At 39.1% G+C, this 72089-nt stretch overlaps 1 pseudogene; it reads right to left on the reverse strand.

Moving 5' to 3' along the window:
• Positions 1-18692: 18692 nt before the first annotated feature.
• On the reverse strand, positions 18693-59785 carry LOC111762021 (transcription factor A, mitochondrial-like; annotated as a pseudogene).
• Positions 59786-72089: the final 12304 nt, after the last annotated feature.

Raw genomic sequence — 72089 nt, forward strand, 5'->3', positions numbered from 1 at the left:
CATCTCATTGAATTTATTAAGGAAATTTGTTTGAACATCTATGATTAGTTGTCTCAACTCCTTTATGTCATCTGGAGGCTTATCTTTTTCCTTTAACTGGGCCATAGCTTCCTGTTTCTTGGTATGGATTGTAATTTTTTGTTTGTGTCTTGGCATCTGGCTTACTAGAATATTTATTCTGGCTGTAGTTTTTCTCTTTAGTTTAGGACTTCCTGCCCTTTCTCCCTTGCTTGTTATATAGCTAGTTGGTGCAATAAGCTGTAGAGGCTCAATCTGTCCTCAATGCCCCTGGGACCAATGAAGCTTCTCCCAACTTTCTCCTTTGCTAGGGGTAGGGACAGAGCCACAGCTGTGTGGAATAATTCAAGTCATGCAGGCCTAGACTGTAGTTGCCCAGAGAGACTGATGAAGTTTCATGCCCCCTTCTCCCCTTCCTGGGGCAGAGATGGAGCTGTAGGTAAGGCAGCAGTCTATGCAGTGCGGGTGCCCAGTAGACTTCCAATTATTCAGTCTGTGCCAGTCAAATGTACCTGCAGTTACCTGGATAGGCTGATGTCAGAGGTGAGGCTGAAACCTAGGCTAGGGCTGTAGGCCAAGCTGGGTGAAAGAAAATGGTCCCTCTTGTCATTGTGATTTTTGGTCCCTGCTTCCCCTCATGCTGGGGACAGAGTCAAAATGGTGGCTACTGGCCTCTTTCTGACTTGGACTAGTTCAAACTTTAGCTGTACTTAGGGTTATACTTTAGCCTGCCGAATTTACTAATCAGTAGCTGAAATAAGTGGCCAACTATCTCTTCCTCCCTTATCTTTTGGAAATGGAGCTTCCAATTCCTGCCACAGAATAGCTCCTAGGGTGGCTTGCACTGCCATTGTAGGATGATCACCTGCCTTTGCAGCATGGCCTGTAGTTTCCTGGAGAGGCTGGCGCAGGTCCCCCCAGCTTCCTTCCTGCTATGAGCTGCAATCTGATCTGGATGGAAAGAAGCTGGTTCCTATTAGCATTATGATTTTCAGTCCCCCCACTTTCCCTCGTGCCAGGCGCAGAGTTAAGATGGTGGCTACCAGCCTCTTTCTGACTTGGACAGTGTAGCAGTTTAATATTATTGATGAATTTAAAGATTGGATTATGCTAGTAATCTGATCTATACCTGGGCATGACTGAGTTATGATTAGGGCATTGAGTCCCCACCCCTTGACTCATAGATAAAAGGCATGGCAAAGAACAGACTTGAGGGTTTCTGATGTTGGAGTTTTGATATTGGAATTTGATGCTGAAGACTTAAGCTAGAGCCCCGGGAATTCAGCACACAGAGGAAAGAGAAGCTAGACCCAAGAAGAAAGGAACCTTGAACCCAGAGAAAAGCAAGCCCCAGAAACGCAGAAACCCAGGAAGCCTGAACCCTCACAGACATCGGCAGCCGTCTTGCTCCAATTAGACTTTGGTGAGGGAAGTAACTTATGCTTTATGGCCTGGTATCTGTAAGCTCCTACTCCAAATAAATACCCTTTATAAAAACCAACCAATTTCTGGTATTTTGCATCAGCACCACTTTGGCTGACTAATACAGACAGGTTCAAACTTTAGCTGTTTTCAGGATTACACTTTAGTCTGCCAAATGTACTAATCAGTAGTTGAAGTTGGTGCCCAACTGTTTCTTCCTCCTATGTTTTTGGAAAGTGGAGCTTCCAATTCCAGCCCCGGAATAGCTCCCAAGTCAGCTTGTGCCTCTAGTGGGGGATGGGCACTGACCTCCAAGTAGATCTTCTCAGCGGATGAGCAGTTTCCTTCCATTCTTTCCAGAATGTTGTGGGATGCTCTTCTGGTCTCCTGGAGCCCCCAAACAGTGCTTTAGATAGCTCTGGGTGATTACTAACTGCCCTGTAGCAGGAGCTGACTCTAGGAGCTCCTTACTCTGCCGCCATCTTGTTGATTGTCCCTTATTAGTATCAATTATTTTTAAAATCCTAAGAAGATATTCCCTTTCCCAAGATTATGGAGCATTTATCTATATTTTCTTCTGATACTTCCGTATTTTTATTCTTGCTTTTAACTCTTTAATATTCTGGGTATCTTTTGGAAAAAACATTGAACCCACACCCCCAAAATAAGTAATTCTTCCAAAATAATTTATTGAAAATCCTCTCTATCTCTCCTGTTGGATATTCATTTCATATATTCATTCATATAGTAAATTTACTTAGATCCACTGGTCTGTTTTTAAATTTTTATGTCTTGTACTCATCTATTGTCTATTCCTGCACCTAGACCACATTTTTAAAAATTTTCAGGCTTTTCTATATTATGTTTTAATAACTAGTAGAGAAAGTGTCACCATATTTATGTGCTTTAAAACAATTTATTTAGGCTATTCTTGCACATTTTTTCCTTCTAGAAGAATTTTAGGTTTTCATTTAAAAATGTTGGTGTTTGACTGGGATGGCATTGGGAGAACATTGAATTCATCAGTTACATTGTGGAGAATGGGCATTTTTAAATATTGAGCTTTCCCATCCAGGAACTCAAGTTTTCTTCAATAAAATGTTATCTTTTCCTTCATATAGATCTTGCATATTTTTGGTTACATTTATTTTATAATTTCCATCTGCTATTTTAAATTGAATGGGATCTTTTTTTCCTCTTGGGCATTTTCAGTTTGGTTTTTACTAGTGTCTAGAAAAACTTAAAAAAAAAATATATATATATATATATATATATGGACTCTGTGGACTCCCTGCATCTGTTAGAATACAGGGATAACTTTTTTTTTAGAATACAGGGATAAACTTTTGTCAAGAGTCAAGATTGGGAAAATGAGATGTAAAAGTGTTAAAAGGACAAATCCCCTCACATCTTCAAATGTTGTAGCTTCCCTGTATCCTTTAGTATCTTGGGTTTACAGGGAAATGGAATCAGGCTAGACATAGAAGACTTCCACCTACCCAAGTGGCATCATCAGCATGGTGGGCTGTACACCTCCAGCTTCAGGGCTGTACACTATGGAGCCGGATGCTCTCAGCCTTCTTCTGAGGCTTTATGGTGTGAAGCTCAGAGGCACATGGAAGGCAGGTCTGCCCCATACAAAGACCATGAAGGGCAGTGAAAAGAAAAGGGACTTCAGTTGCTAGGTTGAAACCATCAAGCACGTGCTTTATAAAACTGAGGAAGACATTAACCTTCCTTAGCTTCAGATGTTAGTGTCTTCCTTGCTGTGTTTCTGTAACATTTAAATGGGCTATTGTATGGAAGGTGCTTGGTATGTAGTAAGTGCTCACTTACTGAGATTGTGGCCCTTATTGTCATTGCTGGAGAGATGATGGTAGTGGGGATGGAGTCCTACGAACTGGTTTTGAGTATTTTCCTCTACCACTTCCTGGTGCTGTGATCAGACAAGATACTTGGTATTTTTAAGCCTCCATTTCCTCAAAGTAGGGCTGGTCATAAATTAAAGATTAAATGTGAAAAAGTATACATTAATTATTTTGAACTTTGTAGACTGCAGTATTTCATGTAACTGTAGCTGGTAGTAATTTCATGTCTGTCAGTCTTCTTTATCTTTGCCCATGGGGAAGAAAAAAATGCTTTCATCAAGATGTAGAGAAGAAATGTATATACTAGTTTACATTAAAATCACATTTTGTAATTACAATATTTAAAGGGAACTTTAGATATCATCTGTGTACTGTGAAGAACTTCAGGATTTTGAGTAACTGGATTAGTTTGTGGTGTGAAGTTGTTCATTTCTGCTAAATCATTTTCCATAAAGATGTAATTAGAATCAGGTAAATTACCCAAGCCACTCATTCAAAAACAGATACCTAATTTCTGTCAGGAAACTGAGCTTCACAGGGCATTGCTTTTCAATGGCATAAGGAGACTAACTTATAGCCTTGGTTTCTAGAGTCAAGCAGCAATATCATGGATTACTTGGGGGAAATAGTGGAGACAGCTCAGTAGCATTGCTCTAATAGTATTACTCTTACTAGCACAAGAGATAGAGTCCTTTTCCTTAATTCATTGAATTTTGGCTGGCAGGAGAGGCATTTCAATTAATAGGTAATTATTACAATTTCGAGTCCAAGCAAGAAGTTCCCTGAAACTGGACACTGGGATGTGGTGCAGGAATTAGCATTTTATTGAAGGTAACCTTATTGTTGAGACACTGTTTTTTTGTTGTTGTTACTGTTTTCAAAGCACTAAATCCTTACTGATTCTGCAACTAAGAGGTATTTGATTATTCTAAAGGACATTCCAAATTCTACTCATCCACTATGATGTGGCAACCATTCATACTATCCTTGAGAAAAACAAAGAGAGGTGTTTGTAAAGAAGCCATAAGAAGTTATGAACTTTTTTCCAAGTCAAGCCTTAAGTCCACCCATGAAACAGTTGTTCACCTTTGCTGTCCATACCTATGACTTTAATTTTATTGCTCAGTGATTTTCAAAGGAAGTTATTTAAAGTGTTGTGTGGAAAAATAATTCTCCTTTGAGAATGCACGGGGAAAATGACATGTGCCTGTGAATCAGAGGTATCCATAGGCAGGCATCTTAGTGTTTGCAAAATGCCGACTCACCTGCCGAACAAGTGGTGCAAGGCCTTATAAGAGAGGTCAATGGCATTTCTCCACCCTGCTTGTGAAAAACCTTTGCCTATGGTGACCAGTGGGTGGGGGCCTAATGGCAGGTGTTGTTACATTTGAACTTTATTAGTATTCTTTCAGGTTTCCTGTTTGAGACTTAAACTGGATGTACCTGAAGGAAAAAGATAAGACTAGATGACCTTCTTTCCCATGTCACATTTCCCCAGCTTGACTGCACCAGCTTTTTGCAGCAGAGAGGGAAGGCACAGGAGAAAGCCAAGCTCGAGTATCACTTAGCTCTGACCCAGCTGAGGGCCCACTCTCTCCAGAGTGGTGGTTCTCAGCCTGGGATTGACTTTAGTGTCATCTGGGGTGCTTTCAAAAGACAGGGACTTGGGGCCTGCCTGGATCAATTGGATTAGAACTCGTGGCACTGGTGTCTAGTGCTGACTGCAGTGTACATCCAGAGCTGGGACTAAGGCTCTGGACAGTCATTATCTGAAAATTGAGTTCTCTTTGCTTTCAACCAATGGAGAACAGCCTGGTAACCCTTATTTATTTAGAAACTCTAGTAGTTTCAGGGTGTTTCATTTCTTGGCTGCTTAAACAAATACCAGGCAGTGGATTGGCTTGATAATAGGAATTATTGACTTACCATTTCAGTTGTTAAAAGGCAGTCTTCTTCCCCAAGTTGGTTTCTTCTGGCTGCTCAGCAATCTTTGGGGTTCCTTGGCTTTTCCATTACATGGTCATGCATATAGTGATGTCTTCTTTCTCTTCTGGGTTCCACTGACTTCCAGCTTCTGGCTGCTTGTGTGGTTTCTCTTTCTGTGTCCAATTACCTTTGCTTGTAAGGAACCCAGCCACATTGGATGAAGGCCAACCCTCATTCAGTTTGGGCATACTGTAGCTAAAAACATCTTCAAAGGTCCTGTTTGCAAATGGGTTCACCCCCATAGGACCAAGGGTTGGAACCTCAACATGCCTTTTGTGGGGGGACATGATTCAATCCCCAGCACAATGTTTAAAGTTTTAGTTTCAAGGCAGAAATAAAAATATATGGACAAGACCAGGTATGAGTCTTAACCTGAGGTCCGTGAGATCATGGGTGTTCCATAAACCCCTGAAAGTGTATGCCAAGTGTTGAGGGTATGTGGGTCTCTACATTAGAGATGTATGGAAAGAGATGGAGAGGGCTCATACCTTCCAGAAGATTCTAAGGGAAGCAACAGACAGTAAATCCTTTAAGACCCCCTGAATGAAATCTACCTTCTTGAAATCCATACCTAGGCAAAGACCCCCCCACACAGTTTTTAAGAAAGAAAACCTACAGATGAGGAGTTCCTGAATGCTTCCCTAAATATCCAATGTTCTCCAGTTGCTTTTCCTGCACTTGAATCATTTCCAGGCCACAGCAGGGGCTCCCACCTGCAATTCTGACCTAGAGAAAGTCCCCTTTCCTTGGGATACCTTAGTACAGCTGAGTGAATTTGAACTTCTCAAAACTACAAATAATGAAATGGAACAAATAAAGAAAATGAGATAACAACAAAAGAATTGATGTCAAAAATATATCAAAAGCATCAATAGTCAAACAGAGGCTCTTTTGATTCTTACTATGTTCATGCTCCAAATTTCTGTTTCATTTCACAGATATCTTACTGGTTTCTTTCCCATCCAACTGTCATTTTCCACATGGCTGGAGTGGTCTCAATTTTAGCTTCATGGGAAAATTCTCATGAGCCAAAAGTCTCCTGCAGGCCACTTAGTCTAGTTTCTGAAATAAGAGACATGCCTCTTGCCTTCAGGGCCCTTCAACCTTAGTCTATTTTCAAACCAGGGATGGCAAATAGATTTGGACTCAAATGCTAAATCCCATCAACTGATAAAAGCATTCTATTAGAACTTCTGAAACCAAACTATGCATACAAAACCCCTGGGCATCTTGCTAAAATGCAGATTCTGATTCTGTTGAGAATGAATCTGAGGCTGATAGTAGACAAAACTGCCACAGGGTTGGAGAAGGGGCTATGGAATTGACATACCAAATGATGGCTCCAGTTTTAGATCATCAGCCCTGCTTTTACCAGCAAATCTCTGTGGTTGAAAAAATTTGCTTATTACAGATGTGCCATTACTGTGGGCTCCACACTTATCCTTCCATCGTCAATTTTATTCCTTCCTTTAGTTCAGGGAGGTAGATGGTATTATCTCTGCTCTACAATCAAGGAACAGTATGAACGAGCTCCCTTCAACTTACTGAATGGATCTGGAGAGTTTCCGCTACCCAAACCCAGTGCCCAATGTGAACAAGCCTTGGTGTTGAATAGACAGCAGACTGAAGCCCTTCCAGCTATCTGGTTTCTTGCCCTAGTGCCAGCATCTGCTCTAGTTCTAGTTGGGACTAGAGCCCAGCCCTGAAACTCAGATGGGTTCTTGAAGCCCTTGCTTTGTGCTATCTTCTGAGGTGTAACCCTACTTCTGGTACATTCAGTCTAGCCCAGGTGGAGCATGGAAGTGAGATGCTCACAGCATTTAGTGATGGCCTTAGAGTTGGAGCCTCAACATCTTGCTCCAACTTGTCAAGTTGCTGATCCTGGGGCTAATGCCAAGCCTCCATGGTCTGATAGTAGATCTGCTGCTGTAACTTGGTAAACCAGACATGGCTGGGCCTTGGTATTCCAGCCCTGGAAACTGCTGGCATCTTAAATTATTATTGTTATTATTATTAGCAGTAACAGCATTTATTGAGTACTTCAGTTGCAAAAATCTCTGGACTAAGTGTATTATACATATTGTTACATTTAAGTTTTGCAAGAACCCAATGGTTTAGTTTCTGGGTTTTTGCACAATTTTCCCAATGGGAAAACTCAGGCACAGAAAGGTTAATTAACTTGCCCAAGGTCACTCAGTTAATAAGAGGTGGAGCTAAGATTGGAACTCATTTTTCTAATTAAAACACCATGTTCTTTTTTTATTAGAGAAGTTAGACTTATAGAACAATTATGCATAAGATGCAGTATTCCTATATACCACCCTATTAATAACTACTTTCATTGGTATGGAACTGTTAAAATTGATGAAAGCACATTTTTATAATTGTAGTATTAACTATATAGTCCATGGTTTAACCCAGTGTTTACTGTTTGTGTAGTATAGTTCCATGGATTAAAAAAAAAAATTATTCTATTACCATACATACACCCTAACGTTTCTCCTTTTAACCACATTCATATATTTCAGGGCTGTTAATTACATTCACAATGTGGTGCTACCGTCACCAACCATCCATTACCAAAACATTTCCATTGTTCCAAATAGGATCTCTGTAAGTTTTAACCCTTAAATTCATATTCCCTTTTCTCACCCAATCCCCAGGTAAGGTATATTTAGATACTGATTCTATGAATTTGCTTATTTTAATTATTTTATATCAGTGAGCTTATGTACTATTCATCTTTGTGTCTGGCTTATTTTACTCAACATGATGTCTTCAAGGTTTGTCTCAAGCACCAGGACTTCATTCCTTTTCATGACTGAATAACAGTCCATTTTACGTTTATACGACATTTTGTTTATCCATTCTTCAGCTGATGGACACTTGGGTTGCTTCCATCTTTTGACAATTGTGAATACTGCCATATGAATATTGGTGTGCAAATATCGGTTTGAGTCCCTACTTTCAATTCTTTTGGGTATATGCCTAGTAGTGGGATTGCTGGGTCAGATGCAAAGTCCATGTTCTTAACCACTATGACACTATTTGTACTGCCAAGTGCCCAAGTTCATGCCTGCTATGACAACTGTTGAAACTCCAACTGCAAGGACTGCTAAGGAGTTTCTTTTAGAAGCCACTAAAGATGTCTTTGGGAGCCATCTGATTGTGCAGTATTTGCACTGTTGGGTATGCATAAGCGGAGTTCTCAAAAATTCCTGGACACTCTTTCTGCATATAAATGTCTGAGAAGGTAGTTGCTACCTTCTGTCATATCATATCTGGTGTAGGGTATTATTAAGGAAACATGACTAGCTGAAAGTAGAAATCATTAAGTAGTTCATGCCCAGAGTGACTATAAAACTATACTATAAGAGATGAACAAATAGAGCAGCTGCCTAAAGCTGCTGTCAAGCAGCAAAGCAAGAGACACGAGACAGTTGTTTTCATAGCTTAAATATGAATATTTGGTCCCTGTGCCAAAAGCTTTGTCTCTCCTTGAATATCATATCCCTGACATATGGCAGCAGTCCTACCATGTGAAAATGTTCCTAGACAATTCAACCTTTACAAAAGATAACATTTCAGGGTAGTTTCTATTTCATTAATTGCTGTTGCTTTGCATTTGTTTTACATTTGTCCTTGTTAAAGAGTTTTATAAGGTATTTTTCAAATGCCAGTGATGTGTTGAGGGATCTCTGGTTGCAAAGTGGAAGTGGTGATGCCTTTTATGACTCAGCCTCAGAGTCTTACAATATCACTTCTGCCACATTCTATTTAATAGTGACTCACTATTCAAGGGAAGAGGAATAGGCTCCACCTCTTGAGAGGAGGGAGCTGCAAGAATTTTTAGTCACATTTACAATCACTGCAAAAATGAATAAATAAAATAAAATCACTGCAACCAGCAGCCTCCAGTCGACCTTCTAGCTAACTGCTGACCACAGAGGCATAGGTAAACCTCCAAGATTAGCCAGGCCAGTCCACATCAGCAGGACTTCCTACCCAATCTGCAGACCCATGAGCTAAATATATTCATTCTGATTTTCTATGCAGCACTAGTTAATTGATAAACCTCCTTGACTGTGTGCAGTGACAGAGGCATAATTCTCTAAGGAAGTCAGGGTGCTGCCAGGCAAAACTGAAGAGGACTAGTAAAAATATGACTTCAAGGAGCTAGCAGTCCTAGAGGGAATTTGGTAGTTGTGATACAGTGAAATACAAATAACAGTAGAAGAATTTTCAAGGTTCCAAGTTTTCACAGTTTGTAAGCTCCCAGAGCACAGACGTCATGTTTATCTCGAACAGCCCTACAAAATAGGATATAATGCTCAGTGGCTGAATCTTGATTAAACGAAGAGAATCCTCAATGCTAGAGGATATTGGCCTTGACCTCTCCTAAGAGATGGTACCTGAGCAGGGTTTTAAAGGCTCAGCAGGAGTTTCTGACGCACTCAGTGGCATTCCATTCAGAGGGCTCTGAAGATGCAAAACCTTGAAGGTGTGAAGCAGCATAGCATATTTAGAACCTGGAGGTAGTTTGGAATTCCTAGAACATGGCGTCCAAGGAAATACTGGTGGTGAAGCAGACTAAGGAGGTGGGTAAGGGGAGATCATCACAGCTTTACATGTCCTAATTTTCCCAGAACAGTCCCAGTTAGTGTTGTCCTCAGGTAATTATTAACAGGGCCCCCTTTTACTTTCAAATTGGTCCTGGTTTGGGCAATAAATTATACAGTATGCTTTATTCTATACCATGTTGAGCAGAGCCAGTGTCCATTTTAGTCAATAACAAGACTCTTCATTCTATAATGAAGCAGAGAAGAGTTCTAATCCAGTAACTATTTCTTGACTTGAGAATGAATTGGAGGGGAAAAAGTAGTATCATGAATATTATTTTTAGTAGGCAATCGGCAAGGCAAATTTCAAAAAATTCTCAACTTTGTTTTCCACAAGATTATTTTTCCATTTTTTTTCTATTCATTTCCTGTACTTAATGTAAACTAAATTTTTAATATGAACTGGAAATATTTTTAGCTATATCGCAAATTAAGGGCTTTTATGGTGCTACCATTATTTGAAAAAGTTTCATGAATTATCTCCTTTATTTCCTCAGTTCAAAAAGAAAAGTCATGGAAGAAGCATTGTTTTTCTTTGTTAAGAAGTATTTAATTTAAAAAGTAGTACTCCAGTAATGATTCAAACAATACAGAGAAGTTTACAATAAAAATTATTATTCTACTCCTCCTGATATTCAATCAACTCCAAAATAGACAATGGTCTTTCACAAGGTTTTCAAGATAGTCATATATTTTATTGACATGTTTTATAGTTTTATTTATAACTTTATTAATTACATTTAGGTATTTTATTTGGGTAAGGTTTTTGGATATACTGTGAGGTAGGAATCTAATTTTATGTTTTTTATATGTGCCAATGTCAATTTATTAAAAACTTTTAATCACTAATTTGAAATACCTATTCCCATATCCCATATTCCCATAAAGATATGCTTAGTTTGGATTTTTTTCTCTCCTGTCCTTTAATCTAATTATATGCTTCTGCATAGATAGTTCTTTAATTCCTGTGGATTTGTATTATTTTTTAATATTTGGCAAGTAAAATCTCCCATTTATCTCTTGTTTACAAAAACTTTTGGATTTTCATGCTTTTTTTTTTTTTCTTTAAAGGGATTTTAGAATCACATTGTCAAATTTCAGTTTTTAAAAATCCTTTTGGAATTTTTGTTAAAGACTGCAAAATTAATTTGTGGAGAATTGGCATCTTTAAAATATTTAGTTTTTGCATCATGGAATATGGTATATATCCCAATTAAATGAAGTCTTCTTTAATGTCCTTCATTAACATCTTATCATTTTCTTCAGGTAGGTCTTCCACATTTCTGTTTTATTGATTCTAAGTTTTTTAGTCTTTCATTATTTTGTTGCTTTAGTAAATAGGATACTTTTTATTTCTACTACATTTTCTAATTGGCTATAATTTTTATATAAGAAAGATATTGATTTTTAGTGTGAAGTAGTTGATTAATATATACATATGTTGTTAATTTACTGTGTAAACCACTGAATATTGTTTCAAAATAAAATTATTTTTAAAAGTTACAAAGACTTATCTTTTTATGTCTTTATTTTTAGTCTTGCATTGGTTGTAGACATACATACAAAAGACCAAAAATATATTTATACCGGCTGCAAGATCTCTCTCTGGGGACTTCAAGTAGAGATTTTTAGTTCAGAAATAGCTATTTCATAATGAGCACCAAGGTAATTTACGTTATCTGTCTGCAATATGCATATAAGCATATTGCTTATATGATTTGTGTGAGGCTGAATTATGCACTCCAGAGGAATATGTTCTTAATCTTAACCTTACTCACACCTGTGGGTGTGAACCCTATTTTAAATAGGACCTTTTGAAGATGTTATTTTTAGCTAAGGTGTGGCCAACTGAATCAGGCTGAATCTTAATCCTGTTGTTGGAGGCCTTCTAGAGAAAGCCACAGGGAGGAGGAGAAGCTAGAAGTCAGTGGAACCCAGGAGAGAAAGGAGAGGACATCATCATTTGGTAGTAAAGCCATGGACCCAAGGATTGCCAGCAGTCAGCCCCATAATGCCATAGTCTTCTGTGAGAAAGCATTGCCTTGCTGATGCCTTGAATTTGGGCTGCTAGCCTCAAAACTGTGAGTCAATAAATTCCCATTGTTTAAGCCAACCCTTTGTATAGTATCATTTCAGATACACCATTATTAAAACAGGACACAATTACAAAGTCGTTGGCATTTATGATTCAAAGCAAAAAGACAATGTTACATAGACAATAAAGTGAATACATAACAATACATTTGAATACATCAGAGGAATTTCAACTCATTTACTGAATGGCAAATAAATTTTTTCTTTGTGCATATAAATTGTTTATTAATTCAGATAATGGTTTCCATTTTAAATCAAACATTTTATTTTTTCTTCTTTACCTTGGTCAGATATTTTTATAGTTTTTATTGGTCCATAAGTTTCCTAGAAGGGTTTTTGCTCTAATAGTTACTGAAGAAATATCTAAAATCTGTATTGATGCATCTCTCTCTAATTAGCAATTCAAAATTAAAGTGGACAATAAGGAGATGAGGGCAAATATAAAGTAAATACAGCCTGGTTCTATTTTCATCCCTTTGTTGAATTATTGGATTAATAAAATACATCTTTAGTTAACCATAGTCTACTTTCCTTTTTGCTTTTTTTCACCATTTTTCAAATTGAAGTGAAATTCACATAACATAAAATTAACCTTTTCAAAGAGAACAATTCAGTGCCATTTAGTATATTTTCAATGTTGTACAACTACCGCCTCTAACTAGTTTCAAAACATTTTCATACCAAAATAAAACACCGTACCCATTAAGTAGTTACTCCCTATTCCCTCTTCCCACAGTTCCTAGCAACTACCAAGTGCTTTCTATCTCTATGGATTTAACTATTCTGGATATTTCATATAAATGAAATCATACAATATGTGATTTTTTTGTGCCTGACTTTTTTCCCTTAGCAGAATGTTTTTGAGGTTCATTGACAAATCATTTATCCATTCATTTGTTAATAGACATTCGGGTTGTTTCCACCTTTGGCTATTGTGAGTACTGCTGCTATGAACACGCATGTGCAAGTATTTGCTTGAGTACCTGTTCTCAATTTTTTTTTTGGTATATACATAGACTGGAATTGCTGGATTATATGATAACTCTATGTTTAACTTTTTGAGGAAATGCCACTCTTTACCACAGTGGCTGAAATGCTTTACATTCCCACCAGCAATGCATAAGGTTCCATTTTCTCCAATACTCACCAGCATTTATGTGACTTGTTGAATCTTGCCATCCTTGTGGTTATGAGGTGGCATCTCATTGTGGGTTGGATTTGCATTTCCCTAATGACTAATGATATTGAGCATCTTTTCATGTGCATGTTAGTCATTTGTATATCTTTGGAGAAATAGCTATTCAAGTTCTTTGCTCGTTTTTTTAATTGGCTTATTTCTTTTTTCATCATTGAGTTGGAAGAGAGCTTTATATCTACCAGATACAAGTCCCTTATCAGAAATATAATTTATAAGTTATTTTCTCCCATTCTGTGGGTTGTATTTTCACCTTTTGGTGGTGTTCTTTGTAGCACAAAAGTTTTTAATTTGGGTTTCTCATGCTTTTGGTGCTATATCTGAGAATTCTTTGTCAAACTCAACATCATGAAGATTTATCCCAGTTTTCTTCTAAGAATTTTTATGGGTTTTGCTCTTTGATCCATTTTGAGGTCAGAGGTCAACTTCACTTTTTGGCATATGGCTATCCATTTGTCTCAGCACCATTTGTTGAAAAGAATATCTTCCCATTTAATGGTCATTTTTAACAGGACCCCATATAAACATATCTATTTAGAATAGAAAAAGTGGGTAATTATAGTTTAGGTAGGGCATTAGAAACTTCAAGGAGACATGGAATAGAGAAAACTATGAACCTGAACTCTTACTTAAAAAAAAAAATTATATGCCTGATAGCTTACAGCTGAACTCAGGAAGAAAGCAGAGCAGCCTATATTGAGAGAGGAGGCCTGGAAAAAGACCAGCCCTATATCTGGTTGCCCACAGCTAGGAGACACTAGATTCTGGGGGGAAGGCAGAAACTGGCAGCCATCTTCACCATGTGAAGGATGCTAGGAACAATAGTAGCTGACTTTGGTGAGAAAGCAACTCTGACGGAACCTTGATTTGGACATTTCATGCCTTAGGAACTTGTAACCCAAATAAATTTCTCATTATAAGACCAACCCATTTCTGGCACTTTGCATTGGCAGCCCTGTGGCAAACTAAGTACAGTTCATGGGGGAACATTCTCATATTTGTTCTGCTAACCACAGTCCATCTTCCACCACAGGATTCACTGTGTTATATAGTCCCATGCCTTGTACAGTCTATTCAAAGTGTACACTCAGTGGCTCTCATTTTCAGCACAGAGTTGTGCTGTCATCATTTCAGTCAATTTTGAAATGTTTTCATTTCTCCAAAACCAACCTGAACTTGATTTAAAATTTATATGTTGCTTATGTCTCTTGCTGATAGATGGGCTAAGATTGACCATACTCTTAAGAAATGTTGTGATTTAATCCTGAGTTCCACAGGTTTGGGCCCTAATACTCCTTCCTTTATAAGTTATCTGGTTTACTTGGAAAGAAGCTCAATCCATGTTGCGACATTTGTTGCCCAAAAGCAAAAATGATTTCAAAAGTTTAGAGGTGATAATGTAAAATTTTCAGAAACCAGATTAAAGATGGCTTACATCAGGAAAATTATGACAATTGAAAATTAAATTTAAAACAATTTAACATGGCAGTAAATTGTAGTTCATTAAGCCAATTAATATCTTTAAAAAATATGGGTCTAAATGACATTTGAAAGAAAATAATAAAAATCTCTATAAATTCCTATACTATAGTTAGGTTGGTTATAAACAGATGAGAATTTTTTTTCAAGTTTAATTGTATATACCCACCCATCCACACCCTTGCTTTGTGCAACCACTTTCCTGTTTGGCTGACTGCTTCTTGTTAGGCTCCTGTCAGTCAGGGCTGTTTATCAGAGAAAGCCTGCAGGGCTAAAAGAGGGCAGGCTCCTGGCTCCTGGCTTTTTGCTTCCTTCTGGCTTCCTATCTGCTTTCAGTTCCGGTTCTCAGTGTAGCAGTGGATTACAACCAGCTTCATGGTAGCCCTCAGGTTCCCCAGGCAGCCCACCCCTCTTCCTTGGAAGTCTGGGTTCCAGATCCACCAGTCCCCTTCTTTAAGCTGGCTGCTTCTTGCAGCTGTTTTTCCAAAGTTCTCCTTTGCCTTTTCAGTTATCCACTTAATGCCTTTATACCTTGTTAACAATGCTTCATATTAAATTCTTTCTATTAAAATGACTGGTATGTTTCTGTCTCCTGACTGTTGGGAAAATACAATTATGAACAAAATCTCCCAACCCAGGAATCCTCTCCACCAAGGTAGAAGGGAAAGCAAAACAATTTTACTATTGAATAAGCATTAAACCAGAATATGACGCATCAAGGGCAATCTGCTAAATGATTGGAAAGAAAGAAAGAATCACACTTTTATACGCAGCTAAAACCCATTACATATAATTTTTCAAGATAAAGGCTACCTACTTCTCAAGTAAGAGGACTTGACAGTCCCATTTGTCACACTTAGTTCATCTTAAATTTACCTGGTAATTGGGGTGGACTTTGTGTTTGCTAATTGTCTCCATTCAAAGGAACTTCTCAGATCTCTATGACAGGTAGATAGTTCCAATTAGGAGCCTAAGTTAGACTCACAGGGAAATGGGGAGGTAAGAATGCTATCTTCCTTGAGAGATGACTCTTTGGTCCTTGAAAAAGACATACTGGGTTGTAAAACTGAGGAAAGGCTTATTTAACTTTTAAGAAGATTTACATACATCTCAAAGAGGTTGAAAAAGAATTTCCACATTTTCTAAAGAATACTTCAATAAAAAAGGAAGGAGGTGATGGTGTCTTTTTCTCTTTTCACCAGGGCAAGTTGTTTGGTTGTTGTTGTTTTAAACTATATGTACCCTTGTTGTAGCAGAGAGAAGTCAGGTGTATGCGGTATTGAAGGCCAGAACACAAGAATTCTGAGAAGGAAGATTTATTATGACCATCCATCCGGACTTGATGGACTCCTGTTCTAATAAAAACCAAGCCTTGAATAGGATTCTTGGGTCCCTTTTATACAGAGGATGTAGTAGTGGGGAGTCAAACAATGCTAATATGCAAAAGGACTTTTTGTTAGTTTCTTCAAGTGTTTTATCTCAGTATCAGATAGATTATATCCTCCAGGTAAACTTGAATTAATACATATCCCCCACATTCCAGGTATGCTTTTAACATGAACCCCCCACATTCCAGGTAAGCTTTAATTAACTCATTTAGTTTGCATCCTCCCTGAATATCCAAAGCCTTCTATAGAGTTTATACCTCTCAATTAGTTTTCCAGGGAACTAGGCATACTTGGGTATAGAATAAGTTGAATTTATGCACAGGCCATATTACCCTCATAACTGATATTCCTTAGCCATTACTACTCCCAGAGAGTAACCTCTGTCAACAGTGTACTCTGAATCTTGCAATACATTTTACCTTGCTTTTAAAATCATGCATACATACACATACACAAATACATAAATCAGACACTAGCTGGGATCTTCTTGTTCCATGCCATCTGCATAGCCTTAAATATTTCAATCTATGGCTTAGGGAAGCCTAAGATCTCCTCAGGATTCTGATTAATTGAACCTACTCTCAAGTGCCTTCCTTCTCTGGGTCTATGGCTTTGCTGCACGCCTCTAAACTGTATCATGCTGAACCAGTATGAAAGTCAACACCTCTTTGGATTCTTCTCCAAGAGTACAGCCACATAAAAGTAATGGAAAGCATTAGACATTATTCCCAATTCCATGCAGAGTTGGAGGATGGATTTATATTGTAAGTTTGTGAAGAATTCTCTTCTCCAAAGTCCTTTCTCACTTTTCCCATCAATGGAGGTTTTCACTTTAAAGCTATATTGTTCAGTGCATAAAGATTCATGACTGTTATTGGCTCTTGGTGCATTGTAACTTTTATCAATATTAAATACCTTTGTTTTTAACATTTTTGTCTGTCTGAGGTCTCTGTGTGTCTACATCCATTCCTTGCCCACCTCTGCTCTATAATGTATTACACAGGGAATGACTTTGGTAGAATGTGTTTCCATAGCTCCAATGTCAGCCGGCTTTTGGAGGGATTTGTCCAGTGGTAGGATTTGTGGGAGATTAGAAGGTAGGAAGAATGGAAAGGCAGGGTACATACCCCCTTCTTTCTGCCTCCTCCCCAGGCTACATCTCCTTGTGACTCCAGCACCCACCAAAACGCCCACAGTGGTTCCAGTGACCCTGATGTCCCCGGGTTTCCTCCCTTTGTCTCTCTAGTCCAGTGTCACCTCACCCTCTTCCATCCTGACATTTCAGCCTCTCCATACCTGTAAATTGATCTCTGCATTCAATTCTCTCTACTGCAAATTCTTTCAGTATGTTCTGTTTTCTTTGTTGGACCCTGAATAAAATACCATTTCTTGCTTTTTGCCTTTGATTGATATTAATATAATCAATTCTGCTTTCTTTTTGTTAGTATTTACCTGATATAACTTCATTACTCCTTTTTTTCAAGTGTTATATCCTTTCCTGTTTTAGTTCTTTTCTTTTTAATGGCATAGAGCTGTTTTTACTTTTTTATATAATTAGAGAGAATTATTTACTTCTAAAAGGTGAAATAAAGATTTTTCATTTTTTTGTGATGTATTTTTATCACTCTATTTTATATTTCTAATTATTATATTTTTCTACTGTTCCTTTCCTGCCTTTTTATTGGTTAATCACATTTTCTTTGTTTCTTTTTACTAATAGCAATTTGGAAGTTTAATCCTGTTTCCAGTCATTAATACCAAATTTTAAGTCTTAATTGAAATATACTATACATCAAAAGTGTACAATATGATGAAGTTTCACAAAGTGAGCACACTTTTGTAACTAGCACCCTAAAAGTTGCCCTACTATTCCCTTTTAGTCACTTCTCCCCACAATGCACCCCAAAATCTGGTGAGCACTTGTTTTAAAAAACAAAGATGGATTTTTAAAAAATTCTGTGCAATATAAAATACAATGCATAGATTTGGTACATACTTCTTTACTTTTTAAGTTAGGAAAAGGGAAAGACAATGAAAGAAAAGTCCATAAATCTCTCAGTCCCTTTTATGAATTATACATAAGAAATGAAATTGTATCTAGATGGGTTCTGGTTGTTTTTTAAAAAATACACAATTATATCATAGAACACTGGCTTCTAAATTTGGGACTATTTTGAAAAGCAAACTCCTGCTTCCATAATACAAGGAAATAAGAATAATCTTTCCATAGTCATCATCCAGTATTTTAAAAGTTCACAGTTTTCATTATCTTTATCAAAAGGTAAAATGATTCATTGCTACATTTACATGCAGTATTTTGATCCTCAGTAGTTCTTAAACACAAAAGTAAACTTAACATAACATGAGCTTATACTTGCTTGAGTTTTCTAAAACAAAATACTAATATATAATGTATAATAAATTGGCAGAAGTCCATGGGCTGAAAAAAAAAGAATATAAAATATTCCAATTTTATCCATTCTAATTTTACAACAGTTTCAGTTGTTGAGACCTAATTGGTTTCTTTAGCTTATTCATTATGCACATAACTTAATCTTATATTTGAACACTTCTCAGTGCCATCTTTTGGTTGGTACTTCATTTTGTTTCATATAAAATCATTTCATCCAATTTCAAGCATTTATTTCTGTCACGATTTCATTGCATTATCATAACGAATTTTGTCATCTTTAGCAAGTTGAAAATATACTTGCTTTTGAGAATTAGGCAGGTTTTTCCTGTTTTGATTTAGCGTCTTCATCTTTGCCTGTGGTGAATCTTCCTTAGCTTCTTGAAGCATTCAGAAAGAAAAATATTATAAGCTGATGGAGGTTTTTTCGGTTTACCAAGCATTGTTAGCTCTCTCTTTTCAGTCAATACTTCTTTTTGTAAACGTTTTTGCATTTCTTTTTCTAAAGATATGATGTGACTTGGAGTTAGATGTCCTTGAATTCTATTTATCTCTTCTTTGTATGCTTGCCAGTCTGCCCTGTAAACATCTTCATCTATCTGGATTCTGAGCTTCAAATATGGGTAGCTGTTCTTTAAAAAAAGGAATGTATGAAATTGAAGGCTTCTTTGGACAACCACCCAAGGTATAAAAGGAAAAACCATTTCCTTTTGCAAGAAAAACTGAGGGAAAAGCACAGTCGATTTCTATAGCCAGAGTAGAACTGGGCTCCGAGTTTCCCAGGGAACTCAGCAAGCCCCGCTAGCCCTGAGAAGCGCCCTGGCCTCTGCAGACAATGCAGTGGAAGGGCTCCTAGAGATTCCTGGCTGAAAAAAACCACCTCAACAAGGACAACTCGAACCCCATGTGACACTCACCGCTATGTTATCCCTGAGCCCGCTACTCACAAGGAACTTCGGTAAGCATTTTTGGGCTTATACTTTTCTATCACATCAGTATCTGCAATCTCTGAAAAATATCTCTTGCTTTTAAAAACATTTCTCTTTTTCCTCTTCTGTTTTCTAAGGTCCACGTTTTGATATTTATCTGTAATTTTTAAAAAAATCGTCCTTAATAATTTAGCTCCAGGTTAGGAAAAATACTGTTTATAAAATGTTCTAATGTGTCTTGTTTTTTCAAGCACTCTTGCCGAGCAGTTGATTTAAACTCTAGAAGTGCATTGTTACCCTTCCTTTGATGTAGCTCTAGGTTATACTGGTTACTTTCTCTCTAGCGTGTTTTATATCTAAGCTTTTCCTCTTTTTTTGATATACACATAATTTTTCATTTGACTGGGATATATAATCAAGTAATATTATTTTTTAGAAATGATAAATTTGCTTGCATATTTGTGGAGCCTTTGCATAACTGAAGAAATTAGTCTTCATGTGTAAATGATAATTTGGCTTGTGAAAGCATTCAAGGTTCACAATATTTCTTCAGAATAATATCAACATTTCTTCATTACATTTTAGTATGTGGCATTTTAGATGACGAATTCAGGATATATTTATTTGTCTTTTCTTTTTAAAAAACTTGTTTTACCTTTCCAGAAGTTCTTAGTAATTTTTCTTTGTTCTTCTTTGGTTTGCATTTTAGAATTAACTTTTAAATTCAGAAATAATAGCAGGATATCTTTTTAGTGTTAAGGGGATGCCGTCAGCAAAATCAAGCCTTTCTCATATAATTTCCATCTTATTTATCTTTTTTGCTCTACATTCTCAATTTGGGCTTTCAAATTAGTAATTTGGAAGTTGAGCTTATGTGTGTCCCCCACTGTTTTATGTTATTTTTATATGTCTAGGAATTTTGTTATTTTTTCATTGCCCCTCTTTACCAGTCTGCTCTTATTATATGGATGCAGCTTTGCCTTTAGTACCACAAGGGAGGCTCATTAGATTTTTGTCAGTTTTCTTCTCTTCTCTCATGGATGCTGTTTACTTGGGAAAACCACTTATTTGGCTTTCATGCTATTATTTTTCTTTAAATGCTTGATGATTTTTGATTGTCTGTATATAGTTTTATATATTAATGTCTAGAATAGTCAGTATCAGCAGCTGATATAGAGTACTCAGCCACTCTGGGGCCCTTTCCCCCAGCCATAAATAGGAGTGATATCTATGCAATGTCAGTGGGTGGGAGAGGTAGGCCAGCTTCTCTTAGAGTACACAAGTTCACATCCACTGTGGTGGCCTCAAGTGGCCTGGGAGCTGCCCCACTTCTCTTTTTGGCTCTACTACCCATACCAGGAATCTGTCAAGAAACTATAACCTGCTCTTGCTCCCTGACCCTGCTGACTCTGAACTTGAAGATTTGGGGGTGGGGGTGGGGATCTTTTGTGAAAATTCATGTTCATTCTGCCTCTCTCTTGTTTACCCGGACCAGGTCACAGGTTTATCAATTCAGTGTGGTCTCATCCTCAGTCCTCTCTCACCTGTTTTTATACAACTTTCAAAGTTTATGGTCTTCTGGTAGAAAACTTCTTGGTGTTACAATGCTTCCATCAATTAATTATTATTTTGTATGACTTTTGCCACCTCAGTGGGATTTTTGGTGGATAACCTGGTAAGTGTTTAAGTGTGGTATTTTCCATAGCAAGTGGGGACCTCTTAGATAAATTTTAGCTAACTCACCCAACCTGGGGCAACCTTAACCTAATTTGGTTCATTTTCTAATGAAGCATCAGTGTCTGCCTCATGAACAACTTTTTGAGATTCTGAAATACAGCAAGACTTGACTCTCTCCTAACCCTTATTGTACAACACCAGGATATGCACTAGTGGCTTAGCAACACCGACCTTTGGGCACAAAGGATATTCCACCTGCATGCTCAATCCTAATCAATTGTTGAGCATGGAGAACCAAGGCCGGCTGTGGATCAGGAATCCCAAACAGACCATTTCACATAGCCAAGAATTATTCTCCTGCCTGGCAATCCAGCTTAAACCCTTACAAAAAATAGAAGTGGAGGGAAGATTGCCTAACTCCTCACCCTCATACCAAAGCCACATAAAGATACCACAAGAAAAGGAAACTACAGATCAATCTCATCAATCTCTTTAATGGCTCTAGATACTAAAATTCTCAACAAAATACTTGCTAATTGTATCCAAACAACACATCAAATGAATTATGCACCATGATCAAGTGGGTTTCAACTTTAGTATGCAAGGATGGTTCAACATAAAGAAAATCAATCAATGTCATACACCACATTAACAGATTGACAGAAAAATTCACATGATCATCTTCATTGATGCAGAAAAAGCATTTGACAAAATACAGCATCTCTTCTTGATAAAAACATTTCAAAAGATAGGTATAAAAGGAAACTTCCTGAACATGATAAAGGGTATCTATGAAAAACCCACAGATAACATCATATTCAATGGCAAAATGCTAACAGCTTTCCCTCTAAGGTCTGGAACAAGACCAGGATGGCCACTGTCACTGCTCTCATTTAACATTGTGCTAGAAGTACTTGCCTGAGCAATTAGGCAAGAAAAAGAAATAAAAGTCATCCAGATTGGAAAAGAAGAAGTAAAAATCTCACCATTTGCAGATGACATGATCCTACATGTAGAAAGTCCTGAAAAATCTGCAGCAATGATTCTAGAGATGATAAACAAGTTCAGTAAACTGGCAGGATGTAAGATCAACATGTGAAAATCAGTAGCCTTTCTGTATACCAATAATGAGCAATCAGGGGAAGAAATCAAGAAAAAAATTCCATTTACAATAATGAATAAAAGAATCAAATATCTAAGATAAACTTAACTAAAGATGTAAAGGACTTGACAGAAAATTACACAACACTGCTAAAGGAAATCAAAGAAGATATAAATAAATAGAAGAATATTCCATGTTCATGGATCAGAAGGCTAAACATCATTAAGATGTTTGTCTTACCAAATTGATTTACAGATTTAATACAATCCCAGTAAAAAATTACAACACCATTTTTTACTGAATTGAAAAAGGTAATTATGAAATTTATTTGGAAGGGAAAGAGGTCCTGAATAGTCAAAAACATATTGAAAAAGAAAAACAAAGTTGGCAGAGTCACACTACCTGACATTAAAGCATATTCCAAAGCAACAGTGGTCAAAAACTGCATGGTATTGGCACAAGGACAGACATACTGAGCAGTGGAACCAAACTGAGACTGCTGATGTAGATTCTCACTTATATGGTCACTGTTATTCAACAAGGCCACCAAGCCCATTCAACTGGGACAGAATTGCCTTTTCAACAAATGGTGCTTGGAGAACTGGATATCTAATCCGAAAAAATGAGAGAGGATCACCATCTCATGCCCTATACAAAAATTAACTCAACATGGATCAAAGATCTAAATATAAGAACCAAGACCATAAAGTACCTAGAAGACAATGTAGGGAAGCATCTGTGAGATCTTGTAGTAGGAGAATTCATGAATTTTACACCCAAAGTGCAAGCAATGAAAGAAAAAATAGACAAATGAGACCTCAAAATAAAAAACATTTGTGCTTCAAAGGAGTTTGTAAAGAAAGTGAAAAGGCAGCCTACTCAATGAGAGAAAATATTTGGTAAACATTTATCTTCTAAGGGCCTAAAATCCAGCATATATAAAGAACAACCCATTTAAAAAATGGGCAACAGATTTGAATAGACACTTTCCCAAAGAAGAAATACAAATGACTAAAAAGCACACAAAAAGATGTTCAATATCACTAGCTATTAGGGAAATGCAAATCAAATCTATGATGAGTTATCATCTTACACTTATTAGACTGGTGGTTATTAAAATAAAAAAAAAAACAGAGAGTTACAAATATTGGAGAGGATGTGGAGGAGAAGAAACCCTCATCCACTGCTGGTGGGAATGTAGAATGGTGCAGCCATTGTGGAGGACAGTTTGGTGGTTCCTCAGGAAGCTAACTATAGAACTGCCTTATGATCCAGAAAGTCCCACTGCTGGGTATATACCGAGAAGAACTGAAAGCAGAGGCATGAACAGATATATGCACGCCAGTGTTCATAGCGACATTATTCACTATTGCCAAAAATCGGAAGCAACACAGGTGTCCATCAACAGATGAATGGATTAGCAAATTGTGGTATATACATACAATGGAATATTACTCAGCTGTAAGAAAGAATGCAGTATTAACACACAGGACAATATGAATGAATCTTGAAGACCTTATGTTCAGTGAAGTCAAATATTACATGACCTCACTGATATAACTTAAGCAATTGAGCAGATACACAGACCGAGAGTCTGGAAGATATGTTTACAGGAGACAGAAAGGGAGTAAAAGGTGGTGAGCTGATGTTAAATATGGAAAGACCTACAATAAGGTGATAGAAGGTAGCTGAACAGTGGATGGGGTGATGGTGCAGGGATGTAATTGGATTTTAGGGCACTGGAATGTGAGGGGAGTATGATGCGTGGTGGTGTTGGAATATTCATGGAACAAGGGGAGGGCAGGAGGAAGGAACAGGTGAACTCTGGGGATTTGTAGGTCTTCAATGGTGTGAATGTTCTTTTGACAAATATGATGGGAGGGTTACTGGTGCAGGGAATTGAGGATGGGAGTATATGTGGGGTAGGATGCACCTGGGGCATGTGTCTTTGGAATATGAAAATGGTCATCTTGTCATAGTGTGTTATCTCAGTGGGTGGAGACCCACACAATAAACAAGAAAATATTTAACTCCCATCCAAAGGAGTCCTGCTATGCTCTCAATTAGAGGGGCAAGAATCTCTCCAGAACATAGTGCCTAATAAAAGAAAACAGACCAATATGTCAAACCCTCAATATTAATGCATGTAACTATGAACCATATTCTTCAAAAATTGAAACTTAGTGGTTACCATAGGTCCTGAAGGGAGGGTGAGGGAAGAATAGAATAGATGGAACATAGGGCATTTTTTGAGCATTGGAATTATTCTGCATGATCTTGCAATGACAGATACAGGCTGTTTATACATTTTGTTAAAACCTATAAAAGCGTATGGTGCAAAATGTAATCCATAAAGTAAACTGTTGACCACAGTTAGTAGCAATGCTTCAATATTTGTTCATCAATTGTAACAAATGTATATAATATAAGATGTTATCAATAGGGGAAAATGTGAGAAGGGGAGGGGGTGGGATATAGGGGAATCCCTTGTATTTTCTATGCTGCTTTTCTTTAACCTAAAGCTTCTTTGAAAATAAAGTGAAAAAAATAAGACACTAGGGGAACAGACAGAAGAAATTGTTGCTGTACATAAAAGAAAACATATCATGGTGATGAAAGACACATTGAAAAACATTTTTTTAACTTATTTTTTATTTTGTTTTTTCATTATTATTTTATTTTTTATTTTTTTAATTCTTTTTTGGGGGGGTGTTGTTTTTGGGGAAGTTTTGGATTTCAGATGGGTCACAACTGTGGCAGGAAAGGATCACTGGTGTGGGGTGTCAGAGGTGGGGGGATGTGTGCAGAGGGGTGCACTGGATGCAGGCTTTTATGGAATATTAATATGTTCAAGTGACAATGGGGTGTTTTCTTGGTGGATGGAAACCCACACAATAACTAAAAGAATACTGAATTCCCATTCCGGGAAGTCCTGCTACATTCTTTAATAGAGCAGCAAGAATCTGTAGAGTACATGGGCAGTGCCTAGCAAAGGAGGACAAATGAATGCACCAGATCCTTGCCATTGATGGTTGTATTTATAAACCTTATTCTTGTGAAATTGAAACTTATTATTATATATTGCCTAAGAGTTACTACCTGAAAGCCTACTTATTGCTCAAGTATGGCCTCTCTCTAAGCCAAACTAAGCATATAAATACACTACCTTCCCCATGGCATGGGACATGACTCCCAGGGATGAACCTCCCTGGCACTGAGGGATTATTACCAAGCACCAACTAGCAATGCATTTGGAAAAAGACCTTGACCAAAAGGGGGAAATAGTATTAATAAATACAACTGTTTATGACCAAGAGAATTTCAAAGTGAGTCAGGAGGTCATTCCAGAGGTTATACTTATGCCTGTCTCAGCAAAGCTCATTGATTGCCACAGTAAACAGTGCCTGAAACAACAGGGCTCCTGATGACTCTAGAGACATCTAGACACTATAGGCAGGGTAGACAATCTCAGGAATTTGGCACCCTGTCAGTGGGCCTTACCTTGGAATATACATTCCTCATGTAACAGAGTTAGACTCATTTATAATTTTCCTATGTATGGCTCTTCTTCCCCTTTTATTTGAACCTATAATTAGCACTATACTCATTAAATATACATACCAGAATCTTAAATCTTTTGTCTGTTCATGTGCTGGTTGAGCCCTGAATCTCAGCAGTGTTGAAACACCTACTCTCCAGCTCACTGGACTTGCCTAGGATAACTAACACAATGGTAATGATATGGACAATACCCATTCAAAAAAACAGAGTATCTACAATGGCAAGCAAGATATTTCCATCCATCTGTCCCTTAGGACCTAAAACCCGTCTCAGTCAGAAACAGAGGGAGTATCACCAACCTAAAATCCTCAAGTTTGAGAAATGAACAAACATAAGGGAGGAATGGAACTATAGAGAAAAGTAGACTTATTACATATTATCTTGTAAGATGGATATAAAGGCAGTGGTCACCATAGATTCTGAGGGGAGGGAGAGGGAAGAGTAAGTATAACATGGGGCATTTTTGGGACATTGGAATTGTTCTGAATGGCATTGCAATGACAGATACAAGCCATTCACACTTTGTCAAAACCTATAAAAATGTGCAGAGCCAAATATAAGCTATAATGTAAATTATTGACTATGATTAATAGAAATGCATCAATATATGTTCACCAATTTCAACAAATGTACCACACTAATGAAAGATGTTGTTAATCAGGGAAAGTGTGGGAGTGGGAGTGGGTGGGGTATAAGGGAAGTCCCCTATATTTTTTGATGTATCATTTATATAATCTAAAGTGTCTTTTAAAAAAATCCAGTATCTCTAAGGTGCTGCCTGGGATCATGTTATAATTCAGATGAACACTTGAGCAGAATAAAATAAAAAAATAAAAAAAATTCAGTATATCCCAGGTGCTGCCTAGGATCATGCTGTAATTCAGATGAACACTTGAGCAGAAAGCTCCTTTTATTTGGCTTTGATCCCCTGTCTAGAAGCTTTGGTGATCTGGCTTGGCTATTCCATTGCCATTGAGAATAAACTTTATACACACTAATTTGGATTGCTTGCCATTTTCCTTGGAGGTCAAACTCTATTTCTACATCACTGCCCCAATCTTGGATTTTGCCTTACAAATTCCAGATAACTTTTGCTTCTTTTTCCTTTAAAGGCCAATTGTTGAGGTCCAAGCAAATTTCCAAATGTACTTGATAGTCAAAAATGGTTATCTATGGGTATCAGTATTGTCAAAGTATTATCTCTCCTTTTAAATCTATAATAAACATGTATTAATTTTTTAAGAAAAAAAGGACAGCATTTATTTTGAACTGTTATTGCCAAGAATTAAATTTTGCCTTGAATGAAATGCTTGGATATTAAATGATGACTTAACAGTTGGAGGAAGCAGCGTTTATACTGCTAATCAGTAAACCCATGCTTGCCTTCCTGCCCATCATTTCTGTACTCTAGAGACCCCCAACCTATTTTTCTATAGAATAATTTTAGAGCCCAATCAATTGAAGCCATATTTCATTAGTGGAGGGTAGAAATTTAATAGGACATCAAAAGTTTTAGTGACAGTTGTATTTGCTTACCTGCATTTTAGTGGAGATGTTTAATATTTAAATTCTTGACTTTGATAAATTGGTTAATAATGTATAGTCTTTTGATATTTCTGAAGGCTTGTTCCACCTCAAATCATAGTATCTGCTGAATAATTAATATTTCTTCCCCTTCTGCCATCATTAGAATTTTGGATCACAGATTGTCCCATATTAATCTTAGTAACATTCTCATTGAATCCCAGCACCATCAGCTCCTAGGCTTGTGAATTTGGCCACATTACTGAATCACTCCCAGCTTCGGTGTCCTCATCTTATGATAATAAGGGTAATCATATGTGGTCTACTAATGAGGGGGCATAATACCTACATCAAAGGGTAAGGAATAAGAGAGTAGGCTCTGGAGTTAGATTGCCTGAGTTTAAATCCCGGTTGAAAGACTATCTGTGTAATTTGTGAAGTCACTAACCTATCCAAAGCTTAGTTTCCTCATATCAATTGTAAATAACAGTAGTATCTTCCTCATGTGGTTGTGGTGAAAAATATAGGTGTATTATAGTTTTAGTCCAGAGTTTACCATGTAAGAAATATCTAGTAAATATTAAATATTTTTATGAATATTGTCGTGGACTGACCTTTTCTTCTCATTCCCCTCTCTTACTTTTCATCCTTTATTCTGTATGTACTGACAATAACATCCAACTTATTGTTATTCTATGCTATATGCTGGTGAAAAATCCAGTAATAGCCAAAACAGCCACCAAGCAGAGGCACACAATGGAAATTTAAGAATCTAAGACTTGACAGTTACTGAAGATATTGAGATTGGATAGTTTGCCAAAAAAAATTAAGCATTGTCATTTGATAGCAAAGACTATAAGTATGCCTTCATTTACCTGGTTCTAACTGGTGCCATTGTCTTTCTGATCCGTTTCAAATGGGGCAAGGGCATTATGATTTATTGTGTACCTCTTATGAATTAGGCACTAGACTATTTCCTCTTTTTATATGTATCACTTATTTTCTCCCTAAAGCAGTCTATGAAAAAAATACAACTTCTCAATCACTTTTCTGAATCCCTGGGATACAAGATAAATTTCAGAATTCTTAATATTTCCTATTTATAAAGAATAATGCAGTGCATGTACTGATGAATAAAAATCATCCCCATCAGGGTCTAAGGCAGTGTCCCATAATTAAATCCATTAATATTTGTTTAGCAATGTATATATAACTATTCACTAAGTGTGATAAGTAAAGACTATAGACGGTCCCTATGTGTTCAGGTCAGGCTTGCTACCAAATGAGTTTCAGATTAGATAAGATTTTATGGAGGTTCTTCTGGTAATGGTTGAGTAGTTTATTTATTTTTACCAGAAGACATTCACTACTAGAAATGATCAAGGAATATCTTGTGACTGAAGGGAAACCATAAGAAACTTGGATAATTAGGAAAGAATGAAGAGCACCAAAAATGTAAGGGTATATGATTACTTTTGCTCTTAGTTTCTGTAAATACATGCAACCATTTAAGGCAAAAATTATTACATTTCTTGTGGAGTTATATTTTAATCCTTAGGAAGATCCCTGAAATGAAATATTTTATAACTTAAAAGCCAATAGATGAATTAAAATGGATTCTAACAAAGTAAACAAAGAATTGAAAACATGGCAGAAAGCAGGAACAGAAGAAGAAATGAACAAAAATAAATGGGGAACAAACAGCAAACAAATAGTAAATGGAATATATAGACCTAAGTATACATAATTGCATTAAATTTTTGTGATCTGAATGCTCCAATTAAAACGCAGAGATTATCAGATGGTGAAAAAAGTGAGACCCAAATGTATTCTGTATGCAAGAGACATGATTTAAATATAAAGATGCACATAGGTTGAAAGTAAATACATGGACAAATATATACCTTGCCAACATTAAGCATAGTAAGACTGGTGTGACTATATTAACATCAGATATATGCATCAAGGCAAAGAGATTTGAGATAACAAGGAGCATTTCTAAATGACAAAGGGAAGACCTAACTATCTTAAAGGTGTATGCATCTAATAAAAAAAACTTCAAAATCATTAACACAAAAATTGACAGAACTGAAATATGAAATCATCAATTCCACAGGTGTAGCTAGAGATTTTAACTCCATTTTCTCAACAAGGTATCAAACCACTAGGCCAAAAAAAAAAAAAAAGTATCAGCAAAGAAATAGATTTAAACATTACCAACCACCTTGATTTAATTTGTATTTACAGATAAGATGTATTGTCTAATAAGTTATGGAAACCAAATTTCAGTTTTCAGAACTTTTTTGATTTTTGAATTGCAGATAGAGAGGATGGACTTTATTTATCAACAATATTTTGCAAATAAGGAAATTTGGGTCACAGCAGTTAAGTCACGTCCCTAAGTAAGCATCAGTTTCTGCATTTGAATCTAGATCATTTTGATGCCATTGTTCTTTTAAAATTTTTTTACCTAATTCTTATTATGTAGGTGATATTCAGTGTCATCACTTTAAACACTGACTATATGCTGATGTCCCCCAAATTATTTGTATGGTGGCTATAAACTCTTGACATCTTCACTTGACCTCTGAAATCTAATGCATCCAGAACAGAGCTGCTAAACTTTGTTTCCAACTCTGTTACTACTATTTTTCCCATCTGTCTTGGTTTCCCCACCTGCTACGACAAATGTCACACAATGGGTTGACTTAAACAATGGGAATTGTTTCAGAGGACAGAAGTCTCAATGAAGGTGGTGGCTAGAAGGCTTCTTTCTGCCCGGGTAGGTGGTGGTCCTGCTAGCTGGCAATCTTTAGGTCTCTTGGCTTTCTCATCACAGGGTGATGTCTTCTCTTCCAGGTTCCCACTGATTTCTGGCTTCTAGCTCCTTCTGCAGCTTTCTTTGTCTATATCTGAATTTCTTCTGCTTATAAAGGGCTCCAGTCAACTAGATTAAGACCTACTCTCATTCAGTTGGGCCACACCTTTACTAAAAATAATGTCTTTATTATTTCAATAAATAGGGGTGAACCCTATCTCAATGGGCTCATCCCTACAGGAATAAAGATTAGGAACCTTTAGGAACCTGTCTAAATTGGGGTGTATAATTCTATCTACCATACCATCTTAATAAATGGCATCTTTCCACTTATTAAGGCCAGAATGTGCCTTGAAGCCTATTTTTTAAAAAAATTTATTTATTTTATTTCTCTCCCCTCCCCCTCCCACCTCCTCTCCCTCCCCCCCCCCCTTGTCTGTTCTCTGTGTCCATTTGCTGCATGTTCTTGTTTTTGTCCGCTTCTGTTGTTGTCAGCAGCACAGGAATCTGTGTCTCTTTTTGTTGCATCATCTTGCTGCATCAATTCCGTGTGTGTGGCGCCATTCCTGGGCAGGCTATACTTTCTTTCGCGCTGGGCGGCTCTCCTTACAGGGTGCACTCCTTGCGCGTGGGGCTCCCCTGCGCGGGGACACCCCTGCATGGCAGAGCACTCCTTGCGCGCATCAGCGCCGTGCGTGGGACAGCTCCACACAGGTCAAGGAGGCCTGGGGTTTGAACCGTGGACCTCCCGTGTGGTAGACGGACGCCCCAACCACTGGGCCAAGTCCGCTTCCCTTGAAGCCTATTTTTCTCACACACTCACACACACGTGTCATATCAAATTCATGGTAGTTTTTCCAGAATCTACCCTTCTATTATTATTTACAGTAGTACTACCATGGTCAAGTACCATCAATTTTCACCTGGATTATTGCATAATCTACCAGCTTAGTTGTCTTAGTTGCTCTACCAAATTACCAGAAATTTAGTGGTTCAAAGCAATACCCATTTATTATCTCCCAATTTCTGTACATCAGAAGTCCAGGTACTGTATGGCTCAGCTGGTTGTCTGCTCCAGGTTTCCCAAGGGCAGAATCAAGGTGTAGGCAAGGCTTATTCCTTCCTGGAGTCTCTGGGAATGAATCTGCTTTCAAGTCATTCATGTTGGTAGTTCCATATGACTGTAGGACTGTGGGCTCCATTTCTTTTATGACTATCAAGTCTTTTCTAAACCCAGCATCCATTTCCTTTAAAACGTAAATAAAATCACCATCACTAGTTTGCTCAGTGTCATCCACGTACTTCTAGTATTTCTCAGGGTAAAAACTAAGGGAGTTCCAACAGCCCACAAGACCTCTTGTTTCCGCAAGCATTTTATCTGTATTTATTACCTTGCTCATGTGTGCCTCCTTGCTTTCTCAAATGCTCCAAACATGCCTTTGCACTTGCCTGTGGAACACTCTTGCCCTGGATAACCAAGTAGCTCACTTCCACACTTCACTCAGGTCTTTGATATCACATTATCATAGAGACCTTCTCTGCCCACTGCATCTAAACTTGTACCCTCATCTGTCTCCTACTTACTTTCACCCTGCTTCATACTTTTCCCATTGCATTATTGCTAACCTATTTTTCCATTGATTGTCATTAATTTATTTTCTGCCTTTCCTGTCCCTCCACTAGAATTAAGCTCTAAGAGGGAAGGGACTTTGTCTGCCTTGATTTCTGCTCTATTCAGAGATCCCAGTATGATGCCTGACTTGCAGTAAGTGCTCTAAGTAAATATTTGTTGAATAAACTCCATTTGGATTTGCTTTCCTTTTGACCCAATTTATATTTTGAGTTATATTTTGAAAAGTTTTAAAAGCCAAAAAAGTCAGATAATAATGAAATGAAGGCTCTTTTGTTTAATCAACTGGATCTAACAATGTTTATCTTTTGCTGTTTGCTTTGAGATATGCTCTTTGTGTATAAAATAGAACATTACACATATATTGAATTCCCTCTGATGCTTTCCATAGGGCAACCTTTCCCTCCTCACCTAATGGTAGCACTGTCATAGAAATTTTACAAAAACAGTGTGGTATTGGCAGAGGGATGGGCACATAGGTCAATGGAACAGAACAGAGAACCAAGAAATGGGTCCACATAAATATGATCAGCTGATTGATTTATAAATATGAAAAAAAGAAATTCAGTGGAGGGAGGTTAACCTTTTTGGCATGTAGTGTTAGAGCAGTTGGACACCTATTAGGGAACTTTGATCTACACCTCACACCTTATTCAAAAACTAACTCAGGGGAGGATGTGACTTACGCAGTTGGGTGGCCGCCTTCCACATTGGATGCCCTGGGTTTGGCTCCCAGTGCCTCCTAAAGAAGACAAACAAACAATGAGCAGACAACAAGCAGACATTAAGCCAAAACAATGAGCAGACATCAAGAAAAAAACACGAGCAGACAAGAAAAAACAATGAGCAGACAATAAGCAAAAATAATGAGTAAGACAATGAGCAAACAATGTGCAGACAGCGAGCAAAAAACAAACAAAAAACAAACAAGCAGGGAATGGATATGACTCAAGCAGTTGGGTGCCCACCTCCCACATGGGAGGTCCTGGGTTTGGTTCCTGAGACCTCTTAAAAAAAGAAACAGACGAGAAAAAAAACTGAGCAAAAACAACAAGCAAACAGATGAAGGCACCATCTAAGAGGGGGCCAGGGAGGGGGAATTAACTCAAAATGTATCATGGACTTAAATGTAAAACATAAACTTATAAAACCTTTAGAAAAATAAGAGGAAATCTTCATTTTCAGTATCTAGGTTTAGGCAAAGACTTCTTAGGCCTTTCCCTGAAAACATGATCCATAAAAGAAAGAATTCATAAAATAAACCTCATCAAAATGGTAAACTTTTGATTTGCAAAAGACCTTATTAAGAGAATGAAAAGACAAGCTACAAATTGGAAGAATATATTTGCATACAACATATTCAACAAACAACCCATCTATAATATGTAAAGAACTCTCAAACTCAAAAGTTAAAAAACCAAATCATCCAATTAGGAAATGGACAAAAACATAAACAGATGATTTACCAAAGAGGAAATATAGATGATCATATGCACACGAAAAGATGTTCAACATCATTAGCCATTAAAGATATTCAAATAAAAACAAAGTGAGTGGGAAGCAGATGTGGCTCAACTGATAGAGCATCCACCTACCATATGGGAGGGTCCAGCGTTCAAACCCAGGGCCTCCTGACCCATGTGGTAAACTGGCCCTTGTGCTGTGCTGCTGCTCAAGGAGTGCTGTGCCACACAGGGGCACCCCATGCGGGGGCACCCCACGCGCAAAGAGTATGCCCTGCAAGGAGAGCCGCCCTGCATGAAAAAAGCGCAGCCTGCCCAGGAATGGCTCTGTACACAGAGAGAGCTGATGCAGCAAGATGACGCAACAGAAAAGACATGCAGTTTCCCAGTGCCGCTGAGGGTACAAGCAGAACAGAAGAACACACAGCAAATGACAACAGAGAGCAGACAAGGGGAGAGAAATAAATTTAAAAAATAAATATTAAAATTAAAAAAATCTTTCCAAAAAACATACCTATTGGAATGGCTTAAATAAGGTATAGGGACAACAGTAAATGCCAGTGGGATAGGGAGAAAGTAGATCATGCATGTATTGCTGGTAGGAATGTAAAATGGTGCCTCCACTCTGGAAGACAGTTTGATAGTTTCTTATAAAACTAAACATTCAGTCACCATGCTACCAAGAACTGACTCTTGGGCATGTATCCCAGAAACAAAAATGCATTTTCACACAAAAATCTGTACACAATGTTTATAGCAACTGTATGAGTCAAGGTTCTCCAGGAAAACAGAACTAACAGGTAATGTATAAATATGCATATGTATCTGTATATTACATATTATGTAAGCATTATGAGATTTATTTAAGGAATTGGTTCACATGACTGTGGGCATGGGAAGTCCAAATTGCCTAGGGCAGGCCACAAGCTGGGAAATCCAATGAAGGTTTTTGATGGACTGCCCAGAAGAAGTTGGCTGGTGGAAGTAGAGATGGACATTCTCCTTCTGTCTGCTGAAATCATCACTTCTTTTAAGGCCTTCAGCTGACTGGATGAAATGTCTCGCATTGGAGAAGGCAGTGTCCTCAGTTGACTGTAGATGTCATCAGCCATAGATGTAATCAACTGACTGACGATTTAAATCCATGAAATATCTAGTAATAATCAGGCCAGTGCTTTCCTGACCAAACAACTGGAAACTAAAACCTGGCCAAATTGACACATGACCTTAACCATTCCAGAAATGAAAACCTATTTCCTCACAAAAATCTGCACACAATGTTCATAGCAATATCGTACATTTCATTTGTAAAAACCCCAAACTGGAAATGGCTCAATATCCTTCAACAAGTGAATGGTTAAAAAAACCCACAGCACAGATAGACCATGAAGTCCTAATCAGCAGTAAAAATGACCACATTATCAATATGCACAACGACTTGGATCAATCTCCAGGGAGTACGCTGAATGAAGAAAAGCCAGTCCCAAAGCTTATATGCTACTACGTGATTCCATTTGTATAACATTTTGGAAAGACACATTTATAGAAATGGAGAACAGATCAGTATTTGCCAGCGGTTAGGGAAGAAGGGAGTGCAGTAGGTGAGGGGTGGGTATGGTTATAAAAAGGCGACCCAAGGGATCATCTGGGTATGGATTGCTCAGGACCCTGGTTGTGGTGGGGGAGCCGTGAACTTACACATGTGATAAATTGTGCAGAACTACATGCACACTCTCTTGCACACACAGGAGCAAGTAAATCAGAAAATCTGAAAAAAGACTTATGTATTGTATCAATGTCCACATCCATTTTGTGATATTGTTTTGCAAAATGTTACCCACAAAACTGGGTTATGGGTACAAGGATCTCTCTCTCTATTAATTCTGACAACTATATGCGAATCTACAAATATCTAAGTAAAACTTTCAATAAAAGAAAAATCTCTAAAAATGTATTTATCCTTCCAACCCCTATTATTGTATTTTTACTATGAATGTCTATTTCCACTAAATGCATATATGGCAATGGTGTTATGCTGTATATATTATTCTATGATGTTCTTTTCTCATTTAATATTGCAAGATTGCTTCATGTTTATAAATACCGAACCAATTCATTCAAAGGACGCAGAGTAAACAATGACTATGCCAACATATGCATACTTATTTTTAATTAAGTTCCCTTATTTATAGACACTTATTTCCAAACTATGTTGCAAGGTACAGTGCACTGGAGAAGCTGCCCAAGCGCCTAGGAGAATGCTGAGTGAGCACACTGAACAGAAAGTAAAGCTCCTTCCTCTTGAAATGTCACTTGGCGCCCTCTACTGACGAAGTTTAACATTGTTCTAGCTGAATGAGAAAAAAAAACTATTTAGTTAACATACCCAGATCCTTTTCAATAGAGCAGGCAAAAAGGGTGAATTTGGATTTGAGAGGTGATGATGATGATGATGATAATAATGTAATAATAATAATAAACAACACAATGGATAGCCAATAATAGTAGCACTTTTCACAGAATTTTCTCTCCTTTTCCTGTTGGTCTTTGATGTCACATTTATCAAATATAAAGTTAAGTGGGTCCAAGTGCTCTAGTCTATATCTTTTTATTGCATATATAAAAATTAAGTGTATTTTAAAATGAATTTATTCTTCTTAATTGTGTGACATGAGTTTAAATTTCTGATTTTTTTTTTCAGCTGATATATTACTCAAAGTTGTAGTAACCACTTCTGAAGCCTATCCTTTAATTTTAGGCAGGATGCCACACTGTCACTTTTCCTGAAACATTAAACAGTCAGTAACACCTCAATCTCAGAAGCAATCTTTGCCATTTTAAAATGGGATCTAGAAGCACCTTTCACAATTCAACTGTACCAAGACCCCACTGTCTTAATTACTGACCCTTTTAATATATTCCAATCTCCAGCAATGTACATCTCTACTTTGTTTCTCTACTTTAAAAGTCTTTAAAAAAATCTTCATTTCCATCTCCCTCCCCCTTTCTTTCTCTCTTTGTGTGTGTATATGTGTGTGTAGCCTGATATGCAATAAATACGTGGTAACACTGTTGTTGATGATGTTGTCATTATTACATGGCACTGTATGTTCATATCCAGTAAGTGGAATATGCCATTTATTCAGATGTTACCTCATGTCCTTAAAAATACTTTAATATTTGCAAAGATGTGGCATGTTTGACTACATGCCTCATAGATTTTTAAATTTACTAATATGTGAATAGTATCTCTTTTTGTGTTATAGTTTTCTAGTAGGTTACTCTGGTGTATAAGGACGCTACTGATTTTATAGAAAATGACCTTAAACCTGGAAACTGTGCTAAACTTTTTATTCATTCTACTAGTTTATTTGTGGGTTCTATTGGAGTCATTATGTAGACAAGGGGTCTACAAAGTTTCTCTGCAGAGGGCTAGATGGCAATTTTTTTCAGCTTTAAGGGTCATGTGGTCTCTGTCATAACTATTCAGCTTCTAATATTGTAGTGTGAAAGCAGCCATAAACAGTATGTAACCAAGTGGACTTTGCTAGATTTGGCACACAATGGCCTGAATTTGATCATGGGCCTTGTTTTGCAGACCCCTGATGTAGACAATTATTTTATTTATAAATTAGGACTTTCATTTTTTGTTCTTAAAGCCCTACCTTCAGTGTCTTGCTTTTTATTCCTATCTTATTTCATGGGAATTCCAATAAAGTGTTATACAGTGGTACCAATAACAGGAATTCTTGTCTTTTTCCAGGATTTATTGGGATTAATTATGAAGTCCAATATTAGGAATGAAGTTAGCTTTGGGTTAAATAATTTTCTCTTTGTCCTTAGCTTGCCAAAAGCTTTTATAATAAATGAATGTTGACATTTAAAACATCTTCTGTATCTTTTGAGATAATCATATTTTGTCCTTTATTTTGTGTTGATTGATTTTCAAAGTTTGACATATTGTTCACTTACTAATAGAAATGATGAATTATTATTATTCCCTATTGATTTTGACTTCATATTAATTTATTATTTTTAATTTATGTTTATAAATGAGTTGGCATTTTTCTTTTCTTTTTGTACTGCCCTTGACTTATCTTGGCAGTGGGTTATATAATAACTTCATAAATTGAGTTGGAGAGCTTTCCTTCTTTTTTTTTCCCAAAAAAAAAGTAAAAAAACAAAACAGATTTTTTGGTAAACCACTTGGAATAGATAAAAATATGTAAAAAATAGAGATTTTTAGGCCTTGGGATTTAGTGAAATTATCTTCTGAAATCGTTTTCAGGGAGCTGGCTTTTTAACTGCTGATATTAAGTATTTAAGGATTCCTGGGTTATTCTTAATGTTTTCTTGTTTTTTTGAGGCATTTTGGTCATTTGCAAGTTTTTAGAAATTCTTACATTTATGTTTTTATATGTATTGGTATAAACTTGTGTCTAGTATTAACAATTTAAGAAACAAATCTATACCATGTTTCCATTTCATTCCTATTTATGTTAATTTATGTCTTTTCTGTGTTTTCTTGATCAGTCTTGTTAGATTTATAAATATTATTCATCTTTTCAAAGGACTGGATTTTTATTTTTTCCTTCATCTCAACTTTTAAAAAAATATTTAGGCTCTTATATTTATTCATGTTCCACTACCTTATTTGGATTTGTCCTCTAGCTCTTTTTTTCTCTTCCTGGATTGAATATTTTTTGCTCATTTTATTTTCAATCTTTTTTATTCTTTTTAAGGCTGTAAATTTTCCTGTAAGTACTAGTTTAACTGTAATGTACATGGTTTGATATTGACAGTTATTTATTTGTAAATATTTCATACAGTCTTTTAATTTTGGACTGCGTTTTTTAGCCTCCTACCATCTGGAGGAGTTGGGGGACTATTTTTTCTTGTTCATTTTTAATTGCCCTGCATTATGATGAAAAAATAACATCTTCATTGTATCAATTTGAGAAATGTGCTGAACTTTGCTTTGTAGCCCCGTGTAGGTTGAAAGCCCCTGCCCCAGGCTCATGTTTTCCTTGGAGTGCTGGGTGGTGTGGGGCATGAAGTTGGGGCCCTAGATGTGGAGATGCTGTCGGTGTGGGTTCATCCAGGAATCAGGAGCTTGCTCAACAGTCTTTAGTTTTCTTATTTGTCTACCTATCAAACTTTATGATGCAGATTTCTGTAATATACTGCCTTCCATCCTAACACTCTATACTTGGCATCAGGTGTGTATTTTACTTAAGGACAATTTACAAATCAAAACGGAAACTTGCAATAAACTCCCTTTACAGTTGTGCTTATAAGAAGCGTCAAATTCCCTTAGGCTTGATTGATAAAACATGGCATTTATCCTGTTTCTACGATGATGTTCCGCAAACTTTATGACAGAGGGAAACAGCTGGTAAAGTGGGTTCATGGAAAGGTGAAGGTAATATAGCCAAAAACAAAACAAAACAAAACACCAAACCAAGATGATAATGATTTTAAACAGGGTAATAATTGTAACACCATAAACCTTTGGCTTTAAATTATTGAATGTGTGGTCTTTTTCTAAAAAAAAGTCTAATCAAAGGTTTGCAGGAACTACAATGTGGGAGAAAGAAGAAGCAATATAGAATTTTTTATCATTTTTCCCCTTCAAATTACTATTTTCCCTTATCCATAAAGAAAACAAAACCATTGCTGGAATTGTACTTATTTTGAAAGGAAGTTAATTTAATTTCCAAATAAATGTACTGACTTCTGTAGTGGAAAGAATACTAAAACATACCCTTGCATGCATCCGTATAACAGAGTAGGATTCGTACACCTGCTTGTAAGTACAGGTACTAACAGTGAAAAAGGAAACATGTTTTCTATCCTGACTTTATAAATACATTTGGGGGTCTGTATTCTATTTGGGAAGCAGTTCAAGTTAGTGAAAATTGAAGTCAGTCTCCTTTTAGACATTATGATTTTAGTTGATGGCAATTGTATGCATTCAGGGAAGCTGAAATTGATTGCAGAGTGAATGGGATCAGTGAAAACCAGATAATGCAAACATTAGTGAGGTATTTAGATGAAAACCTTGATAACAGAGTTGGTATTGAGGGCCAGGGGAGCTATTGAGACCAGTGGTTCCTAATCTGGAGTCCAGAGTCCTGTTTGTGTTCTCAGACGCCAGGGGTTTCATGAATCTTCTGAAACTGTATGCACGATTTTTAAAAACTCTGCCTGTGTGGATTGTTTTTGGAGAAAATCTATAGCATTGTAATCTCTCATAAGGTTTTATAACCTCAGAAAAGGTGAAGAGCAACTGGTCTAGATTTTCTTTCTATATTTACTTTGTTACCTGGTAAATGCTCCATTTTCTGCTTAAGTTTCTGTAGCTAGAGCTTCCCCCCTACTCCAAGAAAAAAACTATTAAAAATCTTTCTTGTTTGGCTTCCTTCTCAGAGACTTGAATTTATAGTGACTTTACTTTTCACATTTGACTTTGAGATCCATGCTCCAGCAAGTAAGAGAGAACATGTAAGACCAAGAAGATGGGCTATTGAGACAATCTGGCCATCCTGGAAAATCCTTAACAAGGACGCACGCATCTGTGAGACAGATTCCTGGGACTCAGCTTCATGTGTACAAAACATGAACCACAAATAATTTTTCTGTTGTTAAAATTTGGATCTTCTGTTTTGCTTTGTTTTTTAAAATTTAAATGCAAATACCTGCATTTCAAATCCTATTTGTTTTATATACAATTCCTATATAAACTTTAACGTCTTTTTTTTTCCTATTCTACTGCACTGATCTGAGTTTAGGCTGAACATTTTCCAACTCTGAGTTGTGACTGCCCTAGTTGTGGACTTCTTTGAAAACCTGGGAAATGTAAGCGCCTTTCTCCATGGGCATGTTTATTCCCACATCTGTGGACTGCAATTCTAGGACATCCATAAATCCTTCAAAAAGTGTGGGTTCCAGAGGAGGAACTCTCAACTTAGGCTCTGCTCGTTTTTTACCTGGTTTCCCTTCAGTAACTTAAGCCCAAATTCCATGCTGGTCTTTCTCAAAGGTCAATGTGATTATTTTGCTCCCCTGATTCCCCTGATTAGAAGTCTTGCAGCGATTGTCTTAGATTCCAGTCTGCTGTGACAAAGACCAAGCAATGTGTTGGCTTAAACAACAGGAATTCATTGGCTCATGGTTTCAGAGGCTAGACGGCTGCTTCCTCCTGGGGTTGATGTCCTCTCGCTTCTGGGTACCCGCTGGCTTCAGATTTCCTGTCCTCTGCTTCTCTAGTAATAGATTATCCAGTAACAGGATAAAACCACCTTCGTTCAGTTGGCCACCATTTTAACTAAAAGTAACGTCTTCAAGAAGTCCTGTTTACAAATGGGTTTATACTCGCAGGAATGGGATTAAGATTAAGAACATGTTTTTGCTGGGGTACAGAACTCGATTTACCACAGTGGTAGATTCTTCTGTGTGTCCAGGCCTGGCACCTGCTCCTGCCTGCTTGCTGCCCTTCTCTGTGTGTGCTGGGCACTCATCCACTCAGCCTCCAGAGCCCATCCATCTCTCTTCTGCGAAGTGACTCTAATACCTCCCCTGCCCACAAACGCCCAGAATGGAGATTGTTGGCTCCTTAGTACCCCTGTGGGTCCTTGTCTTTGCCCCGTTATAGTTCCCAGCACGTTGCAGTTCATTTATTTGTTTTCATGTCTGCAAGCCTACTGCAGTCTGAAGCTATTTTTTTAATTCTTATCTGTAGTTCCTTGTAGGGTTTCTTTCAGCTAATTTCTTGTTTGAATTTTAGGTTTGTTGAATGAACGCTCCGGTTAGGCTTTATTTGGGTTTGTTGGGTAGCACAGGAAATTTTATCAGCAGATATGATCCCAAAACTTGAAGAGGTACTCATCAGTGGATAATATATAAATCACTCCACCTTCTCTCTATTTCTAACACATTGCCCTCCAAATATCCAAGGAATACATCAAGAGAGCAATACTTACTTTAGGAATAATATTTTTGAGTGGGGATGTTGGGTAGTGAAAAGAGCATCTTATTGCTGCTGAAAGAACTATATTCATATTCTAGATTTGTTCACTTATGCCCTAAGTGGGTGCCCATTAAATGCTTAAACCTTAACTTTTTCACCTATAAATTAGGGATCATAAAAATACCTTATTGCCTCATAAGACAGCTGTTAAGATGGAATTAATACATGCGTGCATATATTGCCTTGAGTAATGGACCATAAAAGTGTTAGTAGCATTAGTTTTTATATCATGCTGCTGGACTTGTAAAACCATTACCTTAATTTGAACATTAATGCCAGATGAAGGTGTCAGAATAGGGATATGAAAGAAGACATCTTTTCCCCACTGTCTCTTCCTATGCTCATTGCAGACATCACCAATGGATTGCAGCACTCTTTGTCCATGGAACCCACACTTCTTCTTTTGTTACTTACTCTTTCTCAAGCAGTCACAATCAATTAATCAGGGTTAGTTCAAGAGATAAATGTAGGTGTCAGTATAATGCCAGAATCTGTAACTGATGAAAGAAACAGTGTATATGAGAGAATCTCATTAAAGATTCAATGTCCATAGTGAAGTGCACATATCACCATCTAAGACAACCATGATATTTCATTGCCTTATTCTTCCACATGGTAGAATTTTGCAGAGGCATATGCTCCTTAGAATAAAAACTAAATTTTCTGATTTATTCTTTGTGGCTTGATGTGGTCATGGAGTATAAGTTCCAGCCTATGGGATATAAGCTGCTGCGCTATGTGTCCATTTCTGGGAACCTCTTTTAGGAGGCAGGTGAGCCTTATGCTCCTCTTTCTCTTGGCCCTTTCCTCTATCCAGCTGCCTGGAGCATGGCTCTGCCACCAGAACTGGGGGATGCAGCAGTGAGCTGCAGGAGCTTATGTCCCCGGGACATGACTGAGTAGGGCCTCCAAACCAGCCCCAGACTAAATTTCTATTTTGTAGAAGACAGTGGAATTTGGTGTCTCCTTCACTTGCACCTGAACTGCAACATCCTCCTGTTCCTTGACTCGACCTGTAGCCATCACAATTTGCTGAAACCTTGTTATCACCATACTGTCTCATTCATTTAACTCCTCTTTGGGAGTTCTATGGACATTAGAAGGATGGTAGGGCAAAACACATGAATGGTACCTTTAGAAAGGCAAATAGAAAGACTTTCGTATTCTTTGCCAGGTTAGCAAAACTTGGACTGTTGACATTGTCCATCGGGACAGCTGCCATAGTGACATCAGAAATATGATAACGTGATCCCCAAAGCATTGGGTTCGGACATCAGGATGTTGGATTTGATTTCTGGCCCTACCTACATTGTCTGGCATTGTTCTAACTACAAAGTCCCTCAATTTTCTATTAAAGATATGTATTATACATTTGAGGGGAGGTGGTAAGGAGTTTGTGTCAATGGGGAAGGTAGAGGATTGTGAGGATATGAGAGGAGAAGAAGGTGAGGAGTCTTTCCAGAGCCAAGATATGGCACCATTAAGTTGGGAACTGACATGCTAGGTTGCAAAGGCTCATTTGGGATTTGCTGAGAAAAGACAGTAGACGAAGGATATGTTTGTATTGTGACATACACATATTCATACACATAGTCAACACACCTCATCCATTCTCAAGGGTGAATAGTTTTTAAAAACTTGGTAAGCACATCCCATCTCAAGTTTCTATCACAAAGTCCCACTGTCAGTCTTGTATTTCTATATGTTTTGTTCATGTATGAATATCTATATTTATACTGAGTGCAATAAACAAAGTGTATAAAAAAGTCATTCACATCAAGAACAGCTCATATCTGCTTTGTCAGAATACTGTTTAAATAGCTACATTCTGTTAATACACAGTAGTTAAACTCCAAGATTCTCCTTCTGCAATAACCCATTAAATCATCTTAAATACTAAGTCATAATGACAACTTGATGTAACCAGATGTGATATTTGGGAATTTAAAACAATACTTTTCTAAAGACACAGCTTCCTGGGTTTATGTTCCCAAGCCTGTTTGCACAGCTATTAAACCTCATGGCTCCACTTTCTGTGGGTATGTATCACTTATGTTCTGCTTCATGTGTGGAATTGCTGAAGTGAAAATTAATGTTCTTTGGGATACTGTGATGTGCAGTTTCATGAGAGCTGCACTGTGATATTTTGTTCTCAAGGTAGGATTTTGTCCCTCTGGGAATGTGCAAATAGGTGATCATGTGTTCACATAAGAACTTGAGCAATGTACCCTGTGATCTGAGGGTCACGTGAAGTCAGCTGACCCCTAGAGGATGAGATATTTAGGGCACCCTGGCTTGAGAGAAGGTTGGAGGCTGGAATAACACACTTCAACCAAATGTCCCATTCCACCTCTAAATTAGGAATGATTTCCTGATAGCATTTTAATGCCATCAAAATAATGAGTGACTACGTCTAGATCCTGTTGTGCATTGAGACTCATTCTTTGCAAGACATGTACACTTCTTTTATTAAAAGTTTCCATGTCTTATGGGATTGGAAGTGAACTTTTGAACTTCTGATTTTATCAGCTGGTATAAAAGTTGGCACAATTCAAAGTTGGGTCTGTGATGAACCAGTGAAGATGGAGAACCCATTTTACAGCCATGTTGAGGGAAGGATAATGCCCCATCAAACAGGAATCCTAGAAATTAGGTCATAACATGCAGTGCAAGTGGGCCCTAATGAACCAGATTCATATCTGTGGTGAAATTATAAGTGGGATAATGTCCTCAGAAAAGCTGCCATGTTTGAATCTGGAAAGAAGCCCATTGCTGATACAACAAATCAATTGATAAGAAGTGTCTTTATTGCACTCAATAAAAAAACAGCACAACCCCAAATAAACATACACGGCTCATAAAACAAATTGCTCACCTAAAATGAATTACACTCTAAGTTTTTTTTAAAGTAAATTACACCACAGAATATTCAATGATGTATCCATCCACTAAAAGTAAGATTATAAACAGCACTAAAAGTAAATGTTTCCATGTTTCTTTTTAGTTTAGTTCTTTTTTTCAATCTACAGGATTACCAAGAGCAAAATATAAAAGGGAAAAAAAAGTGGTAGAAATTGCCTGTTTTGTGAAATATAGGAAAAAATATACCATCTGTGATTTAGCACAGCTCTCAATATCCCATCTGTGATCTAAGCACAGTTTTTAACAAAGGCTGTATCCCCTGGTAGTTAAATATGATTTTTAAGAAGTTTTTCTAAGACTGCTTTTATAACACTATTCTTGGCATGGTGTACCTTTTTTCCAGTGTATCTTTTGAATGAAATAGTAAATAGGGCCTTTGTAACTGTCTTAACAGTTCAAAACTAAAACAATTTGTTGTTGCATGTGTGACCTTAAAATTCTGAACCATTAGGAAACTAGAGTTTTGATCTCACTATCACGCTTCCAGCAAAGTTCACCATAAAGCAGGGTTCTTAACCTTTGTGAAAACCATGGACCCCTTACTAAGTCCACACTATACTGCGTATTATTTAATAACTATACCACACCTGCAGCACCACGTCCCCACAAGAATAAAACTTTTTTGAATTTCAGTTCAAGCTCACAGACCCCTTGTTAAGAGCCCCTGCCAAAAAGGAAGTGTATTTTGAACCCTGTGTGATGGACCTCTGTTTCTTCATTCATCTATTCAGCAAATATTTCCTATCAGGAATCCTGTTAAAGGGAAATGACCTGTATAAGGAAACCTGAGCTTTAGTCAACGTGGAAGGCTGTAGACCCAGTTTAGACATGCGTTTAACCTTAAGCCCCACCCCAGGGGGTGTGAACCCATCATAAATAGGACCTCTTGAAGACGATACCTTGTTAAGGTGGGGACCCACAGAAGGAGGGTGGGCCTCAATCCAGATTATTGGAGGTCTTATAAAGAGAAGGCGGAAGTCGCAGAAGTGAGAAAGCTGGCATCGGCACGTGATGGGAAAGCCAAGGAACCCGAGGTCCACCAGCAGCTGGCACTGGACAGTCTTTGGGGAGAAGGCCAGCCTGACTAAACTTGAGATTTTGGACTTCTTCTAGCCTCCAAACTGTGAAACAATGAATTCCGGTTGTTTCAGCCCAAACCAGTTTTTGGTATTTGTGACAGCAGTTCAGTCAACATAGTTTTATTTGGTTAAAAAGAAAACACAATGATGCATCAGCAATGTTCCCTTGGCCTTTTCCAGGATGGTGCTGGCATTTGCTCACTTCATTCTGATGAGCTTGTTTGGTGAGAGAGAACCACATCCCTATGGACAATTATTGCTCACCATCAAATAATGTAAAAACAGGGTTTTGTGACTTCAGTACTATTGACGCTTTGGACAGGATGACACTTTGTTGTGGGGGCTACTCTGTGCACTGTAGGTTGGTTAGCAGCATCTTTGGCCTCTGCCCACTAGCTGTCAGCAGCACCCGCCACAATGTGACAATCAAAAATACCTCCAGAAATGACCATCCATATCCTGAGGGGCAGGACTGCCTTCAGGTGAGAACCACTGATGTCAAAGGGCTCACTGGGTTTTCATGTTAACAGTCATTGAGGACTTTTACATTTCCTTTTCTTTTTGTGTTTATTTGCAGGGCACCTAGATTCCTATTGCAAATGAGCATGTGCTGGATACTGCAACTGAATATAGAAAGGAACGAGAAAGAAAGTAGGGACTGGTTGAAGAGATGGTGAGGCTGACAGTCTCTTGGGATGTCTCAAGATAGGGCCAACAGCACTCTTCTCACTGGAGCCCAGTGCTCCAACCATCTAGGACTGTTCCTTGAGCAAACCATGTCATCTCTGGCAACCATTCTTGGTATGCTTTGTTCTTGGTGTGGCATGCCTGGCCCTCCTTGACCTGCAGAAATTCTCATTTTGCAAATCCCAGCTCCAATGTCTTCTCTATCTTTTCAGTAAGAGCTTCCTGGGTCCTTTTGGTAACATCCAATTCTGCTTCTGCTTTACAGTTATGGATCTTTGTTTACTTTGATTTAGTATTTTTCATATTCTGTTTGATATTTTAGTTAGTTGGTCTGCCTCCCTTAAGATGTCTTTGTGGCTAGACTATCATCTTTGGAGCCTGTATCATCCAGGTATTACATTTGGCTGTGAGTAACAGAAATTGGAATAAAGTAATGTAAAAGGAAGTTTGTTTTCCTTGAATGACAAGAAACCTAGAAATAGGCAACTGATGTATTAACGGCAACACAACAAGTAGGCTAAATCTCTGAAATTCTCTTGGCCTTCCTTTGTCACAATCTGGCTGCCGCACAGCCAGACTTTACACCTGCCTACCCAATAGACAGGAGTAGGATTCTGAAGAGACCAGCTGACTTCTTTTATCTCTCATAGGTCAAAATTGAATCACATAGTTATTCCTAATTGCAGTGGAAGTGGGGAAGTTGAGTTTTTACTTTTTCCAGACTCTTTAGTAGAAAATGGCAAGGGAAAAAAGGTTAGAATGTATTTTACAGTAGCCATCCGTGAATGCCTAATTGTTAGCTAAGGGTTTGTGGAGGGAATTCCACATTAGACTGTGCTCAATCAGGGACTCTTAATCATATGGCCTTTTGGTACAGGAGGTACACAAATGCTCACACTTGAAGAACGGAACTTCCACAAGTATGATGTGGAATTATAAATTAAGCCTAAGTTTGGCCATTGCTTTGAAATAATTATTTAATACCCATGTGTGCGTCCTTAATCATCTTTTGCTTCATTTCTTCATGGCACACTTAATATTCATTATTCAGTAAAAGGACTGTGGCAGCAGAAGACACCCCAGTCAGATGAGAAAAGTATGGGGCAGAGAGAAAGCAATGGGACTAGTGAGAAATCAAACTGTGGAGCACTGAAGGCTCCAGATCAGGAGGGCACTGGAGACAGAAAGAAACTCGAAACTGGCTAAAGTGAGCATTGGCATCATGTAGGGTTTAGGTTAAAGGATCCTGTGTTAAAACTTGAAGAGAAATCTGTCCAAACAATGCAACGCTGTTATTTCTTTTTTAGGCCAACTGAAAATCCACATGAAGAAAGACAACAAATCTGATGGAAACAAATCTAATATCTTTTCAAAATCTAGCCTTTCCTTTCCTTTCAGTCTGGAAAATTCTCCACATAGCCTTACGTTAAGCCAACATACTTGTATTTTAGCCTAGGTGCTTGTCTTCGCTTTCTTTCCCAGATATGCATATTGAGATATTTCACCCTGCAACCGAAGGGTTAAGCAGGATGCCTTCATTTCATTTTCCTTCCTCAGTGAGTGTGACAATTTGAACAGGAATAGTCTAATTGCTTTCTTTTTTTTTTTCCTAAATCAAACTCCACCTATTTCAGAAAAGGATACATTGCCTTTCCATTAAATGGAATAACATGTTCTACTCTGATACTTAACAGGGCAAACCACAGCCTCGCCGTCTCTCAGCTCTACTGACAGGAAAGCTTACTGAGGGGACATTTCCCCCCATCAGAACATCTTGACAGGGCCTTCCAGACTTTTTTTTCCTTTCCACGGAAATCTCCGTGGATGCTCTTTCATCCTGTCTTTCGTGTGGCAAATGACATGGGCTTGTTTTAGCCCATGAGCAAACTCAGAGAAAGAAAAATGGGAGGTTTCCAGAAAAGAATATTTTACTTTTCTGATCTGAACAAATAAACTTTTGTTTAATGGCTTCATGGATCTTTTCATACAGAGCAGTAAACATATCAGGAAAGAAAAAAAAAAAGAGAAAGCGCGGGGAGATCTCTGTGGAGGTTCTCACTGCTTGATGATGGTAGTGAGAGCATAGACGGGCGCGCCTGGCTGGCTCTCGGTCCATCTGGACCCATGGCCTGTCACTGGCAGTGGCGCCAAAGATGCCTTTTTCACGATGTTTCCATTAAATGCAGTTTTTCCTGAAACGTACCGGTGGGTAATTGATGCTGTGATATCTATGCATTTGCCTAAACCACAGATTTATGATTCGACTCTATAACCGCCTGCGAAAATGATTTTATTTTTGCTCTGTTTGTGATTTATTTGGCTTTCTTATTCACTTTTGGGTGTCCTGATATGGCCTTGCTTGCTGAGCTTTAAGGGGTGGATCATGCTATAGAATTCTTGGGTTTGGAAAAACTAGTTAATACTTCTCTTATCTACACTATTGTTGGTTTAAAAACAATTTCATAGAATAACAACAATACAACTTCATAAAAATAGAGAATTTCTACAGTACAACATAGAGAAAAATTATATATAGAGAGAAAGAAATCATAGAGAGAAAAATTCATGAATACGAACAGACATGCAGGAGGATGTTTACTATGGTACTGATGGCAAGAACGAACACTTCGCAACAGAATAAATGTCCATCAGTAGGGAAACAGTGACGTAAACTTTGCTACAAACATATTAGGGAAATGGATGCAGCTATTAATAAATAAGGTAGGTATTTGTGTACTGATATGGAAAATTCTTTTTCCAAGGCACGTTTTTAGTTGAAAGATCTAAGTGCAGAAGACTATGTGAAATGTGATAACATTTATATTATTTTAAACAACAAGCAATGATACATTTCGATCGCTGTGTGTTAATCTATGTAAATGCATAGAAAAAGGTCTGGAAAGATGCCCACTACCCTAGAAAGACTGCGGCTGTGGAAGGGTCATGTGGTATTTTCTTGGTCTTTAAATGTTTTACATCAAGGATATATTCATTTGTAACAAGTATATTTAAAAAGGAACATAAAAGAATTGTTTAAAGAGAGGGGAAAATGAAAAGATCCTGAATCTGCTTACCCTAACAAAAGTATGGTGATAGTTTTTGTGATTTTCCTTCTAATCTTTTTTTAAAATTTGCATATATTTTACACAGTTGTGCTAGGAATGACCACAAAATGTGAAAATGAAACTTTTTTTAAAATACAGAGAAAGGTGAAAGAGAAGGCCTAAGTGTCCCATAATTCCATGGCCTGCACAGTTCTAATTAACAATAGAGAAAATATTTAATTATGGAGGTGTTCAGGAAATGCAGACAGTTCAGAAAGGAACAGAAATAAGAAGTAAAGCCTTTCTCCCTTTTCCTATGACCACCCTCCAAGCATCCCAGTCTCCATCCTCCAACTCCTCAAGGACAATTGGTAATTCTTTCCTATAGGAAAATAAAGTATATTATACATGTACAAAGCAATGTGTATAAAGTAATTATCATAGCTAACATTTACTGAGCATTTATTATGTACCTGTTAGACGCTCTTCTTGAGTGTATTGTATGAATGAAAACATTGAGTCTCTGGAGCTCTGCAAATTAGGTTCTATTGTTGTTACCACTTTACTAATGAGGAAACTGAGGCACAGAGCAATTATAGAACTGACAATTGAACAGCTAGGAAGTAATATAGCTGGGAATCAAATCCATGGAATCCAGCTCTAGAATCTGACTTTCAACTAGTATACCACACTGCCTCAGTGATAGTCATTCCTTAATATCACAAACTTACATAATGCTCTATGTCTATACAAATCTTTACATTTTATCCAAGAGAGGGTACACCATATCTGCCAATTTGCACCTTGCTGTTTTCCTTCAAGATGTGTTTTTCAACCTCAGTTTATTCAAAGCAACTTTATTCTTTTTATGTATCGTAGAGTTTTCTATTAGGGACTGAGTTTTCTTTTTGAGATGTACCACTATTGATACTGATGGATGCTATAGTTTTTTCCTTCTTTTTCTTTTTACATTTTTATTGTCTTATTTATGATTTTTCTCTTACGTGGGGTCAGTTTTGTGCCTGATGTTTTCCTAGAAAATATACCATTTCCTTCCTTTCTGTTTTTGTTTCTTTCATACCTATTCTCTCTATCCTTGTCCATCTGTTTTATGGATTCATTTTATTGTTTAAGCATTGGATATTTAAGTCATTCTTCCTTACTTACGTAGGCTTTTTATATTTTTTCGTTATTAGAGAAGTTATGTATTTATAAAGCAATCATACATAAAATACAGGATTCTCACACACAACTCTATTATCAACACCCTGCAGTGTTATGGTACTTAGACTTAGAATGTCTAAGTCTAATCTGGAAAATGGACATTTTATTTTCTGATATTCTGTTTTATTTTAATTCAGCAATTATTTAAGATATAGTTTAAACAGTTGCCATTTTTCCTGCCTCCAACTTCCTGTTTGATGGTTGTTATATATTTATTTTCTACACTACCTAGGTTTATAACATTTATCTTTTCTATCCATATTTCTATCATATAGATTTAATCTTTGTGGCATATTTAAATGAATTTGTTGCTCATATATATAACTTTGTATCCAGCATTTACCACTAAGCATGGTCATTTTGTTTTTTTACCATTTTATTTTTAAATTTTTTAAATTTTTTATTTTTGTCTTTATTCATTTTTTAAAATATTATATTCAAAAAATATGAGGTCCCCATATACCCCCACCCCCCTCACCCCACTCCTCCCCCCATAGTAACATTCTCCTCCATCACCATGAGACATTCATTGCATTTGGTGAATACATCTCTGAGCATTGTTGCACCTCATGGTCAATGGTCCACATCATAGCCCACACTCTCCCACGTTCCATCCAGTGGGCCATGGGAGGACATACAATGTCTAGTAACTGTCCCTGCAGTACCATTTTTTACCATTTTTGATGAAAGCAAGCAAGCATAGTTTTTTACATATACCATCATTTCCTTGGTCATTTCTTTATCACTGGGCATATGGTTGCTTTTTGCTTTCCTCTCTTGAATATTCTATTGCAGCCATTGCCTTTAAGAATGTACTCCCCAACTCCTATATTTTGCACTATTTCCACAATGAGGGAGCCCCCTAAGAGAGATTATGAGTGTTGGTCACTTTAAGGTCTTGGGTAAGTTATACCTGTGAGCCTTGAGCAGTAATCGTGTTAGACTACCCTCCTATGGCAGGTTCTGTAATTGCACCCACTTTTTTTTTTTTTTTTTTTTAAGAGAAGTGGGTTTACAGGCATAAATACAGGATTCCTATATACCACCCGGTTATTATCACCTTGCATTGGGGTGGAACAGCACATAATCATAATTTTACTATGAACTATAGTCCATGGTTTAATTTAGGGTTCACTATATAGTGCAGTTGCATAGATTTTTTAAAAAAATTATTCTGTTACCATATATAAACCTAACAACTCCCCTTTAACCACATTCAGATATGTATTTCATTGCTGCTAATTATGTTCACAATGTGCTACCATCACCACCATCCATTATCAAAACATGACTCTTCTCTGGTTGCTTCAATCCCATTAAATTTGGTAACCAAATCTGTACCCAATATTCAATGAGAGACCTCTCACCTTACATTGAGGTGGGTATCTCTTTATTTCCAAGATCTTCTTTCTTGATGTCCAGCCTATTTCAAGGGCTCAACTCTTCTGAATCTCAGAACCTTTTCCTGAAGAGTTCAGACAACTGACTGCTGTAAGAAAAAACCAGAAATTGGATTGTAAGAATAGTTTGAATCATTTTTCTGTAATATAATTGTCAGGCAGCTATCTGTATAAAAGCCCATTTCCCACATACAAAACTTTGAAAATTTTCTCTGCAGGTATTGCCACCAGGTTGATTTTCATTACCACATGTGCATAAAGAAAGGTACAAACTTGGAGGTATTAATCTCATATAAAATCTGTTATCTTTCAAATGAGAAAAAGACCAAGGTTTTTTCTTACTTGTTTTAAGTAGTAATGGGTGGTAGGTTGGAGCAGACCCACTGACACTTCTGTGAGGTTAGAAAACTCATTTCTTGCTATGAAATAAGATTTTTTTCTACAGTGGAATTGAATTCAATGAGCCGCAGACTGACCTGATCCTCATGTCCTGAAATCTGCTCAAATCAGCAACCTGGGCCCCTTTCTTGGCTCTTCCTGCTCCTTCACTGTCCACACTGTGACCATTCCATCTGCTGACTATCCCCCCATCCTTCCCTTGCCCCCAGCCCACCGCCAGCACCCTGCCCGGGACCAGTTTGCCTGCACCTTGCCTGCATCACCGCAGCCGCCTCCCAACTGGCCTCTCTCCTTTCAGACTTGCGTTTTGTTCATTCTCTGCATAATAGTCAGAGGGCTTGGTCTAATATATATATATTTTGGCTTAAAAGACTTCCATAGCTTCTATAACTCTCTGTAATGAAACTGAAATGAATTAACAGAGCAAGTGATCCTCTCTGTGCTGCCTCTGGGTCCCACAAAACAGTCTTCTCTCTTTTTTTTGCATGACTGAATCCAACCTATTCTTAGCCCTGTACTTTACTCCTCTAGAGAAATCTTCCTGCATCTTCCAGCTTCCCTGGATTTAGGCTTCCTATAATCCATGATTACATATTTGTCACATTGTATTAGTCTCAGCTGATTAGACTGAAACTGGGTAAAGTCAGGGACTATTTTGATCTTATTTCCTATATTAGAAATTGTGTTTGACTGCTAGTAACAGAGACTAAAATGGACAAGTTAAAAGGATATTGCTCTTGAGTACCACAGTCCAGAAACAAGTACCGCAGAGCTGGTGACAGGGGCTCCTGGGGCCTTTTGGAGAACTGCGCTCCCTCTGCCTCATTGCTCAGAAATCCTTGGTCCTCAGCTCTCATCCTTGAGGTTACCTCATGGTCCAAGATGGCTGTGGAGATCCAGCCATTATGCCCATTTTCTAACAGGAAATAGGGGGAAGGAATAGGACCAAAAAAAGACCCACAGCGCCATCTCTCTCCTCTTTAAAGAGCTTTCTCATAATCCGTCCAGATAAAATCTTTGGTCATATTAGCTAGAACTTAGTTACATAGCAGTACCTAGATACAAGGTGTGCTGGCAAATGGCCTTTTATCTGGGTACAGTATCACCCCAGGTAAAACTGGGTTTCTGTTACCAAGAAAGAAGGTAGGGGTAGGTATTTTGAAAGGTAACATCAACCTCTGCCGGTCTCATTATAGTATCTCAAGGTCTACCTATTTTGGATTCTCAGTAGATATTTATGAAAGAGTGAGCTTGCCACATGGCACCATTTACCACACTTGAGCCAAACGAGTGAGCAGGCCTGGACACAGTGTACAAAGAAAATGAAATAGAGTATGAAATGTCTTATTGTGCTCAATAACAAGCATCACCATCCGCAAGAGACGCTGTGATGACCGCTTCACAGAACTATGGCTTTGCACCCTGTATTTCTGGCATACAGAGGCAGCTAGGGTGTGGTGGAGAGAGCACTGGGCTTGGAGTCAAAAGGCTGGGATTCTAGACTCTGCTCTGCTACCAACGAGCTTTATGACTTTGTCCTGTCACTTTACTGTTCTCAGCTATTCTCTTCATTTGTAAAATAGGGCCAATACCATCTCTTCTACTGACTTGTGTGGGTGGGCTGGGGAGGGTGGTGAGACTTCAGCAAGATAATATGTGGGCCTAATGATTAGCCGGCACACACCGATCTGCGACCAGCTGCTCGGGGTGTTTTTCAGACTGCAAGGTGCTTATGGGCGCCTCGGTGAAATGGAGATTCTGAGTCAGGAGTTCTGGTGTGAGCCCGGGACTTGGCATTTCTGGGGCGCTCCCAGCTCATGCGGGGCTGCTCGTGGCTGAGCCGTGAGGGCTTACTGTACTGAGGGTGTACTGGTTGCAAATACCTTGACTATTCCTCCTGCACGTGCAGACACGAACGAAATGGTGGGCGCTGGATGCAGCGCGTGACCCTCACGGTGGCCTATTCCCTCTGCCCAGGACTAAAAGGTGCCTCCCACCGCCCCAGCGCGCTAGTCGCAACTTCCCAAAGGCCCGGAGCGGGGGTGGGGTGGGGACCGAAACGGCCTGAATCGCGATCCCAACTGAAACACGCTGGAAATGAAGCTCAGAGTGAAGACTATGAAACCGAGGTCTGTCTGTCTGACCTGTAACAGTGTTCACATGTCCTTCCTGTTGAGAGAAGCAACCTAAAAATAAACGCAGCTCCGAGGAGTCGTTCAGGGAGGTCTCGGCCGCATCCTCGGCTTGCACCCCGCTTCATCCTCCTGCGGAACGGAAAGCGCCTGCCGGCGCCCGGCTCTGAGACGAAGCCACTTGGAGGTTTGCGGGCGATCAGGACCGCTGGATCTGCTGCTTTTTTTTTTTTTTTTCAATTTTATTAACTAGAAGACACACCTGTGATTCTCACGAGATTACAGTGTATTTGTAGAAAAAGTCTGGTGAGTGTTGGAGTACAGCCAGGTCTCGGCTTCCCCTTGCAAGAAGGCTTCTCCCTGAAGGCTGCCTGGAGCCTGGGGCGCAGGTGGTCCTGACGCAGGCAGAAGGCAGGGGCCTCCAGGCGCAAGACTTTCAAACTCCAGGCCTGCCGGCACCTGCTGCAAGTGCTGCCGGGGGTGAGGGGAGCGCTTCCCTCCATCCCACCTGCAGAGCTGTGCTGGAGCATTCTCAGGTCGCCAGCAGGTTCCCTGGGCCACTGGGACGCTTTCACCGGCTCCTCCAGGGCCTGCTTTGCCCTGTGCTTTGGGAGCGCAGCCGTGCCCTGCCCTTGCTTGGCTGGCCCCAGTGGTATTCAGACCATCCGCGATGGCCTGGTCATTTTTCAGCCCTCATGCAGTAATAACACTCCAAGTAAATGGACATGGTAAAGAAAAAACCTCATAACAAAAATGCATCGAATAAGGTTTGCTGATAATGAATAAAAACTTGAGTGAGGCTTTGGATGGGTCAGTTGGCTTCCCCCCCCTCCTCCTTTAGTCTTCGCAAGGAGCTTACCCTTTTAGGAGCGCCCCCGGGGCCTTGGACCCCACGCTCTGGGGTCATTTGTGGGCCAAGGCAGGCAGGCAGGATCCAGCCTTTTTGCTTGGCTGGCATCACAAGACCGACTTGATTTTTAAACTTAGGCCAACATTTTGTGATACTGCAGACATGATGTGCTTGAGATTTAAAAATGGGAGCAGGAGACTCGAAAAAGCAGAAGGAAACAAATCCCTCCTGGTTTCACTTTTCAAAATCAATCATGTAGACATTGTGATGTCTTCCCTTGCCATCCATTTTTTTAAACTTAAAATTCTGTAATTTAGACTTTAAAAAATAATCTCACATTATTAGATAACTATTATCTCAGGAGGGAGGCATCTGGGGAGGTGACTGGGAAGACAGGCCAGGAGCGGGAAGCAGGTAAGAAGCCACGCTGCGTAGATACTCTCCTCACTGGCGAGAGTCTAAGCCGGTTTACCAGGGGGCCTGTCCCAGGACGGGGAGCTCCCAACACCTGCATCTGGGGTCTGCAGTGCATCTTCTTCTCTCTCTGTCACTCCATAAACCCCTGTGGTAGACTGAATTATGTACCCCGGCAAATTTAAACAAACAAACAAATGTTCTTAATCTGCATTCCTGTGGGTATAAGCCCATTGAAAACACAATCTGTTGAGGATTTTAAAAAATTTATTTCTTTCATTATTTTTTTAAAATATATTTTTTATTGAAGTATATCACACACACTTGAACATACATAAACAATAAATATATAGTAAAGATTGTGAACTTACAAAATAAACATACATAACATCTTACAGGGGTCCTGTCCATCATCCTTCCACCAATACCTTGTACTGTTGTGAAACATTTGTTACAAACTATGAAAGAACATCATCAAAATGTTACTGCTAGCCATATTCCCTACCTTACATTTGTTGTATTTTTCCCCAACCCACCCTATTTTTTAAAAATATGTTTTTATTACAAAGGTTGTGAACTTACAAAATAATCATGCACCTGTGTAGAATTCCCTTATAACACCCTGTCACCAACACACCACACCGTAGTGGAATATTTGTTACAGATAATGAGGTAATATCATCAGACCATGACCATCAACCATGGCCCGTGGTGGGCTTTTGGCACACTTTTTCCATACACCTCCATAGAGGATTTTATTTTTAGTTAAGGGAGAGCCCAACTGAAGGAGAGTGGGTCTTAAACCAGATCCCTGGAGGCCTTATAAAGAGAACTTGGAAGTTACAGTAAAAACAAAAATAGAAAGGAGAAGACTGTAGCCACGGGAGGATGGGAAGCCAAGGAATGCCAAAGGCCCCTGGCAACTGCCAGCATCCAGCACCAGCACATACCGAACTGGGGAGAAAGCATCACCTTGCTGACACCTTGACTTTGGACTTCTCCCAGCCTCAAAACTGTGAGCTAATAAAGTCCTGTTGTTTAAGCCAAATCCCCTGGTGTGGATTTGTTGTTGCAGTGTGGCAAACCGAGACAACCCAGCTCTAAATGTGCTCAGCAGAGGAATCCTGCCTCCTGGTTTCTCAGCGATCTGTATGAAACCAATGAGGGACCATGTCTTCTGTTTAATCTTCATAGCCACCTCTGGAGGAAGGCAACATCATTATCTCCACTTTATAGGTAAAGAAACGGAGGCAACACAGACCTCACTGGGTTATTGTGATGATTTTAAAATAATGCAATATGCACATGCAAGCATGCGCATGTTGATCGGGCATAGCTGTCAGTGTGATTAGAATTGATACGGACACCAGCAGAGGTACAACTAAATCACACTAGGGGCATAAAAGGTGGCTTCTCAAAGGGAAGACTAACCATGAATGGACCAAGTGAGGAAGGTGGAGCAGGGAAGGAGGTACAGCTTCCTGGCATCACTGTGCATCTTTCGTTTATTTTGTTTAGGTATCTGGGCCAGGACTTGAACCCACATCCTCATATGTGGGAAGCCAGCTCTCAACCACTGAGCCACATCGGCTCCCCAAAGTTGTTTTTTTTTTTTGTTTGTTTATTTGGTTGTTGTTTGTTTTTGTTTTTGGGAGGCTTCTGGGACCAAACCTGGGATCTCCTATGTGGGAAACAGGTGCACAACCGTTTGAGCCACATCTGCTCCCCATTGTTATGCATCTTTTTATGAATCATTCTTGCCTTCTTGGCTAGAAGGTCAAATTTTTTGGGGGGTGGAGCCTGAGGCGGGAGCGCGGGGGTGGACAGTGTGTCCAAGTCACTGCTAGATGGTGCTCAAAAGAGGCATGCTGTTCATAAAACAACAGAGTCTTCCAGAAGCCACAGCCAGGGCCACAGTCGGCCCCTGAGGCGGCTTGTGCAAAATTATGGGTAAATGTTTCCTCTGGGCGTGGATGTCAGGCCTGGGGCTGCATGTGTGAACTGCACTTTTGCTGGGTGACACCGCACTCTAGAGAGCGTGGCTTCGGGCTTGACCCCCAAGTGCCCCCTCAGCCCTGTGTGCTGTGCAGCCCAGGCCTACTAACCCGTCGATGTCCTGAGGCTGTGACCCTGGAGATCCCAGCTCTCTGCCTGGATCCCTGCCACCCGGGAGTCACAGCAAATGTGTGTCCCAGTGGCGTGGAGGCATAACCACCACCACCAGATTCTTTCCAGGAATGGGTTTTGATGGAGGCAACAGCAGGCCACCTCGGAAGATACTTGGAGGAGTGGGAAACAAGCAAGGATAAGGGGAGGCACAAAGACGAATTTTCTTTCCTTTCTCAGCGATGCCCCGAGAGGCCTTAAGCATGCCCTTCCCTGCCTCTGTACCTTGAGCATTACTTCAGGGAAAATAACTTTATGTGTCCCTCATTATTTTTATGGGACTAATAAATTACAAATAATTCCACTATTCCTTTCCTAAGAGCAATTAGAATAAACAATAAGAATCAATTCAGCTGCTTGACGATTAAGGATCTAATGAGTGAAATGAAAGTCTTATGATGAGGATTTGGACAATTCATTAGCAGGAAACATAAGCACTTTAAAGAAACTAATGAAGTCTTTAGCTAAATTATTCAAAACAAAACAAAAAATTGGATGGGAGGGAGAGATGCCAGAAATAGGCCGTATTCTTCAAATTAGAGAGAGAAAAAACTTGCTGAGAGAAATCCTTAAAGAGAATATGAGCACAGAGAGTCAGACTGGTTTGGAATCTTGCTACCACTGGATGATACTACTAGTTTTACCATTTACCAGAGAAGGGTTGGACAACTTGCTCAGAACCACCCAGAAAATGGGTCCAAACTCCTATCCCCTGGTATGACTCATTCTACCTGTCTACCCTGCTACCACCAGGTCCAAGGTGAATTCTCCTGAGGGACATTCTGGAAGTAATAGGATCAACACAGGAAAAACAGGACTGGAGGCGGCCTGTCTTCCTTCAGTATTGCCATCCTTCCTTTCTCCCTTGTCTATCCGTCCTTCCAATTAGGTATGATTTCATATAGTTAAAATGCACAAATGTTACCAATCTAAGTACACAGTATTATGAATTTTTACCTATGTACACACCTATGCATCCATCACTTAAGTCAAGAAATAGAAGATTCCAACCTTCCAGAAAGTTCCCTCATGCCCCTTTCCAGGAAATCTGCACCCCCTAAAAGTAACATCAGCTCTGCTTTCTATCTCTATAGGTTAGTTTTCTTGCTCTAGAATGTCATATAGCACATAGCCTTTTTTTTTTTTGAGGTACCAGGAGCTGGGGATTGAAACTTGTATCTCGCGTGTGGGATCGTGGCGCTCCGCCACTAAGCCACATTGGCCTCTCTGAGTTGGTTTTGTCATTTGTTTTTGCTTGTTGCTTTTTTTTTCAGGAGGCACCAGGAACCAAACCCGGGACCTCCCCTGTGGGAGGCAGGCACTCAGCTGCTTGAGCTACATCGGCTCCCAGTACCTAGTCTTTTGTGCCTGGCTTTTGTATCTTCACTCAGCATGATGCCTCTGAGGTCCGTGCATGTCATTGCATGTATTAGTATGTTGCCGAGTGTGATTCCATGCAATTCCAAGGCGATTCGTTCATCCATTCACCTACTGACAGATACTTGGTTTATTTCCAGCTTTGGGCTATTATGAGTAAAGCTGCTTTGAACATTCTTGTACAGGTTTTTGTGTATGTGTGGATATTAACACTCCTCCCTAAGAGAGAAATTCCTGGGTGACAGGTGCATATGTTTAAATTCATTAGAAACTGCCCTACGGTTTTCTAACCATTTTCTTTCCTTACATTATCACTTCATAAATGATCATTGTTCAACCCGCTCAAAACAGGCATGCTGCTTAAAGGAACAGTCTTCCAGAAGCCAAAGCCAGGGCCACTAACCACAGGCAAGAGCAACAAAATTCACAATACTTTCAAATCTACTGGTGCCGTGGTGACCAGCTCTTCGAATCCCGTTTGAACTAAGGACAAACTGATACATGCATCAAATAGGCTTGTTTTTATATATATTTTTAAAAGCCCTAGTTCTCTTTTGGGAGTTGAGTGTTCAAAAACGAAAGATGGGAATAAATTCAGCAAAGACTCAGGAGAAGGCAGAACGTCCGCCCAACGACTGGGCAGATCCTTCGGGAACTGCCTGGAGCTGGACCAGGCTGCGCAGACGCCGCCTCGGGCTTCCTTGCTGCCGGGCGCCACCTAGCGTCTGCTGGGCTCGGTGGCGCGCTGCGCGCCTCTGTCCCTCCAGGTTTAGGAAATCGCCCTGCGTCTGGGGGGCATCTTTTGCCCCAAACCTGAGAGCGCTTCTTAGCACATTCGGCTTTAATAGCGCACAGCGCCTGCTCCTTCCCGAAAGGCATCCCGTTCCAGTCCCAGCTGCACCAACAGGCCGCCTTCATTCAGCATCTTCTCCCTGTGGACCCAAGGGCTTTAGCAGCGTCCAGGACGGGGCAAAACCGCCCTGAGTCCTTCCCGCAGAACCTCTTCTGGCCCTGTCTGGATATCTCTGTCAGAATGTATTCTGGCTTTATTTTATTAGAGAAGTTGTAGGTTTACAGAAAGGACATGTGAACACTGTTACAGGTCAGACAGACAGACCTAGGTTTCATAGTCTTCACTCTGAGCTTCATTTCCAGCGTGTTTCAGTTGGGATCACGATTCAGGCCGTTTCGGTCCCCCCCCCGCTCCGGGCCTTCGGGAAGTTCCGACTAGCGCTCGCTGGGGCGCTGGGGTGTGACTGAGTATATGGGTCCTTGGCTGCATTCGCTGAGTGGATGAAACTGGGACAAGTGTACATGCTAAGGACCTTGCCTGATGATTAAATATAAAAATTTTTTGTAAGGGAGGGACTGTGTTGCACATTTGCTAAAAACTGCAATCTCTGTCCTCATACATCTGGATTGTGCTTACCGAGAAATGACTGCCACATGACTGTTAGAAATGCCAAATTTCTGTTCTCCAAAACCCTGCATCTGGTCAAAGAGGAATGAACCTATATTTGCAGGTATTTGGGGCACAAAGTTCAAGGAGGCTCTCAGTCTTGGGAGATGACGCTGCACGTGCCCGGCTTGGAGAGGGTGAGTCTCCTTAAATTTTGTGCTCCAAGCACCTAGCTTGCCTCAGCCCGGTCCAGGCCCTGTACCTCTGTACCTGGTCACACAGAGGAGGAAATGGACACAGAGGATGTCCACAAGCTGATATGTGATTGCTGTGTATGCTGTCACAAAACCTAAAAAGATCATAGCAAAAGTTCTTTGGAACAATGCCTTCATTTCACTGTGGTTTCTCCCTTTGCTTATCTGTGCAAAATGATTTTCAGTTTTGGTAATTCTCAGATATTAACCAGAGTTTTCCCCAGAAAGTCAAGAGATTCATAATAAGGGATTAGCTCATGTAACTGCGGTGCGTATGTATTGTGACAGAGAGAGAAGTCTGAACTCCGTAGGGCAGGACGTGCAAGCTGGAGACTGATTAAGATGATGTTGAAGTTCTTAGAAATCCCCACGGGAATCTAACAGCCTAGAAACTCCCACGAGAGCCGATGCTGAAGTTGAGGCAGATGTTCTTCTTTTGAGCTCTGAAACCCTCAGCTGTGGTCTCTAAGACCTCCAACTGACTGGATGAGGAGACTTTCCTCTGTGCCGAGGGAAACCTGCTCTGTGGACTGGAGATGCGATCAACTCATCATAGATGCAAAGCCCTCTAGGAAACACCCTCCCAGTAATGGGCAGGCCAGGGCTTGATTCAACAACTGGGCACCATAACCTGGCCAAGTTGACACAAGAAATTAACCATCACCTATGGTTTTGAGAGAAGTCAGGCAGAGTAGATCAGCCAATGTCCCAACTTCATGAGCTCAACCTGGCCCAAAAATGGGGCTGGGCAGGCAGGAAGACCTGCAGCCTCTTTCAGCGATGGTGAACTTGGACAGACATGGTCTTTAAGAGTCTAACACTAAGAACAACTCTCTTCCACATGGCATGGTCACACCAAATGATGCATCTTTCTGAAGAATGACAACTTTTACTTTTACTCAGTGAAATATCTGCTTTCATAGGAAACCCAGATGAGACATCTGGCCTGCACCCCACAATTACGGTTGCCAGATTTAGTAAATAAAAGTTCAGAACACCCAGTTACCTTTTAATTTCAGACAAACAACAAATGATTTTTTAGAGTAAGAATATCACAGATATGGCATGGGACATATACCAAAAATTCTTTTTTTTTTTTTACATTCAAATTTAACTGGGTGTCCTCTATTTTATCTGGATCCTGTGGTGTAAGTCATTAACCTGGAATGGTCCATGATATTTTAAGTGCACATGGTAGGATGATAAGGCATAGTGGATTTCTTGGATTTCTGAAAGTTTTGCCCCGCTTCTCTTGGGCCTTATATTATTCCAGGTCCCAGAAGTGGTCATTCATCTCACTAGATCAAGGGCCTCCAATTGTTTAGGCAGACACATTCTACCTAGAAGAATTCAAAGCAGTCTTTTCAGATCTAGCAGAGCTATCTTTGTTGGCTGCATAAAGAAATGGGGGTGGAATAGCAGCATGTCTGATTTGGAATGTAAAAGTGGTCCAGCCTCCAAGACAAGTCTTTCATGATTTAGAGCTCTTTCCTTGAGAGGTGGTGTTTAGAGACTTACTATCTTTGAATGTAAATGAAATTTTCTTTTAAAAACAATGTGTTCTTAAGAACCATCCAAGTAATACTGCTAAGAAGAAAATCCCCCTGGCAGATCTGATTTGAACTGGTGTCAGGAAAAGGGAAAGCTAGGTTCTAGTTGGGATTACCCCTAATTGTCTTTTCACCCATTCACTTGTCCTTCCATCTATCTGCCCAACATCTGGGTTAGGCAGGTGATGAGAAGAGAGAGAAGATACAGTTATGTTCTTCAGGGAGCTCACAGTCTCCTGGAGAAGATGTGCAAGTAATTAGTTGTCATCAACTGGGGGCATTATGGAAACACACAGATGCGGGATTTAATTCAGGTGCAGGTGAGGGAGAGAGGCCCAATTTGCAGCAGGAACTGATGCCTTAGCAAATCGGAAAGGATGAGTTTAAGTTAGTTAGCCAGGTGGCATATTGAGAAGATTTAGCCAGGAAGCACTGGCCATTATTTGGATGGAGAACATGGGGGAAAGGTAGGGGTAGGAATCGCAGGCGATTCCTGGTGTTCTGGCTCAGCACTTACCTCGCTGGCACAACTGGAGATTTAGACGTGGGCACTGAGAGTAGACACTTCTAGAAGTGACTAGACTGCAATGGACATTTGGGTAAACTGCAAAATGTTCATTCTCTGAGCCTGGGAGACGTCACAAAAACTGATGAGTAACAGTTGCCTCTGGTTTCTGGAAGCCTGGATGTAGGAGTACAGAGTGGCAGACTGCGATAATTTCCAAGGTGTTCTTTTCTTTCGCTTGAGTCCATAGTATCAGAAGTAGAGCTCACCAGTGAGATTACAGGCTAACAAGAGTTAGTGTAGGCAAAATAGGACTGACCATGTGATCCTGCTCATAGTGGAGGGGGCTGCTTCCAGAGAGCTGCCCAGTGCACCTGACGAATCAGAAAGCTTGGCAGATTTGTCTTTAAAAAGGGACTGCATCACGGGGTGGCACACTGCAACAAAGTGGGTGTTACCGAGTTCCATAGATCTTATTTTCAGGAAAAATGTACTGGATGGGCTACAGATTGTATTTTCCATGTCTTCATGACTAATGTTTGCAATTACTAATAGTTGGGGATAGATCCCACTGGAACAGATGTCTTCAGAATTTTTTAATACAAAATTAGTCATGTCGATTCCCTGGGACTCAGTGTTTTTTAAGTCTCTCTCTCTCTCTGTCTGCCTCTCCCCCTCTCTAAAGAGCTGTGTGCTCTGCACTCTTGAAAGATATTTTTCCCAAGTGAGATGTGCATTCAAAGCCAAGTGTGCCGGTTTCTGCTCAGAATTCAAACAAATGCCTTTTCTGGTCAAAATGATGAAAGGACCTAAAAGACAACTCTTTGATCAGTACGATCAGCTATTGGATGATACTTTTGTTCTCCACCAGTGCAGCTTGCAGAATGTTTATTTGGCAATTGAAAAAAGGTCACCGTTTTAAGGCAGTTCAGAAACCAAATGTTCCCATAATATGGCAGCTTTCTCACAAAGCACCCTTTGGCTTTGCTGCTTTGGAATCTGTGCTTTTGACAAGCCCAAACTCCCTTAGATATGTCAATGTGTGAGTGTGGAGGTGGGGTGGGGGTGGGCGTGGTGTGGGCAGGGTGGATGGAGGGCTGTTCTTTGCAAAAATTGAGGTCTCCACAATAAGGAAACTATTTATACCACAAGATGAGTTCTTTAAATAAGAAAAAGAGTTGTTTGGGGAGAATCTCTGAGCTAGGTGCACCATATGTAGAAGCAGAACAGCGTGTGTTGAGATACTTGAATCAGGTTTTTTTTCCCATCATCCAATCCTTTCTTTGAAGCAGCATTTGTACAACTCTGTCTAAAATGGAAAAACACTGTTTAATTAGCTGCTGCAGAATGTGTCTCTTTACTGCCACCTGTTGTTCAGGAAAATATTAGCGCTCAGGTAAGGCTTTGGAAGGATTACACTCCTGAGGTACGTCCAGGTTTACCTAAACAGGGCCATCCTAAACAAAACTCTTTGAAGCAGGGGTTACAGAGGTGACATAAACTGAGTTGTTCAGAAGTATCAGAGAAAGCTGGAAAATGACACATTTCCTTGGTACAGTGCAAGCTGCACATTTTGTTGCTAATCCTTATTAATTTAGAATCTTAAAAAGCCATGCTTCCCATTTCAATAGATGCAATGAAAAGTGTTTTAGAGGTGGAAATTGCCTCTTCAAACAATGCTGAGGAAAAATAAAGCTAGTCAAAGGATTCCAAGGTTGAGGCTGTGTTAAACACAGCCTTTGATAGGCGATAATTACACAAATATATTTAAAAAGGTGAAACTAATCACAGCCACAGGTCAAAGCCGTCCTTATAGCAAGTTATCACAAATGGCTCACTCTGTAATTTATGTTTGCTTTTCTCAGGGTAGGAACTGTGTCTGGTTTTGCCCATTAGAGTCTTGGATTGGGCTTATTTGTTTAATGTCTGTTCGGTTGGGGTCTTACTCTTATTTGGTACCATCTGGAAAGGACAAGGTTCACAGAGGATGGTCGTAATGGATGGAAAGCTCTGCACTTTTATTATATTTTGCAAAAATACTTGCTTCTATTTGTTAAGGTAGTTTTAAAAATGTTATGCTAAAATCATTGCTTATACATTTTGGATAGATCGTATGGTATGTGAACGTATCTCAATAAAACTGCTTAAAAATAAATAAATAAATGTGCAAGAATAGCCAGAAATAGCACCGATGCAGGGTAAGCATTGTGAGATTGAGAGGTGAAGAATTTTCTTGTTTGTTTTTTGTTTATTATAATTACTGAGTATATTATTGAAATAATGAAAATGCTCTAATAATGATTGAAGTGATGAATGCAGACTATATGAGTACACCAAATGCCATTGATTGTACACTTCGGATGAACTGTATGCTTTATTAATATATATCAATAAAATTGATTTGTTTAAAAAAATGCTGATGAGCAGGTGAGTATAGAAATTACAAGTGAAAACCTTACTATACAGTAAGAAAAGGACTGGCATGTGATAGCTCCTTCATTTGAGCTATCAGTGAGGTGTGTGTAGATTTGTTTTTAATGGATGCTGGCTGAGTATCTTCCTTTCTGGGGATTTTTCCTTTTCGCAGCCCCTCAGGGCTCATGCAGGCTGCTTCTTCCCTGCTGGCTCTGGTTTCCATAGCTGCGGGAAGCCTTCCTCACAGGCACACAGATGCCGTTCGGCACTCAAACTGCAATGTCACAGGGCACATTCTGTTTTTATGCTTTAGATCTCTTTTTATGTAATCTGAGAGCTCATTAATAAGTACCATTCCGTGTGACTGAAAAATAGAAAACAAGTCAGGATGTTAAAAACAGAAAACCAAAAAATTTACCTTAGAAGAATTGAGGTGGAAACACAATGCATATTTTTTCCCTCCATGTGTAGACCACAGCCTAGAGGTGAGTGGAGTGAAACTTCTGGAGGAGACAGCACTTTGAGAGTCTTTGGGTGGTTTCCTGATATGTCTTTGTTGTTGATATGTTTTGTTGTTAATATGTTTGATATGTTTTCAGATTGTATTCCTTTTACTCCTTGCCACCCCATTCTTGCCAGGAAGGTTATCTATAGGTGGGTGGGGCGGGGGCAGGCAGGTGGTGACTACATTTTGGGGCACTGCTGGAGAAGTCTTTCCACAGAGGTGCCCGGGGGTCCCACCTTTTCAGAGGATGCTGCTGCAGCAGCCTGTGCTTCTCCCACCCCAGGAACTTGAGCTGAAATGTGAGGTCACCTTTCAAATTTACCCTGCTAATACCTTCGGGCAAAGGAAGTCTGGCAGCACTGTGTGTGGGGCCTGGAGCTGGACTCTGAGAAGGCAGTTGGCCTCTGTTGGGGTTTTGAAAGAGTGGCAGGAAACTTCCCTCTGTCATTCACAGCCGCGTTATCAAAGAGATACCTTGGCTTAGGCATACAGACAGACCGTGTGTCCCTGCTGGAAAGGTTTGAAGAGCAAAAATGTGTATTTGATAAGAGGCTTAATGTTTTGTCTCTGATATGTTTGATAATATTTTTCTAGCCTTCAATTTTCTTCTCATTGTTTGACAGACATGTATCTTGGAATATTCCATCTCTCATTCAAAATATATTCACATACTCATATATTCCACTAGGGCTATGTATGCATATAGGGTCTAGTTATTATGTTCTCCAGTGAGTCAATTATTTTGACACTTCTCAGAGCTTCCAATGATCTGAGGTCCAGTAGAATGACATTTTTTTTCAGGAGTGGTTTCAGGAGGTAAAATCTGTGTAGGCGCTGAGGCAGTTTTACACCATCAGCAAGGCAGCCTCCAATCATAGATGGTTTACCGTTCAACAGAAGGCTTTCTACACTCTGGGTGCTTGGGAGCCAGGCAGGTGGGCTCTCTGGCACGAGGTCTCCTTGGAGTCTGGTTCCCATGTACCTTGGATATGTTGGACCAAATGGGATCAGTACCTGGGAATGCATTCTGTACAGTGAGCATGTTAATAGGATTGGGAAAGCAAGAGAGCTGCAGACCTGGAGACTCTAGATACTCACTATGTGTTTCAGTTACAGCTTTTCTGAAGGAAAACTTAACTTCATTAACACACACTACTTACATTTCATGTGAGAGAATGCATTTTTATAGCTCCACATAATTCGAGACTACTTTTCCCACATAGAGAGTAGGGTTAGGCTCTCAAAGCACACAGATTTAAGAATGTAGAACATTTTAAAATTTGTAAATATGCCTTTTAGCTAATAGAGATAAATGAGTGCCCTGCTACTTAGACTGGGTTTGTTCTGACTTCAGTCCCAAAGTTATTTCTTTTTAGTTGTGTTTTCCAGCACTAGTGCTGGTACCACTGGTCAATGATTGAATTTCAAGAATATAGTATAGGAAAATCTTTTAACTTGTGACAGTGCATTTTAAAATAATAACCCATTATTCACTAAAATCATGTGCTATACAGTTCAGAAGTCATTGCTGGTGGGCAATGAGGGTTTTTGTTTCTCAGTTAAAGCTTCCAAGTGTCTTATTTTAAACACAGGTTAAAATTCACGTGACCTTAGAATCCTAAAATTATCCAGTTCTTGGTTAAGTACAAAATTTCAGAAGGAGATTTGCATTTCCATTTAAAAAATATGTGATATTTATTCATATATTAATGGCTTTTGGTGTCAAATTTGCACAATCCAAATTTGCACAAAACGTAATTGCCTAGTATTTTTGAGCGTGTAGGTGCCTAAGTAGTTAGAAGTTAATATTTTAATGCAGGTCATGGCATGGATGGCTTGAGGTTTGCATTTCCTTAACTGTACTTTTGTTTACGGTGTTCGTTCTGCTCACAATGGTCTTCCTCCCATTTAACAACAACAACAACAAGAACAACGTTCTATACATGCCTCAAGGCCTGGATTTCATGTCTGCGGTTTTGGGATAACGTCCTGTAAATTCTCAGCAGGAACCAGTCTGCCAACTCTGTGTTCCTATGTAATTTTCTTCATAGAGGATGAGCATGGTTTATAGGGAAAATTACTGGGACTCAAAAACTATGTCTGCATATGGATGTTGTTGCCAATGACCTTCATGAGCAAAGTTCACGCTCTGTGTCAGGTGCCAGCAGAGCCCAGTGGTGGGCACCAGGTTGTCCCTCTCTTGAAAACAAACATTCTCTTGTAAAGACAGGACACTGTCCTGTAGGATACATATGACAGGCTATCATATCTTCCTTGATGAATGTGACAGTAGCAAACCACACAGTTCCAGTGTTTGGGATGTTAGAAGCTTAATACCAGTGTATTTAACTTTGACCAGACTTAACTGAATACATTCTACACACCTTGCTTTATAGGGGATACAAGTCCTAAAGGAGTTTGCAATTGGCACAATCTCAGAGATGTTCAATTAAGTACTTTACTTCCAATACACATGCTTTGGAATGAATGCATGAATGTATATATAAAACATTCCTCCTTCCCTTTTTTCCCATCCCCCCTCCCCAGGTATCCTCTAATCTGTTATCTCTGTGAATTTGCTACTTCTAGTCCTCTCATAAGTGATATCATACAATTTTTGTCCTTATGTGTCTTGCTTATTTCACTGAGTATTATGTTTTCAAGGTTCTTCCCTGTTGCAGCATATCTGATAACTCTGTTCTCATGGCCAAATAATATTCCATTGTGTGTATATGAGACATTTTGTTTATACATTAATTTGTTCATTGATATCTGGGTTTCTTTCTAGCTTTTGGCTACTGTGAATAATGCTGTTATAAACAATGGTGTACAAATATCTTGTTGTGACCCTCTTTTCACTCTCCTTGGGTGTATTCCTAGAAGTAGATGGCCAGATCAAATGGTAATCCTTTATTTAACTTTCGGAGCAATTGCCGTATTGCTTTCCACAGCGGCTGCATGATTTTAGAGTCCCACCAATGATGAACTAGAGTTCCAACTTGTCGACATCCTCTTCAACACTTACTTTATGGTTTTTAAAAACTTTTTATTTTTTAATAATAGCCATTGTTCTAGTGTGCTAGGCTGTGGAAATGTACCAGAAATGGGTTGGCCTTTACAATGGGAATTTACTAGCTTCTAAGCTTACAGTTCCAAGGCTGTGAAAATCATCATTATCAAGACATTACCACAGAAATGTAACCTCTTTGACTGAGCTCTGCTGAATAGTAAAGAAGGCACCAGCAGCCTGCGCCCTCGGCCTGTGGAGTTTTGGCCTTGGGACCCCTCACTCGCAGTCCCTTTCAAGGTTCCAGGAAGGGCTCTTGCGGTGTCATGTGTTGTCGTTTTTAAAATAAAGCAAAGTAAATATTTTTGTACTTTTTATCTTAAAGACCCCCACCCCACCCCCAATTGTATAAACCAGAGGTTCTCAAGGTGTGGAGCCTGGATCAGCAGCTTCAGCCTCACCTGGGACCCTGTTAGAAAGGCAAATCCTCAGCCCCACCCCAGACCCACTGCATGGTAACTTCCTGGAATGGGCCCTGTTATAATACATTCCCTGTTTTAATTGAAGAGCATTCCCTATTTTACATCCTTCCCAATGCCCCCACATATAATTTTATACTGATAACTTTATATTCTCTTTCTTCAGGGGCACCTCCAAATTGTGTAAGCTCGGGGCCTCTACCTGGATCTGCCCGCAGTCGCAATTTTTAAATGTGCTTGCTTCCCTGACAGTGATGCCTAGCTAGTTTCTGCCGGGGCAGCTTTGTGTTTCATGCAGTTTTATAATTTGCCTAAAATGTTTGAACTTCACAGGAAACAACCCACTAAGATTGGTTACCCAGAGAGAGTGATTTGTAGCTACAGCGGGAATTTAACCTCAAACATTCAGCTCACCTGCTCCACTGAGACTCGGCTGGCCCCAGGCCGGGAGGCAGGATGCAGCCGGACACCCTGTGAAGTTGAAAGAGACCCTGAAACAGAGCTTCTGAGAGCTCTGTGATGTCTTCGTCAGCCTGCCTAGCACCACCAAGACACCCAGGCCCCTTCGCCTAGAGGACCCTGAGAGGCTCATGCGAGAGAAGCCCCTGCGAGGCCCTGCTCGGGGTATCAGTCTCGCACTTGCACACATGGAGCAGGGTCAGGCAAGGAGGAATTAAAAACATTGCTGCTGCATCCTTGGAGGCACTTTCTCTTTTTATACGGGTGAGGAAATTGAGGCCCAGAAAGAGAAGTGAGGGGTTTAGGGACATACAAGGTGATGGTGGGAGAGACACAGCCAAAAGACAACTACCCACCTCCGTGGTCCTTCCCGCTAGATTCTGAATTGCCTCTTGGTTAATTCTCAACACCAACCCTTTTTAATTTTTTTTTCTTAAGAGTCTGGTGGTTCAAAGCTGTGTACTTTGTTCAGTGTGGCATAGGGAAAAATAAGAAACACTGTGAAGATCTCAAATAAGCAGGTGCCTATATCACAGAAACCCTTAATACGTATATACTAAAATAATGTACCTACTAAAATGAAGATATAGAAAATTCCTAAATGGCAAGGCAGAGAAGGTTTATGATATAATGATGGTTTATAAAAGAGTTTACAAATAATTATGTCTAGTTCAATCTTATTATTGTAAAGTAATGCTGACCATTCATACATCACCATTTAAACAGGGTAGAATCACTAGTGATTAATTTTTTTCTTTGTGTTTTTTCTTCCTTCAAGGTAATGAACATTGAATAGATTTTACTTTGTAATCACAGAAAATAAGTGGTTTACTTGCACGTTGGGTAAGTGGTGCCGTTTGTTAGTGTAGCATGGCCATTTTAATGTCACCAGATTTAAGCAAGACTTTTCAGTATAGATCAATAGTCCTTCTTTTGAGCTACACTGTGCATTTAAAAAGTATTCACCATGTATATAGCATTATGTTTTCCCTAGTTTGAAAATCCAGTTGCTTGGTGTTGAGAAGGTTTTCATCTAAGCTAACCACTAAGTCTAAAAGGCCCAAAATAATCAGGCTCCAAAGCATGGGGAATGAAGTGAACACTGAAATTGTTGTTGTGTTAAGGTTTCTTTCTGAGGAAAAACAGCATTGAGAGTAGAAAAATTGTTGCTTTTGTTAGCAGATCTGTGGGATCTGATGTTCCCAAACTACTTGCTAAACCTGTTTTAAAAAAATTAATGAAAGTTTGGTTAACTGACAAATGAACTAAAAATGAAAAAGAGACTGCTTGTCTACTGGCTATGTCAAACCCACAAAGGACTTTATCTTGAAGAGGGCACTATCTGTGTTGTAAGTAGTCAAGCTAGTATTTTTTTTACTATGTAAATAAATGGTCTTGTGACAGTTAATTGGATTGGTCAAACTTTGTTATTAGTAAGAGTAACTTAATATTTTAGGCAGTTTTCATCTGAGAGAAAGCCAGGACTAATTTCAGATACTTTGGAGAAGAGAATGCCTGAAATTTGGAAAAATATGTTGAAATCGAGTAGGAGGGACTGAGATCCAATGAATGAGGGAACCTAGTTACTTAACATGTTTTCAGAAGACATCTGTGTTGAAATACCTCAATAGGAATAAAACAAGGATAATTTAATTCCCCAATTAATGAGCATGTGTAGATGGGGATGGGGTGATTGGAAGGAAAATCACAAATCCAAGTCATTAAAAAGATACAATGAGTCTGTATGAATGTGAAGGAATTGACTTGTTTATTGAAATTCAGATAATTTATGTCCCATACATGTCATTGATTCAGAATGCTACTTTGTATATGGCTGGTGCACATTACATGTGTAACAAATGCATAAATTTAACACAATGATGTGGGACCCAAGTGGGATTATACTACTTGAAACCAAAGAAGTTTCTCCAGATTCAAGTAGACTAATAAAATTTGCTGAATAGAGTTTTTTAGTGGGCAGTTCTTCATTATAAGAGAATACTGCATGCTTTTCCCATAAATGCTTACAAGTTCAAAATTTAGTTAAATAAACAAATTTTGTATATATCTGGCATGTTTAAGTTTGCTAAGCTGCTTCAGAGCACATACCATAAAATGGTTTGGTTTTTAACAATGGGAATTTATTCACTTACATTTACAGTCTGGGAAAATGTCCCAATCAAGCCATCATAAATGTGATGTTTTCTTCCCAAAGACTGGCTGCCTGCGATCCTGGAATTCTCTGTCACTGGCAAGGCACATGTGGCAGCATCTGTTGGTCTCTCCCTTCTCCTCTGGGTTTCATTGCTTTCAGATTCTTGTTTCCATGGCTTTCTCTCTATTCATCCTGTTTATAAATGACTCCAGTGAGAAGATTAAAACAAACCCTGGACCATGCTTTAGGTGAAGTAACCTATTCAAAAGGTCTTACTTACAATAGATTTACACCTACAGGAATGGATTAGCTTTAAGGGCATGATTTTCAGGAATCCGTACAATTCTAAACCACTACAGCATCTGAGAAGAATGGTAATTTGTTTGTTTTTATTTATTTATTCACTGCACTGCAATGAATAAGAAAGATTTGGTTGAACATTTTAAAGGCTTAAG

The sequence above is a fragment of the Dasypus novemcinctus genome, chromosome 3 (genome assembly GCF_030445035.2).
Source record: "Dasypus novemcinctus isolate mDasNov1 chromosome 3, mDasNov1.1.hap2, whole genome shotgun sequence".
Taxonomy (NCBI): domain Eukaryota; kingdom Metazoa; phylum Chordata; class Mammalia; order Cingulata; family Dasypodidae; genus Dasypus; species Dasypus novemcinctus.